Source organism: Eutrigla gurnardus (assembly GCF_963514095.1).
Source record: "Eutrigla gurnardus genome assembly, chromosome: 11".
NCBI lineage: Eukaryota > Metazoa > Chordata > Actinopteri > Perciformes > Triglidae > Eutrigla > Eutrigla gurnardus.
In genome coordinates, this window is record NC_139925.1 from 26230406 (window position 1) to 26302451 (window position 72046).

At 42.3% G+C, this 72046-nt stretch overlaps 3 protein-coding genes across 12 annotated transcripts in view; 1 reads left to right on the plus strand and 2 right to left on the minus strand.

Moving 5' to 3' along the window:
• The window catches only part of kcnk18 (potassium channel, subfamily K, member 18), a 14583-nt gene extending 10320 nt beyond the window's left edge, over nucleotides 1-4263 (minus strand). The window contains exons 1-3 of the mRNA XM_084021662.1: nucleotides 4214-4263; nucleotides 3852-4177; nucleotides 3506-3646 (exon numbers count right to left, since the gene is read on the minus strand). Of these exons, the coding sequence (XP_083877788.1) occupies nucleotides 3506-3646; nucleotides 3852-4089 (379 nt within the window). The 5' untranslated portion in view covers nucleotides 4090-4177; nucleotides 4214-4263. The remainder of the gene's footprint in view (nucleotides 1-3505; nucleotides 3647-3851; nucleotides 4178-4213) is intronic.
• Nucleotides 4264-11163: 6900 nt separating this feature from the next.
• On the minus strand, nucleotides 11164-48949 carry LOC311021192 (cytosolic phospholipase A2 zeta-like). 8 transcript variants are annotated; one of them, XR_014597989.1, is made up of 23 exons: nucleotides 35381-35459; nucleotides 28807-28847; nucleotides 28677-28716; nucleotides 28518-28587; nucleotides 27076-27212; nucleotides 24287-24418; nucleotides 24063-24103; nucleotides 23916-23958; nucleotides 23034-23088; nucleotides 22434-22558; nucleotides 22115-22207; nucleotides 21942-21976; nucleotides 20622-20760; nucleotides 19739-19875; nucleotides 18755-18977; nucleotides 16614-16731; nucleotides 16279-16416; nucleotides 16089-16196; nucleotides 14453-14632; nucleotides 13536-13708; nucleotides 13266-13452; nucleotides 12091-12567; nucleotides 11164-11762 (listed from the first exon to the last, which is right to left on the minus strand). XR_014597989.1 is itself a non-coding variant. In XM_084021621.1 (23 exons), the coding sequence occupies exons 3-23, from the start codon at nucleotides 28827-28829 to the stop codon at nucleotides 12362-12364; spliced, it is 2403 nt and encodes an 800-aa protein (XP_083877747.1). In that variant the 5' UTR covers nucleotides 28830-28841; nucleotides 48460-48591; nucleotides 48709-48949; the 3' UTR covers nucleotides 11164-12361. The 8 variants fall into 8 exon arrangements, 6 of the variants coding, with proteins under 6 accessions (XP_083877747.1, XP_083877746.1, XP_083877748.1 ...); XR_014597990.1 differs by having other exon boundaries at nucleotides 11164-11345; nucleotides 11468-12567; XM_084021621.1 differs by lacking the exon at nucleotides 35381-35459 and adding exons at nucleotides 48460-48591; nucleotides 48709-48949 and having other exon boundaries at nucleotides 11164-12567; nucleotides 28807-28841.
• Nucleotides 48950-65147: 16198 nt separating this feature from the next.
• Nucleotides 65148-72046, plus strand: part of eno4 (enolase 4) — a 17589-nt gene continuing 10690 nt past the window's right edge. For 2 of the 3 annotated variants that reach the window (XM_084021921.1, XM_084021922.1), the window contains exons 1-4: nucleotides 65148-65317; nucleotides 66857-66985; nucleotides 69095-69279; nucleotides 71794-71942. In XM_084021921.1, coding sequence (XP_083878047.1) covers nucleotides 65150-65317; nucleotides 66857-66985; nucleotides 69095-69279; nucleotides 71794-71942 — 631 coding nt within the window. In that variant the 5' untranslated portion in view covers nucleotides 65148-65149. The remainder of the gene's footprint in view (nucleotides 65318-66856; nucleotides 66986-69094; nucleotides 69280-71793; nucleotides 71943-72046) is intronic. The other variant, XM_084021923.1, reaches the window with a different exon arrangement.

The following is a 72046-nucleotide window of genomic DNA, read 5'->3' on the forward strand; positions in this document are numbered from 1 at the left end:
CCCCTCATGGCCACGCGCTCCACAGCTCTCATACACGCAGGAGAGAAGCAGACTCCTCGTAGTTCACAGTAGCTTTGCGTCTCTCCGTAATGCCATCAAAATGTCCATCTTTCTCTCCTCTCAGCAGTTCACCAAAGTTCCTAACATCAGGTCACTGTCCGTTTCCCACGAATTATGAACTTCTCTGAAACACTCTCCGACTCGGTTGGGCTAACACGTGCCTCCTTCTTTCCTCTTGCTCTGCTTGCTCGGAACCACAACACGGCGCTATCTCCCACCCCTTCACCTCAAACTACTCCGTGATTGGCCAGACATGCCAATCACATAAAAGAAATTAGTGACTGACACCTCAAAACAACTAATCATTATACACTTCAAAACATATCAGCATGAACTTACTATTAGTTTATATGCCATGAAATGAAAAGACATTAACTTATATTTTTAACAAATACTTATTTTACATTTTGAACTTGTTCTGTATCTGTCCATATGTATACATTTTTAATCATTTTAATACAAAATGAACTTCTATGACTCACAAATCTGTATACCGTCATCAAATACATCCATTATTTTAGCAAGGGCTACACTTATATATAGCGAGCACTTTGTACTTTTACTGACTGGCAACGTCAATACAAGGGGCTGAACCCACTGTCATTAGCACCGAACTGCTCCACACCACAAGTAACACAGACCACAACACAGAGATGAGAGTCTAAACAGTATTCACTCTGTGCCACACAACCTGTGATGTTTCAGTTCATTTTAGATGTCTAACCTTACACAGTTTCACACACTCAGTATCTCCAGGATAAACACTAAATACAATTGTAAGTCTACAAGTCTGTTGATATACACAACATCCCAGCTACCATGTTTGTCAATCTGTGGGCTTAAATCAGGCCGCAACCCTCCAGCTCTAAAAAGTGAAACCATTTCTGAAGTGCCTTCATCTTGCATTCTCTCTACTGGCCCCTCTGGTTCCCCCACAGTCCAAATATGGTCACTTTACATCCAAGATGGCAGCAGCCAAAATGCTGAACTCAAGACTTGAAAACTGTCCACAAACCAATGAGTGACGTCACTCCGATGTCCACTTCTTAGATAAAGTCTATGTTAGGACCATTTTCTCATAGACTTCTATACAATCAGAGGAGTCACCCCCTGATGGCCAGTAGAGAGAACAATGTTTAAATCACTTCAGCATGGCTTCACTTCATTAGAACCAGAGGTGATAAAGTAGATTAAGAATTGTTGAAGTGAAGTTTTATGTTTCCTGGAAACACACTTGGTGGTGGAAGGTTTCAGTTTGAGGAAATCTTCAACCTCATCACTCAGTACCACTAAATCCTACACTCTGCTCCCGTAAGCCTTTAACAGGTCACAAGTAATTTTCCATATATCTTTCGATCAACTACTACTTCTATAAACATCCAAGTTACGAAACCAGTCAAATATTAAAATGGTATGTTCTTTAAAGACATTCATGCTTGTATTCAACTTACTACAGTATTAAAAAGCATTATTATCTCTTCATTGACTTAGGCCACATTTACACGTAGCAGGGTATTTAGAGAAATTAATATTTCCCCCCTCCATTTTCAAAAATAACATTGTGCAAACCACATCGTTTTCAAAAGTCGTCATTTGCATCAACATGCATAAATAGGCTGTTGAGCGCCATTATAACTATGCCAAACCTATGGGCGGCAGGGTAGGGAGAAGGATAAAGCCATGCAAGCCAATCGGAATCCTCAGAATCCACAACAACGAATAACACAAGCTGCTTCCTGTGACGCTTGAGAACCTAAAACCCCGTTTCTCCCAGTTGACAAGACAATGCATAACTGCCGTTATCAGAAATCTCCACTTTGGCCGGAGTTTTTAGAAATAATTGTTTTCTGCAGACAATTTTCATGTAAATGAGAGGCTAAACCACGTGAAAATATCTTTGTTTTCCCTTCGTGTAAACGGGGCTTTAAACACCTTTTTCTAGCATTGTACAACCATTTGATGCACCTTTGAAATTTAGGAGTAAGGCACTGTTATGTTAAGTTATGTTAAGGTCCCTTTGTGCAAAAATGTGCTCATAAAAAATCAAGCTATAACATTTATATATATATATATATATATATATATATATATATATATATATATATATATATATATATATATGTTTATATATAAACATATATATATAAACACATATATATATATATATATATATATATATATATATATATATATATATGTCTTTCCAGTATTTTTCCACCTCAGCTCTTGGTGGGTCTGACTGGTTGTTGTTTCCCTGCCACTGAGAGTACACCTTGCCTGGTTCAGTGGAGAACAGCTTGTTTATTCTCCTGGCCTCTCCCTCCTTGGTGTATCTCTTCAACCGGGTGGCCAGAGCTGTTAGTCGTTGTTTGGCAGTTTCGAGTGCCTCTGGTATGGAGAGTGAGTTGTACTTCCTGGGTGCCCCTTTATTCACCATGTTCCCTTTCTGCTGTTCAGCCAGCTGAACCGCTGCAGTTCAGCCAGCTGGCTAACTTCTCTCCATGTTGCCTTTATCTTGGCCTCTAACCGTCTCTTCCATGGTGGGCACTGTTTGCATCTCCATGGTTACTGTTGCTGTACTGTGTATCAGCTTGTTGGTCTCAGTGATGGTTCCTGTGGGGATTGTCTTCAGAGCAGTGTTCACATCCACTAGTAGATCTTCTGAAGGTACTTGGCAACTGCGAACTCGGCAACTAGAAGAACTGAATGAAATGTCTTGAAAACGTCTCCAGACGTCTCGAACACACCGGCTGAGTTGGAAAATAGGTCTTATGTCCAAAACTCCGAACTATCCCTTTAATGAATTTCTAAAATGTTTAACCCTTAAATTGCCAAATTTTGTCATGATGCAACTCCATTTTATAGTCTTATATATACAATCAATTATTTATTTTCAATATACTGCATACAAACTGTATTATTTATGGTTTGATTATTGCAGCCTGGTATATGAGAAAGATTAGCAGCAACATTTATTTACAGGCATATACTTTGAATTTGAGCAGGATCAAAAATAATGATTTGAATGGGTTTCAATCTGCATATTTTAGTGCGTCGGGACATTAACAGGTAACAGGGCTATAACAGGTCTATTTCAATAGGCTAGAAATAAAAAATAGATGAATAATCATCAACAATATGCATGAAAAAATATGTCTGCGCTTGCAAGCTGCTTTATTTTCAGCAATGCTTTGCAATTTCAGCTGCCAGCAGCTTGCACATTTTCTACAGGAAATGCATTTCTCGTTTTTTAACTTGAACTAATCTTTCTTCCATGCTGAAATAACCATGACTCATCAGATCAGATACTGTCTCTTCCAGAGCCACAGAAGACTTTACAGGGCTGAGGAGCAGTCGGTCATGGTTGTGTGTGGAGAAATACAGTCTGTATACACACAAACCTACATGTACAAGCCATTAACTTGCAGTCATCCTGTTGACTTACCAACTGTTGTGAACACAGTGCAGCAGAAGAACATGGAGCCAAAAAAATCCCATCTCTGCGGTCTCTGGAGCCATATGGACTCGAAGTCCAGCATTCTGGTCTCCACTCCCTGCACTATGTGTTCATGTGTGGAAGCGTTATCTGGAAATAAAGAGAACATATTTAGATATTTCGTGTAGAGCTAATTCATACTGATACCTAAATACTGCAGTGGAAAGAACACGTGCATTCCTACGTCCAAATGCATTTATCAGTAAAAGGAATATTAAAAACAAATCCCCACAGAGAAAACTTGAAATGTTATTTTTAAAAGTGTGTTTGACATGACGGATTTGCGGTCACTTACTAGTAAGGTTATGGACGGTGCTGACAATCTGGCCGAGGAAGTGAAGGTACTGGTCCCGCAAGCGGGAGGACACGCTCCCTATCGTTCCTTCGAGGTACTCGAACACGAGCGCGCCCAGCGCCGCGTACGCGACCAGCGACAGACACAGCAAAAGGTGCGGAAAGAGCCTCCAGAAACGGACAGCGCACTTTCTGGACTCGGCCTTAGCGCTTATTACTTTCTTCACCGCCACTGACATCTTCTTCTTCTTCTTCTTCTTCTTCTTCTTCTTCTTCTTCTTCTTCTTCTTCTTCTTCTTCTTCTTCTTCTTCTTCTTCTTCTTCTTTCTCCTCCTCCTCCTCTTCCACCGCAGCATCTACAACAGACTGCTCTGCGCTCTTCAGCTTGGCTTTATGCTCAGCAGTGTGGCAGGCTGCTGAGGCAGTAAACGCACCACATCATTCATGCATGCATTAAGAGCAGCAGCCTACGTGATGAATCCTCCAGGGAGTCCGTTATTCTAATGTCCCATTCTAACTGCCACTGTCATCACACTTTATTGTTGTGGTCAGTTTGATCATAAAAGCCTTCCAACACACAAGAGAGTCTTCCTAAAACGAACTAGGAAGTTTTGTTGTCTAAACCGAACGTTGGTTTTGTCGTTTAATACGGAAGCCCTAAACGGCCATGCATACATACATTTTATTTCCTCTGTTTTCCCGTAATAATGAGATAATACCTCAGTTTTCTCGTGATAATGAGATTGCAACTTACCCCCTTTATTAAAAGTTTTTGCCAAAAATGTGCCCTTTTATGGCACACACCTCTCACACAATTGACATATAATTTGGCACACATGTGCAGCTGATCGTTCTCTACAAAATTGCCAATGAGACTATTGAACTTGATATTACTGGCTACCTCCTAATGTTAGATCAAATAAACAACCCTATGATTTTCCGAAGGTTGAGTTTCAACATGAACGGAGGTTAAAACAGGGAGGCTGAGCTCTCTTAAAGTAAACACTGCAGACACACAAGATGTGTTGAAGACGGGAGGAATCTCTGCTAATGGAGAGAAGTCAGAACTAGACTGGTCCTTTAAGTACAGTAAATGTACTTTGCACCGCTGCTGAAAGCCATAATTCGACTTGATCCACTTTCCTTGGAAGTCCCACTCACTGCAACAGCAATTATGCTCCCTTTAATCTCTAAAACAAATGGTCCTACCCTCTGAAGGAACAGAGACAACAGGTGCTGCAGGACTGCTATATTTAGTGAACCATGAGAGGACCAACTGAGAGTCAGACAACAACTGGGCCTTTCTGTAAATACTTGGAGACTTTGAAATATGCCGAGGCTTTCTATTTGAGATGCTACGACACTACCTTTAATTGGTAACTGACTTTTAGTAAAATCATTCACTTGAGTTAAATAATATATTAAATGTATAATAAAATATGAATTTGCAGGAGGGGGAATTTCTGCACTAAAGGCAATTCATCGTGAAAGCATTTTGTGGTCTGACACTACATTATGTGAGGGATGTGATGGATATTTCATAAATGGTGGAACTGGCACTTTGCCAATGAGACACAAAGCAAAACAGTTGCAACAATGGTGGTAATTGAACACCTCCCTGATTTATTACACTGCACATTTTCCCTCTTCAGTTTCTTCTACCATTTCTAATGGTACAAAAGGAAATACCATGTTAAGTTAAGGCATAAGAGTTAACTTGATAATAATGCATACTGTAGGCATGACCTACTGAGACCCAATCTGGAATTTGAGAAGAGTTTAAAGAGAATTTGTGCTCTGAGTACTTTGAACTAAGCGTTACATCCCTGAGAGCAGCATGCAGGTCATAAAGGAACGGCCACTGTCAGCTGAGACTGGCGTGTTGTAACCGGGTCTCCTAAGATTAGGAGCCCATTAAGCTAAACAACAATCAATTATGTAGGAAACTTTTTTTTAATGTTTTTGTTTGAAAAATGTGGTTAAAAAACAAAGCACTACAAAATGACATAGTTAGGGAGAAGGAACAAAAAAATATGAAGGCAACACTTGTATATCGCTGTATAACACCTGGGGCCCGTTTCAGAAAGCTCTGAGTATGTAAACTCTGAGTTACCCCCTGCATTCAATGGAGCTCCGATACTACGATTCACCATAGCAACTGGGAGAGTTATTAGATATTACTGAGTGTTTATGTAGAAAACGAGGTCATCCTTAGAAAGCGGACCAACGTAACTGCATCAAAGTAGAGATGGTTGGCGTGACAGACATTTACGGTCCGACTTATGTGAAACAGTCCATTGATCTAAAGTTAAAGTGTGACTTTGCAGTGTAACGGTTAGCAACGCTGCCTACGGTTCAGAAGACAGCAGTTCAACTCCTGTGGTTCACGAAGAAATGGAATTTACAAATTATGACTTTCATATAGGTGTAATCCCCCCAAGGCAACAAAAAGAAAGTGGCTCCAGCTGAATGTTAAGCAGTTGAATAGCGTACACCAAGGCGTATGGTTTTAATCATATTTGACATATTAAACAGGGTAAATATAAGCATCTATTTCAACATAGAAATGTAAACATAAGCATCTATTTCAACACAGAAATGTCCTTAAACATTTCAGAAAACTCCCATTCGCAAAAAATATCGCCATTTTGATTTCCCAAATTCACGAGGTCCGGATTCTATTTAATCTCTGATTCGATTCAATATTAATTCGTTAGGGATATTTCAGCTACAAAACCAATTTTGCTTGGATATGAAATTGATTATCATAGAACGAATGCTGTATATTTTAATGAAGCCTCTAACCTGGTGCATTATTAAACATATTAATGTTTACATTAAGAACTGACCCCAAAGCAGTAACATGAATGTACTTATTATTAAACATGACCAACAGCCTGTCAGGCTTACATTCTATCTTATTTGTATCTGTATGGAAGTCAAGTAAGTTCTGTAACTGAACAGGGAACGTAGTGAAAGGACACAATCTGAGCAGCAGCCTGGGATAGAGAGAGAACTACCTTCAATAGCTTAACAAATCCCATATGTTTGGCCATGTTTGGGTTCACAACTACTAGTAGTTAGGGCCCTATGAAATCCGTTTGTTTTTTTCCAGATTCTGTGTTTTACAATTTTATAGCATTTTCCCCATCAAATGGCGTCTAATCATGTGGTTGATGAATCAGAATTAAGACATTTACTGAAGAACCATTCTAGTAGTTCTAATTTTAATTCTGTGTCATTCAGAGACCACATGTGCATAAATATGTAAGTGTATGTGCAATCATTTATGGAGCAGTCACAATATACCACCCACTTTTTCAAATCCCCTGCCTTTCACTGTGTCTTAAGTCAGCGTATCTGTGGATCCACTCGCATCTATTTAAGTTTCACTTTCAGTTGTGAATCAGTTCATTTCTGAACGTTTCTGATGTGAGATTCTGTTTGTAGCTGCTCATCACGGATTCCTGTGGGTCGAGTCATTCTTATTTTGACAAAACTATCTGTGTGTGTGTGTGTGTGTGTGTGTGTGTGTGTGTGTGTGTGCGTCAGCCCCGCCCCTCGGTGAAACAGACAGAGAGGGGAGTCGCTGGATGAAGCGCTGTCCCGTTAATTACACTATATTATAAGAGCGATTTTAATCAGAAAATTGATTATTTGAACCCAGCCCTAGGCAGCAGTGGGATCACGTCTGACGCTTCAATGTGATGAGAGCTAGAGATCAACGAGGTCAAGATCCCTGCCACCCACACCGCCTCAAACTGCTATCACCGACCGAACCATCGCCAAATGAATAACCTGAGTGGGGTCTCTAGCCACTGTAGGCTCTCGCCATGTGTAGCTGGGATTCATAGAGGAAGGACATGTACTCCTGGGAGACCCCATCACAACGCAAGGGCAGCAGTTGATGCCAATGTTTATTGTTATCTCCCATCCATTATTTCTAATGGAGCTGAAGGCTTGCTTAGATATATAAAGTTGATGATAAATTCTGTCATGTTCTTGCTGGCCAGCTCTCAGTTGAGCGTGGTAATGACCATAACTGGTGTCAGACCGGCAAACAAGGGAGGTCCAGGGAATGTTGGCGTCTCTCTGTGAAATCCATCACCTCAACAGTTCTTGTGTCTGCTCATCATCAGTTAAATAAACATTTTGTCTGGCATCCTGGTTCAAATAAACACCGGTCAGAAAGTCACGGTGCTCTGGCCTCTGCTCATCACATTAACAGCGACGCCATACCAGAGCACCTAGTCAGCAACCTCCTCCACAAAGCTTTTAAAGGCAAGCTGAGTCCGCTGTGTTTGTGTTACTGTGACTTACACTGGATTTGAAGATAAACTCAAATGCTTCTAAATCCCTGTCCACTGTGTTTATATTTTTGGCAGCATGCAGAGCATACTGACAGCCGTGTGCTTGGTTAGGAACGTAGTGTTTTGTACAGTAAATGACGATGCTATTGTGGAAACAACTGACACTTATGCTAGCCTAACTCCACAAGAATCTAGGCTTTATTTTTTTCTAATTATAATATCACAAACATGTACTTTTGGAGAAGTGCCTTCAGTGGCGTCAATTCAGCCCAAAGTTAAGGTATGGCAAGGTTACTAGTCACATGACTTAACTACAGTATCAATCAATATACATGCCCAGCAAATAATCATAACAAAAGTGACAAGTCTGCTATGTAGCTTATGTGGGGTTAGGACAATTTTAACTTTTTCAAATGCAGTCTCACTCACATCCCACTAACATAACTATGGACACAAACACTTAACTACGCAATTTAATCAATCAATTCAGTCAAATGCGCCGTTACGTTTTCAGCACCATGGATAGCAAGCGGCAGGGTTATGGAGCAGTAATAGCCTTTCCGACAAACACAATTTCGCTCATTCTGTTCACTTCATTCACTATGTAATTGCAACAATATCACGTGAACATACCAGGTCAACTTAAAACTGTTAAAGTCCCCAAATGCAAAGAGGAGAGGGAGGGAGAAGAGGGTGCTGGAGTGGCTAACAGCCCCGTTAAAGTGATGGTTCGGAGTAAAATGCACCCGAGGTAATTTCCACCATGACATCCAGCCAAATACCCCTTCGGAAGCATTTTTAGCGATGGTCAGCATTGGTCAAGATAGCCGCTATCAGCCGAATGGCTTAGTACTATATGGTACAGAGGGTATATCTCGTAAATTACCCCACTAATAATGCATGGAATGTTACCAAACTTCTGCAGTAGTACACATAGGGTCTGTACTCACAAAACGAGGCATTTGAAAGTTTGTAAGTACACCAGGAGTTTATTTAAAAGAACACTTGCCTGATAGCTTCTATCCTCGGCTGCTATGCTACCGCAGCGTAGACGCCACTTCCGTGTTTACCCAGCCGATGCCGTGACGTGAATTCACACGAGAGTATGAAAAAGTTTCACTGAGTTTTTATAAATGCTTGTATTATCAGGTCAACACATTTTTATAAATGCTTGTTTAATCAGGTCAACAAGTGTTGAGAAGTGTTGACCTGATAATATAAGCATTTCTAAACATTTAGCGAAACATTTTCATACTCTCGCGTGAAACTCGCGTCACGGCATCGCCGGGGTAAACACGGAAGTGGCGTCTTTAAATGTTGCTCTCGCAAAGAATTGTGGGTCGGCGTGATCTCCTTTCCTTTCGCATAGGAAGGTCTGTTGCATCCTATGCTAAAGGAGATCTGAAAGGAAGCATTGGAGCTCCTTTCCTTTGCATTTAGAGAATTAAATGGCTCTTAACATGGCGACCACTTGTTTACTTCTGGGTCAGTTCTTCAGCCTTCCTAAGAGAAATAGACTATTCCACCGCAGCCCAAGTTCTTTTGCCTAACCTAACTTCCTGTGAACAACCGTATATTGGCACGCCGTCACTGACAACATAGGGGAGTGTACCATGTCAGTCGTTTGAAGGTTGCAGCAGTGAGCTGCATTTTTCAACACAATGGAGTGACTTCGGTGACTTGAAATGGTGTTTCATGCAAAATATGGGAACCTGGTGGTACACAATGACTGCTTCTTCGTCATAGAAGGATTTGTTTGAAACTATTTCAACTATCACCACTCACATGATTCAGATTTACATCTTGTATCCATCTTGTAACCATGATTTTTAGAAAGAAATGAATTATGATAAAATGCAATTAAATCCCATCTGGACAAAGAGGGCGTTGATAGCATTATGTCACACCCCAAAGCCATTATCTTAATCTACTTCCAAGTCTTAAACCGGTGCCTTCCTTCCAGGTCAATAGACATTTTCCAGTGATCATTATCTGGGATCAGTGCCAGACCATCTAATTTGGTGTTGTCTCTAAGAGTGCCTATTTAATACTGTATAGTTATGCGACACATAACTAACTCTGTCTTTCAGAAATACACTATCCATTTTGGCAGGTATGACTTGGTTTATAAATGTATGCACATCCAGTTTAGACATAAGCCTTCAATTAAAACTCCACAACAAGTCAGCTGTCTGTAAACATTACTCCATCCAATCCAGGAACTGTACATAAGAAGTGGACAAAGCCATTGTGATGTCAGCCGTTGGTTTGAGGATCTGGATCCATCTGGATTCTGGTGTGAAGCTGTTAACAAAATCAGTTGCAAAATTCAAGGTCAACTTTACAGTGTTAAAGTCATCTTAGTAGCTAACTACATTGGTAGTGTGGTAGAGACCTGGCAATCAGCAGGTAGCCACACCCCCTAAAGCATCCCCTGCTTTCTGGTCTGTTGGACTCTAAATGGACCATAATGTACTAAATGAACATCATGCTGGATTGAAGAAGACTTGAAACTAGAGATTGAGACCATAAACTCATGTTTACTGAGATAATACATCAAGAGATAAGTAGGAACATTTTCTCATAGACTTCTATACAATCAGACTTCTTTTAGCAACCAGAGGAGTCGCCCCCTGATGACCAGTAGAGAGAATGCCAGTTTAAGGCACTTCATTGTGTATTACAAAACCATACCTTTCCACGAAGGCAATATCATGTATGTGTAATGAACAAAACAGCTAAAGTCACCTCAGAAACACACCAAAACACATAAATGCTGTTGAGAACACAATCTCCCCACAAGGTCCATTTAGGACTCTTCTGGGGCTCATGGAATGTGTCCGAAATCACTCACTCCGCACCACATAGTGAATTCTTATATTTCACCCTATATAGTGGACAAAAAATAATGGACAACCAATGGTCACTAACCAAGCATTTTACATCCCATCATGCAATGCTCTGAAGGAAAAACAGACAGAAAATGTGATTGAGACAAATCACTGATAATAATAGTTTTAATGTGAGCATATCATAACAGAAGGTAACAAAGTACTTTTTATTTCTTTATTCATTTGGGGAAAAACACGTGCCATTGTGAATGGTTGTCTGTCTCTACATGTCTCCCTGTGATAGACTGGTAACCTGTCTGTCTCTACATGTCAGCCCTGTGATAGACTGGTTACCTGTCTGTCTCTACATGTCAGCCCTGTGATAGACTGGTTACCTGTCTGTCTCTACATGTCAGTCCTGTGATAGACTGGTTACCTGTCTATCTCTACATGTCTCCCTGTGATAGACTGGTTACCTGTCTGTCTCTACATGTCAGCCCTGTGATAGACTGGTTACCTGTTCAGGGTGAACCCTGCCTTCGCCCAATGACAGCTGGGATCGGCTCCAACCCCCCTGCGACCCTGGATGGATGGACACTTGCCTCCACATTAACAGCAAGAGCATATACAATTCCATAAGTTTGTACCGTCCACAATAAAAGCCCTAGAAATATATACTGCAACTCTATGTAGTCCTCCACATAGTCCCCTATGTAGTGCTCTATACATCCCTCTACATGTTCCTCTATATGTATCCCTCTACATAGTCCTCTAAATGGTCCTCTACATGTTCCTCTATATATCCCTCTACATAGTCCTCTAAATGGTACTCTACATGGTCCTCTATATATCCCTCTACATAGTCCTCTAAATGGTCCTCTACATGTTCCTCTATATATCCCTCTACATAGTCCTCTAAATGGTCCTCTACATGTTCCTCTATATATCCCTCTACATAGTCCTCTAAATGGTCCTCTACATGTTCCTCTATATATCCCTCTACATAGTCCTCTAAATGGTCCTCTACATGTTCCTCTATATATCCCTCTACATAGTCCTCTAAATGGTACTCTACATGTTCCTCTATATATCCCTCTACATAGTCCTCTAAATGGTCCTCTATATATCCCTCTACATAGTCCTCTAAATGGTACTCTACATGTTCCTCTATATATCCCTCTACATAGTCCTCTAAATGGTCCTCTATATATCCCTCTACATAGTCCTCTAAATGGTACTCTTCATGTTCCTCTATATATCCCTCTACATAGTCCTCTAAATGGTCCTCTACATGTTCCTCTATATATCCCTCTACATAGTCCTCACATCTGTTGCTGTAAGAAGAGGCCTAATTAATCTTATTCTTGATTTCATTGTCTTGCCCTCTTCTCCATGGCCATGGCCACAGCTTCTATGATGCTCTCCTTGCTGTTTAAAATGTTATAAGTGGCCAAATCTACCAGGGCCTCATAATCCTCCTTTGAGTAGGTCATGTGCTTGGTGATGTATGGAGAGTTACTGCTGCTCACATCCACCTCCCCAGCTCGGATTTCTTCCTCGGTCTCACGTTTCATGCCTGTAAAATGATGGTAATTACACAATACGTTAAATCATGGTCTATGGAGAAAAATAGAGGGCCTACATGTTGCAATAACACATATGGTGAGTTTTAGTTAGCTTACATCTGATTCATCCAATAAGATTTAGTTTTTGACTCAGTTCATCTCACTTCAATTGTATTTAACTGCCTGCCTTGCCTGCTGACTTGACCCATGGCCATGCCAAAAAAACTCAGCACCATCTAGTGGACTAAAAAAGCAATTGTTTTAAAAGGTTTAATGTCTTTTTACAACATCAATCATTTATATTTATATAAACTAGTAATCAATACTTGGCTTCTGTTTATTATTAAAATTTGGCCAAGCAAAAGGTGATGTGAAATACAATACTTGGTTATACACAACGCCTGTTTTGGTTCAGTCTAGTGCAGCCAGCTGTTTTCAGTGACAGAGCTCAGACAGCCCCATAGCAATGTTATTCATTTGTGTCTGGTTGATATATGCCAACTAGTCAAAAATAGATGTTGTTTTCAGGAATAAACAACAGATGCTACTCTAAGCTAAATACATGAGGCAGTTTCATTGACCTTCAAGTTCAATCACACTGTATCATCGGTAATTGACATCAGCTAGCTAGTGAGCTAATTCTGCACTGATTCCAGACTATAACGGGACTATACAGCACAAAGCACACAGCCACTAAACATGTGCATACCAGGGCTTTTGAAGTGTTTGTATGTGCCATTGACCAGTGGGAAATGAACCACTATTGGGGCCTTGGGATTCTCTTTATCCTCAAAGATGTAGACCTCCTTTTCAGGCTCCTTTTCCAGGTCAGCAAAATCAACATTGGGAAAGGGGATATCATGATCTTCACAATAAGCTGCTGTCTTCTCAAGGACCTGGTGGATTAAACATGATGATACAATGTTAATGTTGAGGAAATACGTTCTGGAAACATTTTATTTCCTCTCATTCTGTTTACCCTGTGGATGTGGCCTGGGTCCCATGAATAATTCAGAGATATGATGACATCCACATCTCTCTCTGGCCGCAAGACAGGCACCAAGCCACTGTTGATGGCATGACCAGAATCAACCAGGCACAGGGTGGCGTCATTTGGGGTCAGCTGGTTTGGGAAGGCATCTGGATGCTTTTCTGGACAGAAAACAGAGACATAGATAATAACGAACACGTCTCCAGCCAGCTGCAGTTAATGGGGGTTGACTAGGATACAGCCATTTAAATAACTCTCACATATTGCATGTTGTGTTCTGTGCTTAACGTGTCTACCCACAGGCAACCATTGTGTGCAGCAGCTGAAATTGAATGTCTGCTGTCTACCACCTATCCTGTATTCAGGGTCTGGGGGGGGGGGGGGGGGGGGGGTCCCAGCTGTCATTGGGTGAAGGCAGGGTACACCCTGGACAGGTAACCAGTCTATCACAGGGCCGACGTGTAGAGACAGACAACCATTCACACTCACATTCACACCTACGGGCAACTTAGAGTCATCAATGAACCTATCCCCATCCTGCATGTCTTTGGATTGCGACTCCTGCATTGTCTCAGCAGCCCCCCCACTGGTACAATGGCGCTTCTACAGGCTGTTCAGATTCAGCTCCTGTCGTTACATAACGAAGGGAGTCATTTGCATAGGCCGAACTCCTCTGATGATATTTAAACAAAAGAAAAACATAATTTCATGCTCACTGGACTCATTAAACACACCGACGGTTTGCTAGCTGTTTGTAGCTCTAAGCCGATATCAGGAAGCTCGTGTGACTTTGACTTAATTTACCCTTTAACCTTGCAGCTAGAGGCTCCAATGTTCAAACGTGAATTGTGCGTGAGTGTGTACTATGTGTGCAACGTATCATTAACAGGACTGGAATTGCCCACCTTTCCAGGCAACAAAGTTGCTCTGTTGATTGTAGTCCCAGTGCAGGAAGAGACCATGAATGAAGTTGTACATTTCCGCAATGACGGGACGATTTGTAAAGAAGTCAGTCATCATGCCGGTGATTTGTTTGATTGGACTCATGAGAAGTGTGTCCAGAGTCGATGGTTTATTGTCAACGTCTGTCGAAAGAACACAACATACCAACAGTGCATACATTAGTATGTTCGTACATAGAAGTGTCTTTGTTGGACAATGGCAGGAATGAATACCGTAAAAATTTTAAATTGTGAAAATATTGAATCTCGAGAAAATGCTTCAAATGATTATGGTGGCAATATCAGATTCATCCTCATTGTCAATGATCCTATGGAATGATCAAGAGAAACAAGAATTTGATCCTGTGTCATGTAGCCACTCTCGTATAACTGTGCTCTTTTGATAATTTCTTCCTTCATTATGATGAAGGCGGGCACTAGATAAGTTAGAATCCATCCAACGAAGAGTGCAACGTCATGGTGTTAGCATTCGGGTCGAGACTGGGTCAGGACCCACAAGGGGGGGGGGGGGGGGGGGGGGGGCGCAGGAGATTTAATCATAAACGTGCAGAATTTCTTCCATAGTCTTTTATTTTGAATTGATATCTGCAGTATACATTTGAGCCACATGAATAACGTTCGTATTGTTCTGATAATTGTAGTCAACTTGACTACACTAACATTGAATCTAATATGAAATGTTTGTTTTACTGATCAGAGGAAATGCACAAATTTGGTTGAATTTATATTTTAAGTGGCAGTCCGTAACATTTTCATATATTTAATTGTCTTTTAATCCTATCTATCACAGAGTGAGTTAAAACATGTCGGTTGATCATGTGACCCACTAATGAAACTACTTGTACTTGCTGCTTTGTCCAGAAATAGGATCTCCGTGTCTGTGGCCACATTCCCACAAACTTCTAAATTAGTTTTATCTTTCTATGTCAGTCAGCAGCGGTTGGTCTGCAGGTGGAGCTACTCACAGAAGTATGCTGCGTTCACTTGTAATCAGAAATTGGTCATTTCCAACTGCTGAGTCAGGCTCCCTCTAGGCCAATTTGTTCATTTTCAGTCCAGAGTTCTACATTTTGTGTCATATACACTGGATTTGAAACACAGAATGACTATTGGGTAAAATTGCAGACCTTGAGTACCATACAGCCATATGGCAGTATGTGTAAATACTCAAGGACATGCCACTACATCCTGGTCCTACTGAGTGGGTGGTGGACTTACCTCCTTGGGAGACCAGAACTCCAGCTCAGATATAAGCTTCTAAGCAGCACTGGACACCACAGGGAACTCTTCCCTAAATGTTACTTTTCATTTCACAGAATTCCAACAAATCACTACCTCATAAACACAACCACATAGCAACAAAACAACTTTCAGTAACACTTCATTTGAAGAGAGTATACATAAGCACATATTTCTACAGACACGGTGAGAAAGTTCGAGAGGATTGAGAGACAAAATAACATGTTGTTGGTTTGGGTTTGTTTGGTTTGAAAAAGATTTGTTTTCAATAGAATTGTGGAATCGTATTCTTTCATTTGTCCAATTACAGGTTTTAGTGAATTTTGAAATAAAGTTGTACCTATGTTGTTGACTTCTGGTCCGAGCCAGGGGCTCCATGGGGCCTCGGACCCTGTAACAAGCGTCCACAGCTGGGTCAGGCTGACCGAACACACACTGCTCCATATTCCTGATGAGGTTGAAAGAGTACATTGGGATAACCATAAATTGGTATATTACAACTGCAACTGCAACAGAAACAGTGGTCTTACCCATCAGATAAGGAATGCGCACTTCTGGGAGTTTCTTGATGATATGACCAAGGAAGAACTCACTCCCAAAGAGCTCAGTTTGGACAAATGCCCCATATTTTGGGATGCCTACCTCATATGGGGTAAATTCACACCATTCTGTCAACAAGATTAGATAAAGAATTACAAAATCAATCGTTGCTTCACAATTGTCCTTTTCCGCTATAGTACTCTGGTGGGTGTGTATGTGTCCTGGATCTCTAATGAGTTCGTCAGCATGGTCTTGCTGAATATTCTGCTTTTCAGCTATTACAGTCATGATAATACAAATAAAAAACACCTTCCAGGATAATTACCAGCTTCAGATTGACAGCCGTGTATCCTGTCCTTCATGTTGACAGCAGTGTATATGGGTAAAGGGTTCTGGCCTTCATCCACTGCTCTCTGCTGTTCAGACAGCGTACACGTGACTTTCTGCAATTGCAACCACATGTAGTATGTGAGCATTTGAAAATGATGGTGCAAAGACACGCTCTGATTTTAAAGGTTCTATTCATATGTTTTTAGATGTGTAACTTGTTTTTTATTGCCAGCAAGTGAATGGATTGTAACAACACTGAACTGCTGTTCGTTTGCTTCGGGATGGCACCATTAAGAGCCTCACTTACAAGGCTCTTAATGGTCAGGCACCATCATATCTTAAAGAGCTCATTAAACCCTTCTTGTCCTTACTTGTAGTTCCTAAAGTCTCCAAAATTAGAACAGGTGCCAGAGCTTTCAGCCATCAAGCTCCTCTTCTGTGGAACCGTCTTCCGGTTCTGGTTCGGGAGGCAGACACTGTTCCCACATTTAAGAGTAGGCTTAAAACCTTTCTCTTTGACACCGCTTATAGCTAGGGTTAAGCTGCTATAGGCCTAGACTGCTGGGGGATTATAGTGACACACTGAGCCTCTCTCTCTCTCTCTCTCTCTCTCTCTCGCGCTCTCTCTCTGTGTATGTTCCCCCGGAGTCCCTGTGCTCTCTCACCTAGCAGGTTTCCCTGGACCGTGGTGGAACCTGATCCGGACTGCACCGATGCCGTGGTCTTGTTTGCCTCTTACCGCCAGTATTTTTAATTAAAGTAATTGTCTAAAATCGGCATCTCTACTGTTACTAACTTGACTACTCCCGGGATTACTCCTGGGAGTCTGGCTATGCTTTATTGGTCCAGCAGAGTCCACTGAGGTCCTGACTGATGCAGACTGCTAACTGGTCTGATGCTGGAAACACCACATTGTAGCTCCACCTGCCCGCTGTGTGACTGCTCAAATACTCCTGCTTTTTGATCTAAGGCGACGTGGTTGGGATGGATCCATCTCGGCGTGGCTGTGCCTGCTGCCATGGACTACGACTGTTGATACTATTGCTTCTGTTAATACCACCACTACTGTTAATGCTACTACTACCATACTACCAGCACCAAATGCAGTTGGAACCCAAGGGCCGGGGCTGCATGAGATTTCTGCCTAAAAGCCTATTAAGGCAGTTTTTTCTCGCCACTGTCGCTGTAACGCTTGCCCCTGGGTGATGTTGGGACTTTGAAATTGTGTTGACTCTTGAAATTTTGAGCGTATTCTAGTCCTGCTCAATGTGTTAAGTGTCCTGAGATTACTTCTGTTGTGATTTGACACTATAAATAAAATTGAATTGAACTCCAAGCCCACAGGCGGACAGGAAGAGCCCCTCCCACTGTGGGCCGTGCACACTCCATATGTGGCTTTGTTCGGTGGGGTGTGGGCTGGACTTGGATGCCGGTGTTGTGGTTGATGTTTGTCCGCCTTTTTGACCCTGGCAGGATTAGTCCATGGCTCTGTCCAGTTCAGCTATGTACTACCTGGGTTGGCTGGGGATACCCATAGAGTCCAGGAGAGGGTGGGGCCGATGTAAGTAAGAACCAGGCAGCAAGTTCTGAAAGTTAATGCTGAAGTGCCTTAAACTTGCATTCTCTTTACTGGCCATCAGGGGGCGACTCCTCTCTGGTTGTATAGAAGTCTATGAGAAAATGGTCCTACTTCTCTCTTGATGTATTATCTCAGTAAACATTGTTAATATGAGTTTATGGTTTCAATCTCTAGTTTTAAGTCTTCTTCAATCCAGCATGATGTTAATTTTGTACATTATGGTCCATTTAGAGTCAAATACACCATAAACTTGTTAGTGCCATGACTACCATGGTGTTACTTCAATTAGCTACGAAGAAACATTTTTGTTCGTAGGTGTAATGTTGACCTTGAATAATGAAGCTAACTTCGTTAACAGCTTCACACCAGAATCCGGATTATAAAACTAGGGTTACAATATCGTAACCTTCATTATTCTGAACATAACGCTCGCTCGCTCACTTGATGTATCATGAACAACGACATTCAGAAAATTAAACACAGAACCTTTACGCTTTCAAAATAACATACAAGAACAATATAAGTAAAGTAATAACAGAAGGGGTTCAGCTGCTCACCTTCCCAAAGACAAGATGCTCAGCGATCAGGCCCATCATATCGATGAGTGACACGCTGTAACCCTCTTGCTCTTTCACAGCCATCTCTTCTCTGTAATAATTCATTTTCTCAGCAGAGAACACACTCAAGGTACTCTTGGTCATCTGCTCCTTGGCTGCTGAGATGATGCTGTCTATGTTCCCTTGTGACCAGTTTGCTTCCTGGTACAGAGTAGACATAGCCCTGTTCACATGGGACAGGATAGTACAATGACCGAAAGCAATTCACATATAATTCATTTTCACATTTTCACCCATTGTGTTTCTATGGCGTGTGCTCCCCCCGCTCGATGAGTTTTTCTGTCTGCTTGAAACCGCATTTGATCAAATTGGGACTCATCTATGTTTAAAATGAATGTTAACGCCTTCTATTGAGAGGTCAGGGGATGTCAGCCATCCATTTCCTCCTACATATCCCCTCTTACTTCCTCCTGTGTCACTGTGAGCTGCCCCTCCACTAACCTTGCTCTAATCCGTCTTCGTGTCTTTGACCTCTTCTTCATTTCCTCCCGACTTCACTCCCCAGCACCCCGAGGACCTTCTTGCCTATATCAGTCTCTTCCACCTCTTTCCCTGCATCCTTACTGCAGCAAAATGCTCTTTCTTTCCATACAAAATACAAGTTTCTTGCTCCACTCACCCTCCCACCTCCCTCCCAGCAAATTTTCTTTTTTAAATGGGTTATTAGCAAGCTAGGTAGAAGTACACTTCTCATGTTACCACCCACCTTTGCACCATATGTGCTTTATCCATCGATTTATCTCCTCTTCTAACTTCCTATTCACCCCTCTCTCCTAGTGAGGTACTAACCCTGGTTTCTTGACTCTATTCCCCCCTCACCTTCCTTTTTAATTTCATTATTTGATTCATTCATTTGTATTTAATTACATCCCTCCAAGGCACAACACAACATTGAATGGACTTGACTGCTGAAAGGGTCCACACCATGTGGATCCAGAAACACCAGTGATGTAACTGACAGCATCCAGGACCCCTGACTCCTTCAGGCCTCTCAGACTACCAAGCAGGCCCGTCATGGCTCTGGTCCCTCCCCCTGAGGCCACCACTGCTATTGTCGGCACCTGAACAGAGGATACAGAGTAAGTAAGTGGTGCAATATTAACAAGAGGTTTCAGGGCTCCTGGTTCCAGTCTGTTAGTTGCCTCAAAGTCTTTTGGCAATATAGTCTCTTTTAATGCTATTTAAACAGAGCTTTCCCACTGTTACTGTTTTTGTAGCATTTAATTATATTTTTATCTTTGTATTGTCTCAAATTGGTAACTCACAGAATTGCTTTTATCTTTTTTTGTTGTTTCCACCATCCAGATGTTGTGTTTTATTTTTTGGACTGTCAGTCGTCTGTGAAGCATTAAGATCTATGAAAGGTGCTATAAAAATAAAGTGTGATTGATTGATAATGTTTACCATTTTCACCATCTACCTTTGCAATATCAGCATGGTTTTGGCTGATGGGAATATCTTTACTTTGGCAGCTAATACTGGACTTACTGACATGCTATATGATTTGATCCTGTGGGGAACAAAAATGTACCTGCTGTCCTATAACTCCTTTAATTTAACTATGCTGTATGATACAAGACTTGGTATACAATATGCTACACCGTGGTCATTATAAACACATATTACTTAGATTCTCACTAGGTAACCTTTAAGGTGGACCAGGTATTATTCCTCTTGTTTCAGTGACAAGCCACTCCTTCAAAGTTAAAAAAAATAAGTTTTTTGGTGATTTTTTAAAAACAGTTTTACTGATAGCATTACTGGCAAAGTCAATAAGGACAGGACGTAACAACGTGTTGCCCTCTACCTTTTCAGGTTCAGGTGGAGAGCGGAGGCTAAGAAGCTTCTGGCAAGCCTGTGCCACGACAACTCGCCTCTTCTTCAGAAACTCTTTCTCTTGAGGTGGGATGTCAATGTCCAGACGGACTGCAAAAGGTTCCTCCTCCCTGTGGATTTCCAAGAAAAAGCAGGTTAAAAAATCTAAAAACCACGGTTTCACTGACCACTTCTGGTTGACAGTGTGTGGCTGAGCACTCGCAGCACCCAGCTGGATGATCCTGTCCATACATTTGGTCTGGGGCTGTTTTCATGTTTTCATCTAGGCCTCTTAGGTCAAACACTCCTAAAGGTTTAAAATGATATGCCCAATCAGGCGAATATGGGAAATTTGACTCATTTGCATATTCACATGAGTTGAAATATGTCGTGTCGAGAAATACATTTGTGTAAAAGTGTGTCACTTAAGTCTATCATCATTGAGATTCTTCTCCCGTCCTGACGTTGCTGAATCACAAGTAGAGGTCTACAATAGTAGCTCACATTAGTCCAGAGACCACACCAGACTATATGGAGAAACCAGAGACTGTCTTTGGTCCCCCAGAGGTCTACAATAGTAGCTCACATTAGTCCAGAGACCAGACCAGACTATGTGGAGAAACCAGACACTGTCTGTGGTCCCCCAGAGGTCTACGATAGTAGCTCACATTAGTCCAGAGACCAGATCAGACTATGTGGAGGAACCAGAGACTGTCTGAGTGTTCTAGATAGTAGCTCACATTAGTCCAGAGACCAGACCAGACTATGTGGAGGAACCAGAGACTGTCTGAGTGGTCTAGATAGTAGCTCACATTAGTCCAGAGACTAGACCAGACTGTGGAGAAACCAGAGTGTGGTCCAAAAAAACAAGGTCTCTGCTGTATTTATGCCTAGATTACCTAATTTGGAGTGTTGATGGTGCAGCTACAATGTTAGCATAGCCTAGCTGTGGAAAACCAGCTGATGTGGGTCTTGCTAGATCCAGTGGATCCAGCTTGGTGAAACTCACCAAGCACCTCTGGGTGATGTCATGAACTCCAGACATGTAAAAAGCATCAATAGTGTTGATTTCAGCCATGATGGGTGAAACCTGGTTGGTGTCTCTATATGGAGGTAAGCCCCGCCTCCTCTTAGTTAGTGCAAGTAACCCCAAGGTAAAAACTTCACTCATGCTGTGAGAAGCCTTCCCAGTAGAGTGGAGGCTTAATGCCCATGTTTGTGGAATGAGGTGTTCAATAATCACATAAAAGGTGTCAATTTAGGGTGTCCACATACATTTGGTTGTACTGGTTGGTGGAAGGAAGCATCTTACCCTTCATGTGTTTCCATGTGTAAATCCACTGTGTCCTGTGATGAGAAAATGCCAGATTACTATAGTAAATATCATTGATACTACAGCCGTATATAGTACAATTCAACGAGGGGTTATCTCCGGCTGGTCTGAACAAAGGGACTAGTTGACGGAGCTGCACACAAACATCGTACCTGTTCAATAACAAGGGACACTTTGCCTTCACATCTCGCTGGTAGTGGCTGGAGATTTATTTCCACTGGATAGACAGGGGTGTCGTCGGTGGGCTGAAAGACAAAGAGAAAGATGACACGACATGTTATACTTTCATGGAGATTTTGATGAGGGAAAGACATTTGCTATGAAGTCCTTAAAAAGGGAAAACACAACCTTATTTCACCCCCCCCCCCCCATTTCTTTTTTGTTAAAGAGATGAAGTAAACATCCTATATTGATAACGTATATGACATCTCTCTGTCAGACAAGTGAAACTAATAGACTGTTCAAACTCACCGACACTGCGAGTTCTGTCTCTAAGTCTCTGTTGATGTAGAAACTCAGTTTTGAGTTTTTCTTTGCATCAAACGTGTGCTTCTTCTCATAGCCACCCCTCAGTTTCAGCACCTTGTTTGTAAAATCTGGGGAACAAATGTCATGTTATGCTGTGAAAAGTGATGAGTCATAAGTCAACATTATCATTATCCATCCATCCATCCATTGTCTACCGCTTATCCTGTATTCAGGTTCGCGGGGGGGGGGGGGGGGGGGGGGGCTGGAGCCGATCCCAGCTGTCATTGGGCGAAGGCAGGGTACACCCTGGACAGGTCGCCAGTCCATCGCAGGGCCCATTATCATTATAATAAAGTCATTCATTTGCCCTAATGGTAAAACTGATGATTCACTATGGGTTCTTTACAAATGACCTATTTCGCATGACACACATTTGACCTTTTCTTTATAAAATAACATTGATTATTGCAGCACCCATTCGCTGATTTCCCCACATTTATACGACTTCCATTACAATAAATCTTCATGTCTGGGAAGCTGGTCTGAATCCTTGGCCTGATTTCAACCTGACTTAATGAGCTGGACAGTGTGGAGCATACATACGGTCACTGCTTAGCAGCTTGTCGATGTTAATATTTAGTATAGACAATGGAGCGGCCTGCAACACACAAAGAGAGATCAGTTAATCAGAATCAGAAACATGCATAATAAAGTACAGGAGGCCTGCTTGGTAGTCATGCATCTCTGTTATAGGACCCCAATCAAATACACTGCTTAACTCTTGTGTGTGTTTTGTTTCTGCGGTTTAAATCTATTGGATTGTGTGACCTCAGATGAATGGTTCCTGACTAAATCCAGCCATTCATTTTCCTCCATTATTTTCAGCCTCCCTGTTTTAACCTCTGTTCACCGCCATTCATGTTGATTCATGTCGGTGTGTAAAAGAGACTGTAAAGTATCTGGGTTTAAATAATTCCACTAGTTTTCTATCTGAAATGACTGTATAAGTCTAATAAAAGCCAATAAAAATTGGTGCACCGACATCAAATCACGTCTGCGTCCAAAGCGAGAAGCAGGTTCTGGGTTCACTTGTTAATGTCGGCTGCTTCCAGTTTAGGTAAGTGACCCGGGTGGAGCTAGCCGCTAATATCAAGTTCAAGAGAGTCTCATTTCGGTGGACGCCAATGTCAATAACAAGCACACTCTATTTTTACTCTCTACACGATGTTCCCATTGGCTAAAACTTCAAAAGTAGATGGACATGACATGTAGTAACTCCATCTAATTGTCATATAATTATTTAGCTGGAGCCAGTTGAAGGGGAGTACACTTGATTAGGTTGGTACCACCTCCATTCTGCATTCATTCTGTATATATGCTTTTTGCACACCGATGCTGAACTTCATTTTCAGGCTTTGAGCCAACCTGAAGGATGAAGTACTGATGAAAGATGTGTTTATTTAGATGTACATATAGATGTCTTACCACAAGGATGCCATTCGTGTGATAATCGCAAGGGGGTTCTTCACTACGGAAAGAAACACATAACATGTAACCACATCATGTGTACTAGAAGAACTAAAGAATATTATGATAGAGGATGTCAAAGTGAAAAAAGCAGAGTATGTTTACTTCTGAAGCAGCTCAAACGCTACGAGAAGTTCAGCACATGTCTGTAAAAAAAAGGATAACCTTCAACCAAGATCACTTGCATAACAGAATATTACTGAAACAAACAAGAACATGACATACACGTGGGAACCATTTCCCTGGTTTTAGAATAGTCCTTAGTGCATTACAATGCTACAGTGCATTTGTTGAAGAGCGTTTCTTTCTCTATTTCCATGTTGTTTTACCTCAGGATCTATGATGAAGACCTTGGTCATTTTACTCCCTATTGTCAGCTGTCTGACATCAAACAGAAGAGTGGCGATCTGGTCATCCGGCATCAGAGGGTCCTCATCATACATCTTGATCTCTAAAATGTTCTTGGGAAAGAGTAGATTAAATTAGCCTGTGGCAGGTAAATGTAGCAAAAATATCCCCATAATATTACATCGTTATTTGCATATTAATGTATTTGCTACACCAGTGAGGAAAGGTAGAGGGCACAGTGGAGCAGCTTAGTCCCGTCCCTCCTGTAGTCCCCCATGGGAACCAAATTCAATTCCAATTCACAAGGTCCTTATTCTATTTAATCTCAGATTCGATTCAATATTAATTCGTTAGGGATATTTCAGCTACAAAACCAATTTTGCTTGGATATGAAATTGATTATCATAGAACGAATGCTGTATATTTTAATGAAGCCTCTAACCTGGTGCATTATTAAACATATTAATGTTTACATTAAGAACTGACCCCAAAGCAGTAACATGAATGTACTTATTATTAAACATGACCAAACATTCTATCTTATTTGTATCTGTATGGAAGTCAAGTAAGTTCTGTAACTGAACAGGGAACGTAGTGAAAGGACACAATCTGAGCAGCAGCCTGGGATAGAGAGATAGGTTCATTGATGACTCTAAATTGCCCGTAGGTGTGAATGTGAGCGTGAATGGTTGTCTGTCTCTACATGTCGGCCCTGTGATAGACAAGGATAAGCGGTAGACAATGGATGGATGGATGGATGGATTAACCCAGCCCTAGTCAACGGCTAGAGACAAATAATTTTTAATCCTGCTGGATTGCTCCATGGACACCACATATGATAACTTGCCAAATTAAAAGATAATTTTGTAAAGTCCAGAAAGTCTCAGTGTGTCGTAGGTTTGTCGTCTTATCATTTAGTTTAGTGTGAAACCGCTCAGTGAAATACATCTCTCGTCTCACGTACCTCACCAACATGTTAGCTTGTCTTGCTAGCTAGCTAACTTATCTATGTTCCATCACTAATATAACTTTGCTAAGCTGATGACTCTTTTTATCAGCAGGAAGAGAAAGAGGAGAGAGACCTTTTGTTAGTGTGAGTAACGTTACATCCTGGTACCCAACACACAGAGAGACCTGTTGTTATAGTAACATTACATCCTGGTACCCAACACACAGAGAGACCTGTTGTTATAGTAACGTTACATCCTGGTACCCAACACACAGAGATACCTGTTGTTATAGTAACATTACATCCTGGTACCCAACACACAGAGAGACCTGTTGTTATAGTAACGTTACATCCTGGTACCCAACACACAGAGAGACCTGTTGTTATAGTAACGTTACATCCTGGTACCCAACACACAGAGAGACCTGTTGTTACAGTAACGTTACATCCTGGTACCCAAGACACAGAGAGACCTGTTGTTATAGTAACGTTACATCCTGGTACCCAACACACAGAGAGACCTGTTGTTATAGTAACGTTACATCCTGGTACCCAACACACAGAGAGACCTGTTGTTATAGTAACGTTACATCCTGGTACCCAACACACAGAGAGACCTGTTGTTATAGTAACGTTACATCCTGGTACCCAACACACAGAGAGACCTGTTATAGTAACGTTACATCCTGGTACCCAACACACAGAGAGACCTGTTGTTATAGTAACGTTACATCCTGGTACCCAACACACAGAGAGACCTGTTGTTATAGTAACGTTACATCCTGGTACCCAACACACAGAGAGACCTGTTGTTATAGTAACGTTACATCCTGGTACCCAACACACAGAGAGACCTGTTGTTATAGTAACGTTACATCCTGGTACCCAACACACAGAGATACCTGTTGTTATAGTAACGTTACATCCTGGTACCCAACACACAGAGAGACCTGTTATAGTAACGTTACATCCTGGTACCCAACACACAGAGAGACCTGTTATAGTCAAGTTACATCCTGGTACCCAACACACAGAGAGACCTGTTGTTATAGTAACGTTACATCCTGGTACCCAACACACAGAGACCTGTTGTTATAGTAACGTTACATCCTGGTACCCAACACACAGAGAGACCTGTTGTTATAGTAACGTTACATCCTGGTACCCAACACACAGAGAGACCTGTTGTTATAGTAACGTTACATCCTGGTACCCAACACACAGAGAGACCTGTTATAGTAACGTTACATCCTGGTACCCAACACACAGAGAGACCTGTTATAGTAATGTTACATCCTGGTACCCAACACACAGAGAGACCTGTTGTTATAGTAACGTTACATCCTGGTACCCAACACACAGAGAGACCTGTTGTTATAGTAACGTTACATCCTGGTACCCAAGACACAGAGAGACCTGTTGTTACAGTAACGTTACAACCTGGTACCGAACACACAGAGAGACCTGTTGTTATAGTAACGTTACATCCTGGTACCCAACACACAGAGAGACCTGTTGTTACAGTAACGTTACATCCTGGTACCGAACACACACAGAGAGACATCACTTACCTGACTGTGTTTCTTATACTTCAACAGTGTGCAAAATTATCTTTTAAACTGACAAACATCATATGTTTTATCCAAACAGGAACAAAACATTATTTGTCTCTCACCATTGACTACTGGAATTTTTTTCCCCCCAGGAGGGACGGGACTTAGCTGCTCCACTGGGTGAACTGTTTGTTTCCAAAGTGGACTGAACAACAGCAGTCGACCAGACGCTTGTGTTTGATATCGTGCCAATATTGTGCAGACTCACTTTGACACAGTTGGGGACCCTAAAGGTGAACGTTTCGTTCCACTCTGGGTTGTTGTTGTTGGGCACGGATGTAGTACGGTAGGTCATTACCGTTGCCGTGGGGAGAGAGAGGATAATGTAGCAGTCAGATTCTGAAACTGTAACAAAGAGACAGGAACAGACAGAGAAGTGGAAACACACATCAGTTTCTTGTGACATGAACTTCGCTTACGTGAGGAAGTACCGACCAATTGTATCCAATAATATCATGACATCCATCCATCGATCTGCAACAGTCATGGCTGAAATAATCACCATTGGTGCTTTGTACATGTCGTGAAGTCCCAGATACCAAGCTGGATTCGCTGGATCTAAGACACACGTCGTCTGGTTTACCACAGCTGGATGAACCCAGAATAAACTATTTAGCTTTGATTTAATTACAATAACCAGATGAAAAGGATGCTGAAATAACTCCATAATGATGGTGATCAGTAACAAGTTTGAAGTCATGCTTTGTTAGGTCTGTCTGCAAGACCACAAAATAACTACTTTTAAAATGCTTGTTTTCGGAATGGAGTCTGGTTGATGGGTTAGCACCCATCAACCAATATGCTAACATTATAGCTGCTCCATTAACACACCACATAAGGTCATCTAGACCTCTGGGGGACCACAGACAGTCTCTGGTTTCTCCACATAGTCTGGTCTGCTATCTGGACTAATGTGAGCTACTATCTAGACCTCCAGGGGACCACAGACAGTCTCTGGTTCCTCCACATAGTCTGGTCTGGTATCTGGACTAATGTGAGCTACTATCTAGACCTCTGGGGGACCACAGACAGTCTCTGGTTCCTCCACATAGTCTGGTCTGGTCTCTGGACTAATGTAAGCTACTATCGTAGACCTCTGGGGGACCACAGACAGTCTCTGGTTCCTCCACATAGTCTGGTCTGGTCTCTGGACTAATGTGAGCTACTATCGTAGACCTCTGGGGGACCACATACAGTCTCTGGTTTTTCTACATAGTCTGGTCTGGTCTGTGGACTACTATGAGAGGTCTGTGGGGCCACAGACACAGGAGACTACAATTGTTTCCTCCATTTATCAATCAGCAACAAGGGGAATCTCAACGCTGATAGGTACAAGGAGCTGTATAGACCATAACTCACCTCACATACACTACTGAACACCCGATGGCCTGCAGACAGAATAATTACTTAATAACTACATAATAACAATGCACAAGGCCCCTTTGAGTGTCAGCATAAGACCCACTTTTCTTCTTAGTAACTCTTAAGTAAACCTACCATGTCATTCTCAGATGTCAGATAGTTTGCTCTGGGATGGAGGATGTAATATAATAACACAGGGTGGATTGCTCAAACAAACAGTGAGGGAAGTTTGAAAAGCGTTTTCCATACTTATGTTTTACTTGCTGGGCAACCCAGTACGTTACTTACGCCAATCTTTGGAGGGGACCTTTGCTCTCAGTATGGTGACATTCAAGGTCCAGTAGGAGACAGCTTTCTTCTGTTGAATAAAGATACATTTAGATGATAAAAGATATTTTAGATGTCCCTTCTAGTAACCAGGTATTAGTGTGTATGTAGAGATCTCACCACTGACAGGACATCATGGAGGTGACTGACTTCCATCTTTCTAAAACAACAAACAGAAAAAGAAATTACTGCAAATTTATTTCAAGTTTAAATCTTTTCAAATTATATTTAAAAAGCAAAGAAAAGCTACCTTTCCAGCAGCTCAAAGGTCATCCAGAGTTTACCCTTTGACTGTAGAGAAGAGGGAAGAACGTACATGATCATGGAAACAAAATAGTGCTGCACAAGAGATTTATCCAGGTATCCAGCCCCGGGTTCTAGTTAACCAACAAAGACCTTCTGGTTTCCATTGAACAGGGTGTTAACGAACCCAGCAGTGCTGTTGGGGGTGGACTTTATGAACTCCACAGAAAACCACCTGTGACTTTTGTATATGTATCTTAAAGGACATTTTAAACAAACTCATCGGTGCTCATGTGTTTTATTGATTCTTCCTACGTTGGTTAAATTCAGTCAAAGATGGGTAGGAAGTCTGACTCAGTGGTTCGGCCACCAGACGATGCAAGTAAAATGGGGCAAAGGGGTCTCAGGCCCATTCGGGGTCAGCAGTGGTGCTAGACAAGCTTTGTCATCTTTACATTGGTGATCTGTCCAAGAAGTTCCCACCGGAAATGATTACAGTGTACATTTACAGTAAATCACTGGCTACATGACTTTCCCAGTAAGTAACTACAGTACTGTAAGTAAATTACAGCTGTCGTTACACCAGGATATTACTTAGGGTGTGAATATCTTGGCACTTCATGATTCGATTCAGAGTTCAACGATTCGATTCTAAACCGATTATCGCTGCATCTTGATGCAACAATTTTTTGTGTGTACATTTACATGCATGATTTCGAAAAATAGTTATTCAATCTGAGTTTGCTAGTCAATTCCTACTTTTGTGATGATCATTAAAGAAAATCAGCAGGTAAATTACCTTAACTTCCTTAATTACCATGACTTTCTATGAACACAAAGTCCTCCTGTTACAGGCGATGAGCATATCCCTGAGAGAAACAGTATATTGTAGCCTATATACAAATAAAAGCGTTCAATGCAATAATCAATGCAACTTGCATTTCAACACATTATGGGATTATGTATCAGCTGTCATACTAAAACATTGCTACTTTTGGTCATTGATAATAACAAAATAAACAGATTAATTTCTCTTCTCTATGTGTCATGAAAGAAAAAGCTGCTCTCAGTCAAAGAGAAGAACAAGACTTCTCTTAACACAAAATCCTCCCGTTGGGTAATAAGCAGCATATATTCCAGTGCTATGCTACTTAATGCCGCTTACATTTCAACACATTGTACAAAATGTATGGCTTGGAATTCAGCTCTCATACACTCGTACACACCAACAGAAAATAATAACTTTAGAAACACACAGTGTTGTTTATGAGTCTGTTTGAAGGAATGACGACAGGACTTACAGCTAACATTCTTTTTAAATAACATGCACTGTCATGTCGAACCCCCGGCCATTTAGGTGGTATGCAAATGATATTTCAACAACACTCACAGTCTGTAAAACCACACAAAAATTGGAATCCTGTGAAGTGATACTACAGTGTGATAAAACTCTAGTGTATTGTATTTGCAGATGAGCTTGTGTCTCCTTATGTATCTTCTGTGTATAGTGTGAAATTTGATTCAAGCCTGTCAATCAATCCTAAGCCAAAACTAAACTATAACTCATTTGAGAGTCTGATTCTCAGCCTTTCGCACTCAAACTGGTAAACAATGCAGCCAATTCTGTTTGTTATTGTGTATCGTGCTCCTGGTCCATACTCTGAATTCCTATCTGAATTCTCTGAGTTGCTATCAAGTTCAGTCCTTAAATCAGATAAAGTAATCATTGTGGGGGATTTTAATGTCCATGTGGACGTTGTAAATGACAGCCTTAGTGTAGCATTTACTTCCTTAATAGATTCTATTGGCTTCAGTCAGAGTGTACAGAAACCAACTCACTGTCATAGCCACACTCTCGACCTCGTCTTATCTTATGGTGTTGAAATCGAAAACTTAATAATCTTTCCTCAAAATTCTTCTTTATCTGACCATTACTTGATAACCTTTGAATTATTGTTGCTGGACTTCACTCCTCTAGGAAAAAACTACTACTCTCGGTGTCTATCGGATAGAGCAGTAGCTAAGTTAAAGGAAGTAATTCCGCCAGTCTTGAGTTCACTTCCATGTCTTAATGAAACGGAGGACTTTTATGCTAATCTTAGTCCCTCCCAGATTGACTCTCTTATAGATGAATCTGGAAGCCTACTGCGAACGACTCTCGACTCTGTTGCTCCGCTAAAACAGAAAACTATAAAGCATAGGAAGTTAGCTCCCTGGTATAACTCCCAAACTCGTAAATTAAAACAAAAACTGCGTATACTTGAAACCATCTGGTGCTCCACCAAACTAGAAGAATCCCGCCTAGTTTGGCAGGACTGTCTTAAAACGTATAAGAAGGCTCTCCGTAATGCCAGAGCAGCCTTCTACTCATCTTTAATAGAGGAAAATAAAAACAACCCTAGATTTCTTTTCAGTACTGTAGCCAGGCTGACAAAGAGTCACAGCTCTACTGAGCCATGCATTCCTAGAGATCTTAGTAGTAACGACTTTATGAACTTTTTTAATGATAAAATTCTAGCAATCTGCGACAAAATTACTTGCATCTTGCCTTCAATTGGAACCGCGTTACCCTCAAACTCAGGAGTTTTAGAACTAGCATTAAGACCTGATATATATTTAGACTGCTTTTCTCCAATCAACCTAAACCAACTAACGTCAATGATCTCTTCTTCTAAACCTTCAACCTGTCTCCTAGACCCGATACCAACCAGGCTACTGAAAGAAGTCTTACCCTTAGTTAGCGCGTCACTATTAGATATGATCAATGTGTCTTTATTAACAGGCTATGTGCCACAGTCATTTAAAGTAGCTGTAATTAAACCTCTTCTTAAGAAGCCTACTCTAGATCCAGGGGTTTTATCAAACTACAGACCAATATCAAATCTTCCTTTTCTCTCTAAGATCCTTGAGAAAGTAGTCGCCAATCAGATGTGTGACTTTCTCAACAATAACAGTCTACTTGAGGACTTCCAGTCAGGATTTAGAGTACATCATAGCACAGAGACAGCTCTGGTAAAAATTACAAATGACCTTCTTATTGCTTCTGACAAAGGACTGGTTTCTGTACTTGTTCTGCTAGATCTTAGTGCTGCATTTGACACCATTAACCATGAGATTCTAATATGTAGACTGGAAAAATTAATTGGCATCAAAGGAAACGCATTAAGCTGGTTTAAGTCCTATTTATCCAATCAATCTCAGTTTGTGCATGTCAATGAAAAATCCTCCAGGCACACTGAAGTTAAATACGGTGTTCCTCAAGGTTCTGTGCTCCGACCAATTCTTTTCAACTTATATATGCTTCCTTTAAGGCAGGAACACACCGGCCCAACCGTTGGACGTCTGAAGCATTTGGAGAGGCTCGGACGAGGTCGGGAACACATATGTTTGGTGTGTACAGCTGCGTCGGAAGCTTTCGGAGCCGTGCGGACGTTGTCTGATCAGACTGAGCATGCGAAGTCTGAGGAGGTGGGCTGTTGGACGTCTGAGCCATTGGATACTCTGATTGGCGGTGTGCTAGCGAATCAGAGTATCCAATGGCGGTGTGTGGGCGGGGCGGAATTGACGATGGTAAACTCCGTATTACTCGTTCCCTACTGAGACGACGTCTTCGTAAAATAATGAGCCCGAGAGCACACAACGCGAGTGTCACCCTAGCCAGAGTCATCTTTCCAGAAATGCCAAGTATTTAGTCCACAAAGGTCTTCTCGAGTCGAACGAATACTGAACCAAGACTGTGTGTGCATTGTTTTTATCTGCACTCCGTTCCGTCATTTCCTGTTTTCCTGTTTTGGAGTACTGGCACGAGACTAGCGCCACCCGCTGTTTAAGGAGGCTTATTGCATCTCGCGCAAGCGCAGAACGTACACGCTGCTGTGGTGTCGGAAGCACGTCGAAGCGGTGTGTACAACGCAACTTTTCTGCCGAACGGGTCAGACGAGAGGCAACAGAGTGGGCGGAGAGTGGTCGGATAAGGCAGTTGGACGTCTGGGCGGTGTGTAGGGGCCTTAAGGCAACATTATTAGAGGACACTCTATAAACTTCCATTATTATGCTGATGATACTCAGTTATATCTATCGATCAAGCCTGAAGAAACCAATCAGCTAGTTAAACTCCAGGCATGTGTGGATGACATAAAATCCTGGATGACCTGCAATTTCCTGATGTTAAACTCCGATAAAACGGAAGTTATTGTACTTGGGCCTAAACTCCTCCGAAGCTCGCTGTCGGAGGAGTTTAGGCCGACTATTGATATAGCGACTATTGATGGGATTGCCATCGCCTCAAATACTACTGTAAGAAACCTTGGAGTTATCTTTGATCAGGACCTGTCCTTTGACTCGCATATTAAACAAACCACGAGGACAGCCTACTTTCACCTGCGTAACATTACTAAAATTAGGCCAATGCTGTCTCAAAAAGATGCAGAAAAACTTGTCCATGCATTTGTTACCTCAAGGCTGGACTATTGTAATTCTTTATTATCAGGCTGCTCTAATAAATCTCTTAAATCTCTCCAGCTGGTCCAGAATGCTGCAGCTCGTGTTCTGACTAAAACCAGAAGAAGGGATCACATTTCTCCTGTATTAGCTTCTCTGCACTGGCTGCCAGTAAAATCCAGAATAGAATTTAAAATCCTTCTCCTCACTTACAAGGCTCTTAATGGTCAGGCACCATCATATCTTAAAGAGCTCATTAAACCCTACTGTCCTCCTAGAGCACTACGCTCTCAGAATAAAGGGTTACTTGTAGTTCCTAAAGTCTCCAAAATTAGAACAGGGGCCAGAGCTTTCAGCCATCAAGCTCCTCTTCTGTGGAACCGTCTTCCGGTTCTGGTTCGTGAGGCAGACACTGTTCCCACATTTAAGAGTAGGCTTAAAACCTTTCTCTTTGACACCGCTTATAGCTAGGGCTGGCTCAGGTTTGCCCTGAGCCAGCTCTTGGTTAAGCTGCTATAGGCCTAGACTGCTGGGGGATTATAGTGGCACACTGAGCCTCTCTCTCTCTCTCTCTCTCTCTCACGCGCGCGCGCGCTCTCTCTGTGTATGTTCCCCCGGAGTCCCTGTTCTCTCTTGCCTAGCAGGTCTCCCTGGACCGTGGTGGAACCTGGTCCGGACTGCACCAATGTTGTGGTCTTGTTTGCCTCTTACCGCCTGCATTTTTAATTAAAGTAATTGACTAAAATCGGCATCTCTACTGTCACTAACTTGACTACTCCCGGGATCACTCCCGGGAGTCTGGCTATGCTTTCTGGTCCAGCAGAGTCCACTGAGGTCCTGACCGATGCAGACTACTAACTGGCCTGATGCTGGAAACACCACATTGTAGCTCCGCCAGCCCGCTCTGTGACTGCTCAACTACTCCTGCTTTCTGGTCTACGGCGACGTGGTTGGGATGGATCCATCTCGGCGTGGCTGTGCCTGCTGTCATGGACTACTACTGTTGTTACTATTGCTTCTGTTAATACCACCACTACTGTTAATGCTACTACTACCATACTACCAACACCAAATGCAGTTGGAACCCAAGGGCCTGGGCTGCACGAGATAAAAGCCTATTAAGGCAGTTTTTTCTCGCCACTGTCGCTGTAACGCTTGCCTCTGGGTGATGTTGGGAATTTGAAATTGTGTTGACTCTTGAAATTTTGAGCGTATTCTAGTCCTGCTCAATGTGTTAAGTGTCCTGAGATGACTTCTGTTGTGATTTGACACTATAAATAAAATTGAATTGAATTGAATTGAAACTTGATATCAAATACAATACCAGTGAGAGCTGATCTGAAGAACTAAAGAGATGAGAATGGTCTGATAGTAATCTTAGTAATAAGGTCAAATATCTTGGACAGAATGGAGTGAGGATGTCTGTGTTCTGAGCATATTGTACACCACTCTACTGCACACTTGTGGTACTTCAAAGGTTACGTCAAGTAGCTTTTAATTATTCATTTAATATATTTGTATTTCATTTCCCCCTTCCTTTATTTAATAGAAGGTACAAATCAAGACCAGGAATGAAGTAAACAAAGATGAAGAAACAATAAAAACAGCAAAGTTGAAAATGTCAAGCAGCAACAAGACAGAACCTGTAGCAGCCTGCTTGGAAACCTGCATCCAACAACTTATTCACCAACTGGAACTAGTTTTTCATCAAATAATTTGATGTACACAGAATAAAACAAACTATCAGCAACTTTAAAAAAAAACAATCCCAAGTTCTGTGTTTTCTGATATTAATTCTGTGTTTTGAAATTTAAGACCATTCTTTTCATCAAATGTCTAATCATGTGGTTGATGACTAAAAAATAAATAAATAATAATACAACATGAGAAATGTATTGAAGAACCATTCTAGTCTGTTGAACAAGAGAGGTAACTTTTAGACACATTAAAGCTGCATGCTTAGAACAGGCCCTGATTATGTAAATGTGTCTTAAAGTGATACTGTCATGGCAAACGTAACCCTGCAGAAGGCTTTTATGGGACTCGCTCATTTAGGGCTTCTAGGGCTTCTAGGGCTTGTTCGCCGGGCATGTTACAGGAATAGCATTTGGCTGCCAAACTAGGTAAGGTTACTGGGTTACCGGTTGTCTCGCAGCCCCGGCACTGCCCCGGTCCATCACTCGGTCAGCCCATGCTCCGTGCCCTGCTCAGTGTCGGTACGGCAAGTACAGTTCAATTGTTTACGGTTATGTGGACAGACACTATAAAACAATCTCCATGGGTGGAAAGGAAAAGCTTCACCTATGGTTCTAGAACCCGACTCCAGCGAAACACCCTCGCATTGGCACTTTACCCAGGAAACCCAAAGGATTGTGGTCGGATTGTACCACAACCTTCTCCCTGCTGGCCACATAGGGCCCTAGTTTCGTAGACGCTGAAGGGGTGTGTCCGCCTGGACTTTGAAAGTTTCGTGCACCGCGCAGGCTAGCGCAGGCCCGCCTCCCGTCACTCCCACCTGCGAAAGTGGGAAAGAGGGAGGAGGAGAAGGCGGAGTGGGAGACGAGGAGGAGACAAGGCGTGGACTGGGATTAACACAGCCGATCAGATCTTCACCAATCAAATGAGCTCCTCTCCTCACCTTTAATGCGCCAGGTGGGATTCAGTGCAAGTTTCCTCACTTGACAGCCCAATTACAAAAGCAGCGCCGCCGCTCCCATCATGGGCTGTGCGTGCGTGTAGTCATAATAATAATAATGCCGATATTATATCACTATAGAAATTGTAGGCACATTTTAGGCATGTCTATCACAAAACAGGGTCAGGGCGCACAGCAGTAGACATAATAGTGGCGAGAACCCGGTGATTGCACGAGCCGGCCGGGCCATTCATCATCATCATCACCGTCTTCATCATCTGCGCTCCACAGCTGCACCGGATTCCCCGTCCAACACCAGAACGGCAGGACACCGGGACCTCGCGTGTATGGGGTCAGTTCAGCCTCATTAATAATGAATGCACAGAGAAGGATTCATAAATGTATTTTGTGATTTATATATAAATTACTCTCTTCTCACAAATACATTTCGTTTTAAATCAATGTAATATAAATCCATAAATATATGAATTAAAAAAATATTTGCAATTTTCATCAAAAATGTATTTGTATGTTGTTACATTTATATACAAACTGTTAAACTTTAATTTACAAGACGCTTTTCATTTGTGAACTTGTTTGCATTTGTTCGTGAACTGGTCTGTATTTATTTGTGGATTTTTGAGACTCTCCTGACGTGGCTGGATTCACAAATGCAGTTTTTTCAACAAGGAACTCTCTGTAGCCAATCAGATGCCTCCCTCGTTTTCAGCCAATCACATGACTGCATTCCCACGAGGGGTACCTCACCATGGCCAGAGCACAGCTTTTTCTCTGCGCATTTTGCGCATTTGCGTTAGCTAACTAGTTAGCCATAATGCTTTTAGACAACGGATCATAAGCTGACTTACCTGTTGTTAATGCATGCAAAAATAAGTTACAAGCAAACCATAATAACTAATAGGTAAATTGCTTACTACATTGGTTTCAAAGTGCTGACTATAAGAGCTAGCTATTGTTAGCTAGCTAATGGATTTAGCTAGCTTCAAACGTTGGCTAGAGAGAGAATAAAATCACTTTTTAAAATACTTTTTGTTCTTATTTCTTTTACCGAAAAGCAACGCAAAATGCGCAGAGAAAAAGCTTTCTCTGGCCATGGTGAGGTACCCCATTACGCTCAGACCAGCTGCAGCCCCAACTCCAGTTCCAGCTCACGGCAAAATTGCGCGTATCCACGGACAACAGGCTGCCACACGAGACCAGGCACGAGCTGCTGTATTTTTTTTTTAAAGATTTTTTCAGGCATAGACGCATTTCATTAGCAGTGGATAGATATGGAAAACAGGAGAGAGAGAGGGAGATGTTTTGGTCCGAGAGGTCCAAGTTTCAGCTGTGTTAATTCAGTCAGGCTGATTTTCCGTTGCGCGTGCCATCCACCTTTGATCTGACGTTAGATGTGACGCAACAATCTATATAGATATAAATTCACGTGTTGATTCAATTAGTTGCATTAAATAGTGTTTGTTGTGATTATTTATTGCATTTAAATGTACCTGGAACTGTGGAAACCTGCCTGTGAGGTCTTGGTGACATGTGTGCACTGCGTGCCGGTCAGCCAAACTGCCACTCCGCTAGCTGTAATTCGCGTTGCACAAAAAGTAGACCGGGTTGGAGCTGGTGAGCTTTCAGCGCAGTCTCGACGAGGCTTTTTGCCACGAAACTTCCGCTGCACCAAGCTGAATCTGTGACGCCTCCCCCTGCTGCGCCGCCACACCCATCTTGGCGCAGGCGATCCACCAAACTGCCAAACTGACCGTGCGCAAGGCTGCGCTGGTCGAAACTTGCGCTACGCTGGCTCCGCCACCCTACGCCACCCTGCACTGTGCCACGAAACTAGGGCCCATAGACTTTGAAATGCTTCACCGCTAGATCCAGAGCCTCCTCCTCAATGGTAGAATATGTTTGCTGATGTTTGTCCAGCTTCTTTTTGAAATAAGCCACTGGTGGGACGGGGCCATAACTGTTGCAAAATTGGGCACAATGCGGCAATAGAATCCACACATTTCCAAGAGTCACATTAGCTGCGTTCGGGTGCGTGTGACAGGGAAATCCACAATCGCTAGGACTTTTGCCACTCTGTGCAGCACAGCTCCACAACCATTGTGAAGTCCAAGGTAAGTCACCCTACCCTTGCCAAACTCACACTTTGCCAAGTTAACCACTAGGACCAGCCTGCTTGAGAGCTTCAAATAGCTCCCCTAGCTGCCCAAGATGTTCTTCCCAGGTTTCACTAAAGGTCACCACATCATCAATGTAGGTCACTGTGTTCCTCAAACCCCTGGGTAACAGAATTCATTAAGCGCTGAAATGTAGTTTACATGTCCTTTTTCATACCAAAGGACATGACCTTGCATGTTCGGTTAATGGCAATGACCCTTCTGGAAATAACCCTTCAACAAATCCACCTTCGTTTAGTATTTAGCCTGACCAACCTGATCAATACAATCCTCTAGACGAGGAATAGGGAAAGGGTCAGCTTTGGTCACATTATTGGGCTTTCGGTAATCCAAACAAAACCTGTCTGCATCCCTTCCTGGTCAGCTGGCTCAATGACTCCAATCTGCTGCATAGCCTATAGTCTACCTCCTACTGGACTTTGTTCTTTTTATTCAGATGGTAACGATAAGGATGCTGTTTTATCGGGATGGCATCGCCAACATCAACATTGTGCACTGCCCTAGTTCTTCCAGGAACATCACTATATAACATGGGGTACGAGTCAACCACATGTATTAGATCCTGCCTCCCTGACCCTAAGTTTTCCTCAAGCTCAGCACGAGCCTGGGTGTTGTACAACCTGGTGCTCACAATACTATGAGAGGGAGAGGAAATCTCTGGATGACCAGAACTCCACTCTTCCTCCTCAACAAACTCTGGTACTGCGCAGTAAACTGCTACTTCCCAACCCTCATATGTCTTCAATGCATTGACATGGCACAGTCTGGTTTTAGACTTCAGGAGTGCTTAAGATGTAGTTCAAGTCCCCAACCTTCCTCAACACTGTATGGACCAGCAAAACCAGGTCCCAACTAATCACGCGGCCCGTGGACCAACATTAACACAAGGTCACCTGGATCAAAAGTTTGCCTGACCCTTTGCCCCAATTAAGTTCTTCCCTGCGGCCTCACAGGCTGACCGCAGTCTGGCTATAAAAGAAGAGACATAATGTAAGACATCTCCTGGTGATGTTGGTTCCATCACCGGTTCCTTAAACAGGTGCAATGGGCCCCTCACTTCATGTCCAAAGATGAGTTCAAAAGGTCTGAAACCCAGAGACTCAGTGGGAGCATCATGAACAGCAAATAGCAAGAACAGAATGGCCTCATCCCATTCCTAAGGCTGCGCTTCAATAAATGTTCTTATCATGCTCTTTAGTTTGCTGTGAAAGCATCCTATAGCTCCCTGTGACTGCGGGTGCTATGTCGATGAATACCTAGATACTATTTTCAACTCAGCCATAACTACGCGGAACCATAACCGAGCCATTACACCAGCAGTACACAATCAAGCCCAAGTTATGCTTCCACGTCGACACAACGCAAGGGGGCTTGCGGACCCCTTACGTCCTTGCGGACCCCCCTTAAGTCCAACGCAAGGGCCTGACGTGCACCTCCCAAAAATCCTAGACGCGCGTCCAGGCGACGCAACACCAACGCAACACCAACGCAGCGGCATTGGCTGTGATTGGTCCGCTAACTACATCCGCTGGAGACCGCTTTCCGGTTTCCACTCATAAACACCGCCATTTAAACTTTTAATAGGCTACTTTTATTGTTTTCACCTCGTTTTATTGTTTGCACCTTGTCGCTTTTGCACAAAGAAATAAAACACCAAGTTCTGAAAAATTGTGGATGTTTAAAGCCGGAAAGTACACAAATAGGCTATAACGAGGCTAATGACGATATACGTCAAGAGTCTCGGTCGGTCGGTCAGTCTTTACAAAAACATAGCGCCCTTTACCGGTGTGGCATTGAATTGCATTTCGACACGTAAACCCAATGCAGAACCCAAGGTCTCCCAGCAACTGCGTGGCCATTGCATGATCACTAAGCGGAAGCATAACCGAGCCTTTACACACTGGCCGAAATCATTTCCGCTCTTTAAAGGAGTAGGACAGGTCATGTGACCATGAATAAAAATGTTTTCTTATTTTCATGGAGATTGTGTGGCCAAATAGACTTGTTTTGTGTATGGCGAAATTTTTGGAGGACATGGTAAAATGAGTGTGTAAAACAACCTGTAGAGGTTTCATTTGCCAATTAAAATCCTTAAAGGAGTCATCACCAGGAAATCGCAATTTCTCTTGTTAAAACATGCATATCTGTGTTTGACCTCAGTTGAAACTTGCCTGAAAGGCTGGAGTTTGAAAGTGGCGCCGTTTTTTCGCTTCTGCTCTTTTTCCGAACAGGAATAGCACACAAGGGTGTGCATTCCTAAAGCACGAGATTTTGATTCTGCGCCTACGGTGACGTCACCGTGGAGGCTACTTGCATAAGCCCACCCCTCTTTCACCACCCAACCCCCCCCCCCCCCCCCCCGTCCGCTACCTGACGTCCTGCTGTAAACGTGTCTCTTCAACCGTCTCTTGCTCTTCACTCTCCGGTTCGGGTTCCGACTCTGGTTCGTACATAAATGCCTGAATTCCGTAAGGTTCGTCATTTAGTGTGTGCGCCATGACAGGGGGCTGTTTATGTTTTGGAGTCTGCATGCAGGCAAGCCCCCCCGGCTCTGTCCTTCCTGCGGCGAATCAACGCGCGCCTCATTACATATTATACAATGCACATCCGGACCAGTCAAAACCTTGCGCGTAATCTCGCGTGATAAAATCGCGGTACGAAAAAGGGTCAGAACAAGCTCAATGTTTGATTAAAATTTTTTTTTTTTTTCTAATAAGTTTTACGAATTGATCCAAAGCGATCCAAGGGGGGCTGGATACGTATAAAACCAGGTTATGACTCCTTTAATTGTTAAATTGCTGTAAAGGTGGATGCCCAGGGGAGGGGTCTTGGGTTTAAAAGGAGGCCATTTTGGCTTGGTAAAGGCAGTCTGATTATGGCTAGGAGGTAGGAACTCAGACAGAGGGAATTGCGCAGCTTTTTGTACAGTACGTTTGTTATTTTCACTTTTGTAAATATTTGCACTGCTGCATTGTGGAGGTTGGGATAATTAAAATATATATTTCACATATATTTTTTCGACTACGCCATCATTTTTCCGTTTTTGGGGAGTTTAAAGGAGAACCCCGCTACAGTACACTACAGTATCCTACTCTTAAATATTCCATAAAGTAACAATATTAAATATTGAAAATATAAAATATAAAGCTCACGCTAGCTGCATTTGGGCTTGCGTTAGCAGCAGCAGCAGCAACGAGTTTCGTGTGAGCATTGTGTTGATGTGAGGTGGATTGGAGTTGCATGAGGCAGATGTGGATAGAGTCTTTTTTCCTAGGTGTGAATGGTTGTTTGTCTGTATGTCAGCCCTGTGATAGACTGGTTACCTGTCTGTCTCTACATGTCAGCCCTGTGATAGACTGGTGACCTATCTGTCTCTACATGTCAGCCCTGTGATAGACTGGTTACCTGTCCAGGGTGTACCTTGCCTTCGCCCAATGTCAGCTGGGATCGGCTCCACCACCCGACCCTGAATACAGGATCAGCGGTAGACGGATGGATGGCCCTCCTTAATTAGGCCTAACAATGTCACTGCCTACAGTTATGTAAGTATGTTTTTTTCTCTCTTTATGTCAGACAACTTTTAAAAATGTTATTGATGTTGTTTGTATTGATCAAATCTATAGTAATTATCTATAGTATCTCTAGTATTTTCCTGGGTATCGGTATCGACTTTCAAATTCTAGTATTGTGACAACCCTACACCATATGGAAGCTTAAGAGAGAGAAATCAGAGAAAAAAGAAAGAACAGCTCACCAGACAATGAGCACCAAAGAGCAAGATCAGAGATGTTGCTAAAAAAAACTGATGGACATCTTTTTTAACATTTCTGGTCATTTTAACAGCAATTTCAGTAAATATGTATTTGCCAAAAATATACATGAACCCAGTGTAGAAGGGAGTAGTGTTGTTGCGCATACACGTATGAATATGATATTTGCCCAAAATAATCATTCATAAGATTAACATCCTCTGAAATAATAGCAGTATACTAGTTGTTCATAGAATAAGTCAACATAAGCAAAAGAAGAAATGTTATCAATTTTAGGTTATAGATATGCTATTTTAAACGTTCTCTGACTTTAACCCTCCTGTTATCCTTCGGCTCAATTTGACTCCATTCAATGTTTAACGTTTCTAAAACGGAGATTCATCACTCTCCTCTGCAGCTTTCGCCGCCATTAACTTCGCCATTTCCTCCCGGTTAGTGGCCACTTCAGCTCGCATCAGTGCCGTGAACTCGCGAACTGCGGAGATGTCAGAGTGCATCCCGACCACAGCAGACCGAGTGGTGGCGTTGTCCACCCTCACACTGGTCAGCTCAGTGGCGATCTTTCTCATTTTCCGATATAGCATGAAGATTCCACATCCCAAGGCGATCATTCCAGTTGCCATGAACACAAACACGTACATGTGCTCGACGTCCTCCACATCCAGAGCGGCAAGGCAGATGACTCTCCACTTTCCCCAACCATCCATGATGTAGCCGGACAAGAAGGTCCCATCCGGGCACGCAGGTTCACCAGAACTTACCATGGTGGAGGGGTTTTAGCACCTGAATGATCCTAGGAGCTATGTTGTCCGGGGCTTAATGCCCCTGGTAGATTCTCCCAAGGCAAACAGGTCCTAGGTGACAGGTCAGGCTAAGAGCGGTTCCAGTTTACATCGCCCGTAATGGTGTCACCGGGGCCCCACCCTGGAGCCAGGCCCGGGGTTGGGACTCGCAGGCGAGCGCCTGGTGGCCGGGTCTCTGCCCACGAGACCCGGCCGGGCACAGCCCGAAGGAGCAAAGTGGGCCCGCCCTCCAGTAGGCTCACCACCCGCAGGAGGGTTCAGAAGGGGCAGGTGCGGTCCTGGGCGGTTGCCCCAGTGACCCAATCACAGTGACACTAGCCATGGGGACATGGAATGTCACCTTGCTGGGGGGGAAAGAGCCTGAGCTAGTGCTGGAGGTTGAGCGCTACCTGCTAGAGATAGCTGGGCTCATCTCCACGCACAGTCTGGGCTCTGGAGCCCAACTCCTTGAGAGAGGCTGGACTCTCTTCTACTCTGGAGTTGCACGCGGCGAGAGGCGTCGAGCTGGTGTGGGCTTGTTCATAGTTCCCCAACTCAGCCGCCATGTGGTGGAATTTTCTACAGTGAACGAGAGGGTCATTTCCCTGTGCCTTCGGGTCGGTGATAGGTCTCTCACTGTTGTTTCGGCCTATGGGCCAAATGGCAGTGCAGAGTACAAGGCCTTCTTGGAGTACCTGGGAGGGGTACTGTAGCGTGCTCCAACCGGGGACTCCATTGTTCTACTGGGGGACTCCAACGCTTACGTGGGTGACGACAGTGTTACCTGGAGGGGCGTGATTGGGAGGAACGGCCACCCCGTTCTGAACCCAAGTGATGTTCTGTTGTTCTTCTACTTCTGTGCTAGTCACGGTTTGTCCATAACGAACACCATGTTCAAGCATAAGGGTGTCCATCAGTGCACGTGGCACCAGGACACCCTAGGCCGGAGGTCAATGATCGACTTCATGGTTGTGTCATCTGACCTCCATATGTCTTGAACACTTGGGTGAAGAGAGGGGCTGAGCTGTCAACTGATCACCACCTGGTGGTGAGTTGGATCCACTCGCAGGGGAGGAAGCTGGACAGACTTGGCAGACCGAAACGTGTTGTGAGGGTCTGCTGGGAACGTCTGGTGTAACCCTCTGTCGGGGAGGTCTTCAACTCCCACCTCCGGGAGAGCTTTGACCAGATCCCGAGGGAGGCTGGGGACATTGAGTCCGAATGGACCTTGTTCTCCGCTTCCATTGTTGACACAGCTGTTCGAATCTGTGGCTGTAAGGTCTCCGGTGCCTGTCGTGGCAGCAATCCCCGAACCCAGTGGTGGACACCAGAAGTAAGGGATGCAGTCAAGCTGAAAAAGGAGTCCTATCGAAACTTGTTGGCCAGGGGAACTCGTGAGGCAGCCGACAAGTACCGGCAGGCCAAGCATGCTGCAGCGGTCACTGAAGCAAATGCTCGGGTCTGGGAAAAGTTAGGGGAGGCCATGGAGGAGGACTACCAGTCGGCCTCGAGGAAACCATCCGGCACCTCAGGAAGGGGAAGGAGCCTTCCACCAACACTGTTTACGGTGGAGGCGGGGAGCTGTTGACCTCGACTGGGGATTTCGTCGGGCAGTGGAAGGAATACTTTGAGGATCTCCTCAATCCCACTGACACGCCTTCCATAGAGAAAGCAGAGGCTGGGGACTCGGAGGTTGATCCATTCATCACCCGGGTCAAAGTCACTGAGGTAGTTAAGAAGCTCCCTGGTGGCAAGGCACCAGGGGTGGATGAGATCCGCCCTGAGTACCTCAAGTCTCTGGATGTTGCAGGGCTGTCTTGGCTGACACGTCTCTGCAACATTGCGTGGCAGTCGGGGACAGTGCCTCTGGACTGGCATACCGGGGTGGTGGTCCCTCTATTTAAAAAGGGGGACTGGAGGGTGTGTTCCAACTACCGGGGATCACACTCCTCAGCCTCCCTGGGAAAGTCTATTCCAGTGTACTGGAGAGGAGAATTCGGCCGATAGTCGAACCTCGGATTCAGGAGGAACAATGCGGTTTTCGTCCTGGCCGTGGAACACTGGACCAGCTCTATACCCTCCGCAGGGTGCTCGAAGGTTCATGAGAGTTTGCCCAACCAGTCCACATGTGTTTTGTGGACTTGGAGAAGGCATTCAACTGTGTCCCCCGTCGCATTCTGTGGGAGGTACTCCAGGAGTACGGGGTCGGGGGCCCTCTGCTAAGGGCTGTACGGTCCCTGAACGACCGGAGCAGGAGATTGGTTGGCATTGCCAGCAGTAAGTCAGACCTGTTCCCAGTGCATGTTGGACTCTGGCAGGGCTGCCCTTTGTCACCGGTTCTGTTCATTAATTTTATGGACAGAATTTCTAGGTGCAGTCATGGGCCGGAGGCGATCTGGTTTGGGAGCCACTGGATTTCATCCCTGCTTTTCGCGGATGATGTTGTCTTGTTGGCTCCTTCGAGCCAGGACCTCCAGCATGTCCTGGGGCGGTTTGCAGCCGAGTGCGAAGCCGCTTGGATGAGGATCAGCACCTCCAAGTCCTGGTTCTCGACCGGAAAAAGGTGGCTAGCTCCCTTCAGGTTGGGGGAGAGTTCCTGCCTCAAGTGGAGGAGTTCAAGTATCTTGGGGTCTTGTTCACGAGTGAGGGAAGGATGGAGCGTGAGATTGACAGGCAGATCGGTGCGGTGGCCACAGTAATGCGGTCGTTGTATCGGTCTGTCGTGGTGAAGAGAGAGCTGAGCCGAAAGGCGAAGCTCTCGATTTACCGGTCAATCTACGTTCCTACCCTCACCTATGGTCATGAACTCTGGGTCGTGACCGAAAGAATAAGATCCCAGATACAAGCGGCCGAAATGAGATTCCTTAACAGGGTGGCGGAGCGCTCCTTTAGAGATAGGGTGAGGAGCTCTGTCATGCGGGAGGAGCTTGGAGTAGAGCCGCTGTTCCTCCACATCGAGAGGAGGTGGCTTGGCAACTGTATCGGATGCCCCCTGGACGTCTCGCTCATGAGGTGTTCCAGGCATGCCCCACCGGGAGGAGGAGACCCCGAGGAAGACCCAGGACATGCTGGAGTGACTACGGCACCCAGCTGGCCTGTGAATGTCTTGGGATCCTCCCGGAGGAGCTGGAGGAAGTGTCCGGGGAGAGGGAAGTCTGGGTGTCCCTGCTCAGACAGCTGCCCCTGCGACCCGGCCCCGGATGCAGCGGAAGAAAATGGATGGATGGATATTCAGTGACCTTTTCTCATTGATTGGGGGCAAAAAGGTGAACCTAAAATTCACATGATGGTATGTTCTCAATCTCCTGTACACACTTTGGACACATTTACAGAAAAAATGTGTTCACTTCCAAAAATGGAGAGTTCTCCTGGTCCAGGTTTAGTTGTATGGGATTTTTTTTTTGAAGGAGACAGGGTTGGCCAAAGACATTCAGGTGAGGTTAATCTGGTTAATTAACCTGTAGATGTGCACTCTGCCTGTCACCCGATAACGGATAAGCATTTCCATGATGGGTGGATGTGTTGTATTTCATCAAAGTGTGCTAAAAGGGCATATATATTGTCTGCCGTACATTATTTCTCTCTTCATTTATGTACACTACGGTTTCAGCTTTGAAGTTTTTGATACAGTTGGTACAAGTGTATGAAAAAGTTTTTTATTTTTATTTTGATAAACAGCCTCTTATTAAAATAAAAATCTAAATCCTTCTGTTCTTTTTAATTTCAGACCTATTTTCAAGCTACCGTTTCTGTCTAAAGTAAACTCTCCTTGTGCTCTTAGACAGGCCTGCCGTGTGTCCTTGCCTTGCCCAGGACAAAATTACCCCCCCATGCGCCTTTACAGGATCAGTAAAGGTGCACACTAATGCGCATAACCAAGTGTTATTAGAGATTGAATACAATGTAATTGTATACTAAGCTCAGAGTAAGATTTTGGCATTTTCAGCTTGAATCTCAACAGTATCATGGCATCAGTGTTACACGTTGGTGGTGGTTGAGGAGAGTTTCCCCCCCTCACTGTGAAGTGCTTTGAGTGCGCAGCTTGGAAACGAGCTAAATTAATGGACTGATTTTTTTTCCTTTTTTCTCTTTCTTTCTTTTTGTTATGGTAAGCAGCCAAATAATTCTCTTCTTTGTCCTTTTCTTCTTTCTTGCAATAGGCATGTAAGCATGTATTACAAGAGAATAGAAAAAAAGGCAGGCCTGCTCCTAGATGTGACAGCTGCCTTCGACACCGTGGATCACAGGACCCTTTTGTTACACTTGTAATGAGATGGTTCCAGTCTTACCTGTCTGATCAGACTTTCGCAGTTCACTTAGGGGAATTCTCTTCAACCATGACCCCTCTCACCTGTGTGGTCCCTCAAGGCTCCATTTTGGGTGGGTACTATTCAATTTTTACTCTACTTGCTGCCCCTTGGATGAATCTTAGCCAAACATAATATTTCCTCCCACTTTTTTGCGGATGATGTTCAAATTTATCTCCCTCAAAAATGAAAGTCAAAGGATTCAATACTGGACTGCTTGGAGGATCACAAAACATGGACGGACATCAATTTCCTTAACCTAAATGAAAGTAAAACCAAGATCAATATGTTCAGACATGATTCGACAAATTATCTCGCTACCATTCTGGGCCCGCTAATTGTTATGTTAACACCCGCTCTTCTGTCAAGAACATTGGTGTCGTTTTTGACAGTACCTTTACATTTGATAAACAAATTAGTGAAAACTTTTTTTTTCCAGTTATGACTTCTTGCCAAGATAAAGGCCTATCTTTCTCCCAAGACCTGGAGAGTGTAATTCAAACTTTCATCACCACGCGGCTGGATTACTGAAGTCTAGACATTGGTATCGACCAATCGTCACTTAGATGCTTCCAACTTGTACAAAATGCAGCTGCGTGTCTCCTTACTGGAAAACAAAAGCGGGACCACCTTACACCAGTTTTGGCCTCACTCCACTGGCTTCCTGTCCGCTTCAGTATTGATTTCAAAGTTTTGTTGTTTGTCCTGAATGGGCTGGCACCTCTATCTTTTTATGGTGAGCTGAGAATAATTTTTTTCAACTAAATGTTTATTCAGTATCCTGAAATGTTTTGGAGCACTGATGATGACAGGATTGAAGGGTTGTTTAATTTCAATGTTTTTAAGTTAGCCTCTTTTGTTGCAAAAGCCTGGAAGAAACGTCAGGATGGTTTATTTTGTTAGTATTAGTATTGTTAAGCATCTACTTTTGGTTTCTGGTCTTTTTGTTGTCTAATATTGGTGTCTTGTAAGCCCTTGTGGGCAGGGCATATTGATAATGAATGGCACAATAATACATTTAATCAATCAATCAATCTATACTTGGCTGAACTTTTAATTCCTCACATTTCAGCTACAGTAGAGCACTGGGGTTGGCAGATCTAATGTTGCTGGATGTCCCCAGGACGAGGCTCAAAACAAGAAGTGACCGAGCCTTTGTGGCAGCTGCTCTGGAATGGCCTACCTTTGCACATTAGATCTGCCCAGACCCTAGGGGTTTTAAATCCTTAGTGAAGACCCATCTTTCTCCCTGGCTTTTAATTCTGGCTGAGCAAGGCACCCCTATTATTGTGTTTTTTTGTGTTGTCTTTATTGTATTGTATTATGTTTTACTACTACTATTAATTGTCCTGTACAACACTATGGTTGACCATTGGTTGTTTTAAACATGCTCACCCCAAATTTAACCCCACATTAACAATGGCATAACAAAGACAAAAACAGCAAATAAACAAAATATATATTTTTGCTTGATAACTGAATTATGCAATCAAAAAACAGATCTGAGAGCAAAGGAGTTTGATATTTTTACCTGAGGATCTATGATGAGTTCCTTGGTTTCCTTCTCTCCCGCAGTCAGACTGCTGGTATCAAACTTTAAGGGGAAGATCAGGTCGTCAGTCTTCAGCTGGTCCTTGTCATACAGGTTTATCTCCAGAGGGTTCTGGGAATATGACAGCCTTAAGAGACATGTGCGCTAGCGTGTCACACAGTTTGCAACAGCTTGTCAGGCTAAAGAACAAAATGTCTCCACAAAAACCGACATTAGAACCGACCAAACCTGAACCACTAGGTGACTGTTCCAGAGAGTCTGGGAGGCTGAAGCACACTCATGAGGAGATGAACAGATTGTAGCCAGGGGGAGAAGGCATCATGGTCATGCTCCGCTCAAACTGATTTGTTTTCAGATTCAAAGACCTTTGACCTTATGACATAGAAAACTAAAACTCCACTACGTGTCATTTTTTAAAATACACAAGGGAAAAAAGGAAAAACAAAGCAAAAGGGAAAACAGCAGTCTGCTGCAAAACTTTAAATGTGTCCCAGAAAGTTTGGGACTGAGCCAAAACTAAGCCCCTCCCACCAACCGGAGCAAATGTCTCATTTTACAGCGAGAGAGTAACTGAAATATGTTTCTTAAAACATTTATTTGAGAAATGGATAATGCAGCAGCAGAGATATTATTTGATCTAGTTTGACAGTTTCAACATTAGAGTTCAGCAGCAGTGATTGACAGCTGACTCCTCGGCTCTGATTGCTGGTTTTCTTTCGGCCACATTGATTCTTGTCAATGTCGAGGGGAGACAGAGGGTGACATAGCAGTCTGCTTCAGACCCTGGTGTTGGAAGTGAGGAAAGGATTCATCCATATGATTTATCGGATAAAAAGCTCCACATCAAATGATTAGCAGAATGTGATGGCATACAAAGTGAACTGTTGTTGAGTCCGAAATGGAGGAAACACATACCGTCTCCATGACTGTTGTCACCCAGAGCAAAATGTAAATTCATCTGACATGTTCAAACAGGCCAGAAATATGTGTCTTGCTGTCGGCTCTCGTTAGACAGTGGAGGTGGAGGAGAAGCTGGTGGAAACACGGCATCAGCACGACTCTATATGTGATCTCATCCCAGACACAAAGCACAACCATGTGGATGGAACAGTAGTAACATCCTGTAGTGTGTGAGTGACGCCCCGTTGTTATTAGATCCTGTAGTGTGTGCGTGTTCGTGATGAGAGACAAGACCACCGCTGGAGATGTGTGTGATGCAACCCAGAGATGGACAGAGTACTCGACCCCAGTACTTGAGTAAGAGTACAAATACTACTGGTCAAATTTTACTCCGTTACAAGTAAAAGTAGCTCAGTCGACATGGTACTCGAGTAAGAGTAAAAAAGTACTTGCTTTTAAAGGTACTTAAGTATCCAAAAGTACATGCTTTTAAATTTACTTTAAGTAAAAGTAAGAGTAAGAGTAGATTTCAAATAAAATGAATGGTTCTAGGCTTAATAAATATTTGTGTAAAAAAGTCTCTGGGGGTTCATGTCTTCCTGCACCACCAGTAAATACCAACCACTGCTATGCGCTATACAGTCACACAAGATAAGTAAAATATAATACAATACATATACCTTTAACTAGTATGACTAGATTAACATAATGTATCTTACGGTGTAATATTGCCAAGGAAACTGCACTGTCGTAGCCATGTTCGATGCAGCATCGAACATAGCTCTAACATTTTCTGAAAGTTCCTCCGGATCATTATCACACTCAGTCTGAGACTCAGCAATTGTCGTGGTTTTGTGTTGACAAACACAGTCGAGAGCGTGGCTACTTTGGCGGTATCCTTATGGGGAGGGATTACGTATTTCCGCTTTTACGTAGATCCCAGTGGAGAGCATGCACTGTGATAGGTTTCCTTCTTAGACAAACACAGCTTGTGTCCAATAGTATAAAAAAAAAAAGAAAGAAAGAAAAAAAAGAGCAGACCTGAAAGTAACGAGTACTTTTCAGCCTTTCTAGAAATTAACTTGAGTAAAAGTAAAAGTATTTGTCTTGGAAATGTATTCAAGTAAGAGTAATAAGTACCAAAGAAATCTAATACTCAAGTAAAGTACAAATCCTCTGGATATGTAGAATTCATATATCATGTCAAAATGTGTAAATAGGCTGCTGTCAGAGAGACAGAGAGCACATTTTACTGCGTGTCTCCACAGGTGCTGGCTCGCCCCGACGCTCTCGCCAAGGGGGGTTTTCAAGCTTGCAGGAACATCAAACTCATTTCTTATCATCCACAAAATCAATGTATCTGTCATGACTGTGGGTTTTGTCGTTTTGGTTTCTGGGGTTTTTGTAGTCATTCTGTCTTGTCTTGTCACTTGTTTTTCTTGTCTTGTCCATTTTCATGACTGTAGGTTTTTGTATTTACTTATTATTTATTTATTTAAATCATGTTTCAAATTTGAAAGAAACGAAACTAAAACCACAAATGAAATGTAAATACAGCAAACAGCGGTCAAACAGGAAGGAGGAGCTGCTGGACCTGAAGCCGGTCAGTGAACCAGCTGTTTATAAAACCAACATGTGGAGAAGTGGACGACACGTTTTTTGTAGTCCATTATTGTAGTTTCTCCAGCGCAGACGCATGTCAAATCACCGGTGCCGATCATCAGCTGTCAATCATCAGCAGCATTATAATGATGTAGCTTAGTGACCTTTTCCCCTGAAGTCAAGGAATAGGAGTTAGGACCTTATTTTTTGACTATTCGACTGCACCATGTGTCTTCCCTTCACTCCTTGTCCGGTCATTGTATCTGTCTGCCTCTTGACCACGTCTGCTCCTGCTCATGTTCCTGCCTGATTCACGTCCCTTTGTGGTATGTTTTGGTTTTCAGTTTTTCATGTTTAATTTGAACTTTGCCTTTTTCTTTGCACTTTGTCCTGCCTTTTTGTTGCTATCCCTTGCTGTTTTTTGCTACTTTGTCTTTTGTCCCCTTTGACTGTTTTTTTTTTTTTTTGTACCTGACTCCCTGAATTTTGGGTTTAGCTTAAATAAAGCTCGCTTTTTGTTTCTCCCCATCTCACCCCCGTGTCTGAGTATTCGTGTCCTCCCTCCATTGATTTCCATAGTTTCCCCTTTTACCCGATCGTGACAGTATCGGCCCTACTATACTCAAGGCACAATTCAGTTTGAAACATTTTGTCAATATTACAATTTCCTTATTTCAACTGTAAATTAGCCAGAACTAATATTTTTCTGATGTAGAACTTTATAAGGGCAAACGATTCCTCTGTTATTGTGAAGGTTTGGTATGAAGTGAAAAAGTGAGACAAGGGAACACGTGGGAATGAGGAACATACTTCAGGGTGAACCGGTTCATTCAGAGCAAAGTGATGGCGGTACGTACAGTAATCTGGGGAGGGGATGTTTTCTGCTCGCAGCACAGTGACAATCAGTGTCCAGGAGGTGGCAGCATCCTTCTGCTGAATAAAGCAGAACATGAAATCAGGAGAACATAATTGAAGAAGACACAAAATGTTTATGTATTCCATGTCTCCTGGGACCTTTTCACCCGCTCTTACCCCTAGGGCACAGACACTCTGTAAGCCCAATTTTCACTTGCAAATTCCCATGTGAGTTATGATGCAAAGTGGCTAAAGTCAACCGAACAGAACATTTGCATGAGGTGGTTTAATTTGGATTTTCATCGAACAATTAGAAAAACTGTCTATGTGATCTATCTATCTAACTCTGAATAACAGTTAGTGATGAACGATTCCAAGTTTTCATAAGATCTTGTCGTCTCCCTGTAACATAAAACATGCATACATGTGCAGTCAAAGCATATTGCAGACTGTAAACACGCCTGGCAAAGATAATGGTAATAATAATAATAATAATAACAACAACAATTATAATAATAATAATAATAATAATAATAATATTACTCATATAATACCGTTTAATATGGGTTAAAATGGCCTTTGCATCAACAGGGAGAAAAAAAGAAATACAATTTCAATTAAAATGATTGATTTCTCTTTCTTGTGTGTGTGTGTGTGTGTGTGTGTGTGTGTGTGTGTGTGTGTGTGTGTGTGTGTGTGTGTGTGTGTGTGTGTGTGTGTGTGTGTGTGTGTGTGTGTTTGTTTTTACCAATCCTGATGTGTTCTAACTTTGGTGCGTTTATGATGAGACCCTCAAAAATATGACTGAATATTGGACTCTAAATGGACCATAATGTACTAAATGAACATCATGCTGGATTGAAGAAGACTTGAAACTAGTGATTGAGACCAAGATCAAGAGAAGTAGGACCATTTTCTCATAGACTTCTATACAACCAGACTTATTTTTGCAAGCAGAGGAGTCGCCTCCCAATGGCCAGTCGAGATAATGCAAGATTAAGGCACTAAGGCGTGAAGTGCAAAAGCCTTTTGTTTGAAAATAATAAATAAATGAAATGCTACTTTACAAGCACATTGACTTGATTTTTATGTAAATGGCTCAACCAATAAATACAGCCTGCTGTTGGTTTTCATATTTCACTTACGAGGGGAAGTTTTAAACAGTGTAGAGAGGCAAAGTTACACTTGTCCATCTTACACTCAAACAAATGCACCATTCTCCATGCAAACACTACATATACCTGACATTATGTTGCTTACACTGTAAGTTATTTGCAATATAATATCCACAGTAAAGATCAGTCAACTTCTGTGGACTAAATTAATATATTGCCTTGGAATGAGATGGAAACATATCGCATTAAAGGACAGCACAGATAAACTATTGTCAAACTCAAACCTTATAGCAACATTAGTCTTTTCTACTCACCGTTGCCATTGGGCTTTCTCACAGTTTCACCGGTTGCACTGCCGTCTGGATGAGGAGGCGACTATCTGGACTGAAGGCTGTTCATAAGCTATTTAAATATGATGAACATTTCCATATGACTTGAAAATCATTAACACATGCAAGGAATTATCATGAAACAGCTCTTGGATTTCCATAAACGGCTGAAACAAATTACAGATGGAAGTCAAGTTAGAATGGCAGACACTTCACCACATTCAAAATCCTTTACCTATATTCAGTGTAAACGGTGAGAGTCCACATCTTCACATGGGTCGTACATGAATGTGGGTCCTGGTCTGGTTGGCTGAAAGGGGTCTCTCTCTCTTCATGTATGTAGCTGCTTCAGGGCGCCTCAACAAAATGCCTAGATAAAATAACTCTACAGCCTCACTCTGCCATATACTGTATCTGTCTACATATTTATCCTGTTGTGTTTGTCCATATGTGTATTAAATGTCGGTGTGCTGCTCATAAACTGTGCGGTGAAGTGGAAAAGAATTTCCCCTTGGGGACAATAAAGTCTAAAGTCTAAAGTCTAAAGTTTAAAGTCTTAGTTCCTCTGGACCTTAGGCTAACCCGTGAATAACTTTTAAATAATATTTGAAAGCAAAATACCTCAGCTCAACAATATTCATCGCAACATGCCCTGAAGTGCCTTCCCTTAAAGGTCATATTGATATCATTTATATTAAACAAATAATAAAAAAACAAACATCCACAGAGCTTTTAGAAAGGTGCAGAATCAAAGTATCTCTTCTCGTGAAAAACATTTTTTGATTGTGAATTAATAATTTTGAAGAATTTTGACGGGTCCGTAATGAATGTTTTGTTTACCTCTGTGTAGATGTGTGACATGTGGCTGTGGCTTCTAGCAAGGCTTGTGAGCCAATAGAATAACAACGTTGGTATCACATGGTATCTCTGTAGTCAGGGGTTAAGAGTCTTTGGGGTTGCCAGTTAGTCTGGAAAAAACTAACGTAAAAATGAGTTTGACGGAAAGCGGGCAGCATTGCAAAGTGACCCAAATGTACATATTGCAAAATGAATTCATACCAGGAAAGATTCATCACTTGAAATGACTGAGTCTGTCTGAGTGTCACTCCACTCCACCATGAAAACACAGGTTGTGCAAAGAACTGGCAACCCATTGAGGGCCCATGCATCGAGCAACAGCTGTGTTGTGATGTGGATGCAATGAAAGGGGGGAGTGCGACATCTAGTGGCTGGATGTTATCAATGTTTTCAACAGCACCTTTAAAGTGATGGTTCGGAGTAAAATGCTCCCTAGGTCATTTCCACCATGACATCCAGCCGAATACCCCCTCAGAAGCATTTTTAGCGATGGTCAGCAGTGGTCAAGATAGGGCGATCAGCCGAATGGCTTAGTAATAGCGCAATGGTACATGATGTATATCTCGTAAATTACCCCACTAATAATGCATGGAATGTTACCAAACTTCTGCAGTAGTACACATAGGGTCTGTACTCACAAAACGAGGCATTTGAAAGTTTGTAAGTACATCAGGAGTTTATTTAAATGAACACTTGCCTGATAGCTTCTATCCTTGGCTACTACGCTAACTAACGCTACCGCAGCGCAGACGCTACTTCCGTGTTTACCCATGCTTCTTCTTCTTCTTCCGTGACGCGAGTTTCACGCAAGAGTATGAAAAAGTTTCGCTTAATTATTTTTAATAAATGCTACTATTATCAGGTCGACAAGTGTTGACATGATAATACAAGCATTTCGCGTCACGGAAACTGCTGGGTAAACGCCGACTGCCATTAAACACCAACGAAGAAGAAGAAGAAGCTGGGTAAACACGGAAGTGCCGTCAACGCAACAGCGGTAGCTTTAGCAGTAGAAGCTATCAGGCAAGTGTTCATTTAAATAAACTCCTGATGTACTTACAAACTTTAAAATGCCTGGTTTTGTGAGTACGGACCCTATGTGTACTACTGCAGAAGTTTGGTAACATTCCATGCATTATTAGTGGGGAAATTTACGAGATATACACTATGCACCATCGCGCTATTACTAAGCCATTCGGCTGATCGCCTTATCTTGACCAATGCTGACCATCGCTAAAAATGCTTCCGAGGGGGTATTTGGCTGGATGTCATGGTGGAAATTACCTAGGGTGCATTTTACTCCAAACCATCACTTTAACTGCTCAACAGGAACGGTGCAGTTGAAACGTGTGTTCAGAAGACAACCTGCTTCTGTCAGTCCACTCACTGTTTGACCCGAACACAGTTACTGTGGTGAGTAAAGTAGCACTCTTCTAGCTCCTTGCTGCAGCTCTGTCTGGGCTCATATGCCATCTAAGTACACTTAAGGCCCCTGCGGCCACTAGAGGGCGCCCAGGAACGCTTGAAAAGTCCTGGAAAACATGGGACACGTTGGGAAGTTGTTCTCTAAGCAGTTTCTTCTTGTCTACATTGAATTGTGCATCGGAAACCAACGTTGATTGTATCTCATACAAGCTTGTTTATCTCACCGCTTCCAACAAAGTCCAATCAGAGACAGAGAACTTTTGGCCAATGGGATGCAGCCAAGGGAACATGTGATCCTTGTGCCGAGAAAGTGTGCTTGTTATTGAGGTCGGCTATGCTGGAATGAGACTCTTGAACTTGATATTAGCGGCTAGCTCCACTTATTTAAACTGGAAGCAGCCAACAAGAACGACAAGTGAACCAAGAACCTGCTTCTAGCTTCGGACGCAGACTTGATTTAATATCTGCACATTTGAATGTATTTTATCAGACTAATACACTCATTTTAGATCAAATAAACAACGTGGGGGTTTTCACAAGGTTGAAACCTAAACTTAACAGTCTCTTGAGTGTTTTTACACCGTTTCAACATGAACGGAGGTTAAAGCAGGGAGGCTGAGCTCTACTAAAGTAACACTGATACACGATACAAGATGTGTTGAAGACTAAATCTCTGCTGATGGAGAGAAGTCAGAACTAGACTGGTGGTCCTTTAATAACGTGTTAATTAAGAAATAAAGTTATGCACTGCGGAGGTCACTGAACCAGACAGTTTAGATGGATAAACAGATAGACAGGGAAGACTTTCTGTTCTGTCCTTCTCTTCAGCACAGCTTCACTGGTCTCTGGTTTTTAATCACTTTATGAAAGGACCATACAGTGTTACATGTCATCTCCATCAACAACATCGGCCTCCTAGCTTACATAAACCTCTACCACGTTTACTCAAGTTGCTTTACTTTTTTGAGTTTGTTATTTACCTTTTGTCATTCCATCCTGAAAACCTTGTTAAATCGTCCTTCTAGCTCAAATTCCAGTTAGAAATTTTTCCAGACGTAATAACATTCAGTCGAATGGCTCTCTTGGCTCTGTTGTGATTGACAGCTCAGAGGGCGGAACCAACCAAAGGAGGTCAATGATTGGGTGAAAGTGAGACCTCTGGCTTCCGTCAGATGCACATGTGATTTGATATCAATGCCCAAATTTGAATGTCTTTTAATTTGAGGAATACAGTCATTTTAGATGAAATAAGTATTTTCACACGGTTGAGTTATGATATGAAAATACTTATTTGACTTAACGGTCTCTCAACTTGAATGCCAGTGAACGGAGGTTAAAACAGGGATGCTGAGCTCCACTCAAGTAAACACTGGATCATTCATGTCCCTTTAACGCTGCCACTAACTTCACTTCTTCCCCGGAGTCTTTGTGCTTCCTCGCCTTGCGGGTGTGTCTGGACCGCCTGGTCGTTATCCCTGCCGCTATTATTAGTTAGTCATATTTCTATTATTATTACTTCTATTATTCCTGTCAAATCGAAGTGGAAGCTCAGAGGGACAGAGTCTTTCGTTGCCTTTGCACGTTGACAGGCCCCTTCACGGCCCATTTTTAAAAATGATCTTAAAACCCACCTGTACTCCTCGGCTTTAACCCAGCTGGAGACTTTCTTCTTGTTTTATTTTCTTCATTGTATTTGTTGTTTTACATCTTGTATTATTTTATTTATTTTTGGATTGACTATGTTGTAACTATTAGGCTATGTTGTTTATTCTGTACACATGACATCTTTTGTACTTCTGTCTATCCTGGAGAGGGATCCCTCCTCAGTGTCTCTCCCTCACGTTTCTTCCTTTTTCCCCTGTTTAAGGGGTTTTAAGGGAGTTTTCCTTTCAAAAGATCTAAGACGGTGACGGCTCAAATGCCGAACTCCAGCTTCTAAACCGTAGACCACAAACCAACGGGTGACGTCACCATGATTACCTCCACTTCTTATAGTGTGTTTAAGTCACAGCTTTACAGTCTGTGACTTAAACGCCTGAATAAAATAGGAAATGGCTTCAAGTCATTATAACAATTCTAATAATAATTATTATTTGAATCCATCAATCCATCCATTGTCTATCGCTTATCCTGTATTCAGGGTCACGGGGGGGCTGGAGCCGATCCCAGCTGTCATTGGGCGAAGGCAGGGTACACCCTGGACAGGACGCCAGTCTATCACAGGGCTATTATTATTTGAATTATTATTAAAATCAGTCAAGTTGGTTTAAATGAACAGAAACGTCTATTAATGTGCACCGCCACTGTAACTTCAAACTGTTAAAAACAAACATTATGCATTATGGGAAAAGTAGGATCCAGTGTTTTAGAGGTCAGAAACCCCTCAGCAGTCATCTTTTGCAAGTCTAAACGTGTGAATATCTGAATACATTTCCATGTGTGACTCAGTCTCACTGAAAGGAAACGTCTGCTTGGTTTATGTTGTTCAGTTGTAGATATATTTAGTTGATATGTCCATTTTTTTTAATGAAATATCACAATGAGACATTCTTACACCACACACTGGCATGTGACGTTCATCGAGCTGCAGTGCCCAGCACCCACCACTAGAGGGTAGTAGGGGTGCAGTGGAAGCAGGCTGCAGGCCTGAAGGCTTCCCTCATGGAGGCATTAGATCAGGGCTGATACACAGAAGCCGACAGGCTGAATTAGCTGCCTAGTCGGCTGTTTAAGTTACTAATTAAACAGAAATAGTAGCAAATAGTAAAACACAAAGACCGACAATCTGATTATTTGCAGCATTCAGTCCTGAGGTTTTTCTTTTTTAAAGTCCTTGAGATGTGCCTTTCTACGGTAGAATGTTTAATGTTTTAATTGGATAATATAACTTTAATTAAAAAAATAGAATATTAAATACCACAAAATATTTTTTTAAATATAAATTCTGGGGATAATTATTAAAAGCCTTTTTCTCTTCGAAGTAACGTTTCACATTTCAACAAATACAACAAGAATACACAAATGTGCATGCATGTTTTTATTTTAGCTGCATGATTTAAAAAAAATGTTTTCAATAAAATGTAATAAAATAGACAGACTTTGTGCTCAGCTTCTTTTATAATATCAATGTGAAAATATTTCCAAAAGAGATGATCACAGATTATATTTATCTAATAGGCCTATTTCATCTGACAGACCTTTAATGTAATTGTTCAAGATAATGAGTTGAAATGTGTCGATCAGCCTGCAGACTTGTGTTTTATTAAACCTTGCTGAAGTCACCCTCCCTAAGAATGCTGGGAAAGTTTTCACCTTAAACACAAGTCAATCAAACACTGGACTGTGTTCGTGTTCAGGCCGACATGAAGGGAATAACTCGCTCATCTCGTCTCCACACGTGTGTCTATGTAGGCTGACAATACGTCCTCAGTGAGGCTGACAAAGCAAATCAAATAAAGATAAAATAAATAAATCACTGCTTAAAACGTCTCATATTCTATTAAAGGATATGGAATTTTACTAAATGAATAACTGCTGATGCTTCATGTTTTTAAAAGACATTTTTAAATCCGTTGGATTATCTGAATAATACTTTATCACACACAAAAAACACAAAAGTTGCCATTTTGGCACAGGAATGTATGAGGCCACAAAGCATAGTGACGAGGAGAGCATCTCAATCACGAGCAGAAGACTCCCAGTTCTTACTGGGAAGGTCCCGGTTACCCGTCTGGGTCTCCCCCCGACGGCTCGGCAGCAAGACGCGGACGTTTGCAGCAACGCGCCCGGCTCTCCGTCACCACCACGGGCCATTCTTCCCCCGACACCGGACCTTTAAAGACAGCAAAGGCTCCCATTCAAAGCACACCTGGCCAAGTTTGAAAACACGACTAGAGGATTTTAATTAGACGCAATTAGAGGTGGCGGCCATGCAGAGAGCAGGACGCGGCCCCTGCTTTTACACTGGAGGGGGAAGATGCTCTAATTAGACCGCAGGCTACTTTTATTCATGCGACCTGTGGAAACCCAGCGCAAGCTGTTTAACGTCACCACGCCGACGACTCTAATTGGGATCCGTTTGAACGCGCTGTGCATGTTGACATAAACACACAGCATTAGATTCATGCAGCCCGATGCGATAAGCAAACGGCAACAGGTGACAGGAGAGGAGGAACCAGTGCAAGCCCACCTGCACGTGAACATCAAGACGTCTGCGACCACATTAGTCTGCTCATTATTCCTTTACCACCAGAATGAGTTTGTCTCTTAACACAGCCACACTTTGGCCTATAGCTCCAGTCTTTCTGGGCAAAACTTCCATTCTCTGTTCAGAGTCTTGGAAAAAGAATATAACAGTGTCATGTAATGTATCCCTGCTTCCAACGAAGCCCCTTTGAGGACCTCCAGAATCCCCTCAAGGACTCCTATTGGACCCCCACAATGGGCACCAGCGCTTTAAAAGGGCATTCAGAGTTCTTCTTCCTGTCACAAATTAGCTATCAACACTTTTCATACAGCCCAATTTCATATGCCATTTGAATCACTTAGACCAAACTGGCCATCACATATGAATCATTTTCTTGGCAGCTGCTGCAGCTTCTTTTAAAGCCTGCAGGCCCCCTGCTGTTGTAGCCTACCATCCTCTGGAGGGAAAAACAACAAGAAGAATGGAATGATGGCCCTATTATAGCCTCATGTGAGAGGAGAGTGTCCAGGAGGAGGCTGGGGCTCAGCTTCATTGGCTGAAAGCTGCACCTTGTTAGCATTTAGCGTCTTAAAATGTGTCCCCCTTTTTTGTTGACAGGTCTGAATGGGTTTTAGCTCCTTCTAAAGTGTTGCTGCAGGCCGGCACCGTCTAGGACTCACAGGACTCTTAGTTGTCATAATTGTTGTGTTTTCTGGGTGAGTTTGTGAAAGTGAACGTGCGGCGCTGGATTCAGCCAACAGACAGGAGAGGCAGATAACAAAGGGACGGCCGTCTCCTCGGCATGCAGGCGGTGGCGGCAGGAACTTTGTGTGACCTGACCTGACCTACACTACTGGTAAAGCAAAGAACACAACATGACACGTCAAAGCATATGATGATAGAATACATGTTCAAAAACTCTGCTTGTCCAGAGTAAGGATTTAATTAGCCTACTTCATTGAGCAAAATGAATATGTATTATTATTTATTATCGTGATGGCACTTTATTTCATATTTTGTGATGGAGATTTGAGAGTCGGTCAGTATTGTTTATCTATAATCATTGCATTGTATTTTGGTGCTACAGCAGCAACTAGAAGGCCTAATAACTGTGTGTTAATAAGTGTATGTCCATAGTCTGGTCACGTTTGAACAGTTAGACTCTTGTTTTAGCTAAATGACTTGTGACTGACCGGAAGTGACTTTAGATGAGAAGTAATAATGTGGTGACATCAAACATGGCTGAGGAGCAGGACAGAGTCTCCCCTCCTCACAGGGCTCATATAGATCTGAGCCATGTGGACGCTGCTGGACTTCATGTCTGGACTCTGGTCCACCAGGGCCGGGGAGAACAAACACGTCCTGGTCCAGCGCTCCGGTTTAATTTATTTCCCCTCTAAATCGTTAAAAATAATGTTCGATGACCAGTTAAATTATTAATGAATGCGTAATTGAGATGCGCTGTATTACGGGATATAGAAACATGAGGTTTCATTAGAACTCAAGAATAAGACTAATAATTAGGGGCACGTTCCCGTTTAGACGCGTTAGTATAACACCGGTGCCTTAACACTTAAGATGGATACAGGCCTAATCATTTTTCAATCGCATTTTAAATAGGCTATACATTTAAAAAATGTGAACTCATTTCAATGAACACACTTTTGGGAGTACTTTTATATGAATTGAGCCTATGTCATTAATTGTGATATTAGAAGATGAATAGAGAACATCATGACTGCTGCGTATTAACATGAGCGAATAACAGCGCTGCCGGTGCCGGTGCGGCCGGACCCCGGCTGGGCTCCGGCGAGAGGCGGCGACAGGTGTGTGTTTTCATGTTTACGGCCCCGGAGTCAAACTACAAACCGTGTCCTGTGTTGGTGAAGGAGCCCTTGACTCGCTGCTCCTTATTTGCGGGGGAGAGATCCGCGCTGCTCCGCTTTCAGCGCGCGCGCCGCAGCCTCACCTCCGACACGCGGACTCACCGACGCACACACAAACACAAACAACAGCCGCACGTGCTCAGATGACTGCACAAAATATAATCATATAATCCTGCCCCGTTTTATTATTATTATTATTATTATTATTATTATTATTATTATTATTATTATTATTATTATTATTATTATTATTATTATTATTATCAAATATACACGAGATTATTTTAAAAATAAAAGCCGCCTTCTATTTTTTTTTCTTTCAAATTAATAATAATAATTAATTAAATTAAAAAATCATTTGAATGAAGGTGGAATCGGCCTGAAACAATGTGTGAGCGACTCTCTCCTTCCGGCTGCCTCTGGTGTTTGTGATTTAAATAGGTGCAAAGAGTGTGTGAGGGAAACTCGGCCATTATCTCTCACACCGGATTTGAAAGTCAGGAGTTCGTTGCGGTGTGTGACGGCTCCCTGGGCGATCCGGGTCACAGACAGTTCAAATGTCTTTGGCTGCACTGCCTCGCAATTATTATTATTATTATTATTATTATTATTATTATTATTATTATTATTATTATTATTATTATTATTATTATTATTATTGTTATAGTTTTGCGCCCTTTCAAAATAAATGTCTTGGAGAAGTTTTCCACGCCTTTGCACACAGTCTTTCATTTGTTCTTGCCCGTTCTTCTTCACAAATACTCGTAGAGGTCGTGTAGAATGCTGCCAGTTTGACCTTGACCTGTTGGGTCCGATTCAACGCAGCTAATAACTTGGCACGCAGTGAAAGAAACGCGTCGGGGTTAAGGCCTTCCACATAATGCAACCTCCGCGGGCGGGTGCACGCTGTGTGTGCGTAGTGGAGGCTCGCTCGCAGACAGTCATACACTTTGACTGTCAATACTTAGTATTGACATTTCTTGCATGCTGCCGGACACTGTTCAATTTGAATTTCTCCATTATAGATCATCATCACAAGTCCAGTCAGATGGATGATTCTCAGTTTAACAGTCATGGACGGAAAAATCCACAGGGGCCCTTCAAATGAAGAGATACTTACATAGACAATTTAATAATAAATAATTAAACATACAAAAATGTGCAGAAACATTATCTGCTGTAGAGGAAAACGCCCATCACATTTGGACAACTGGTCAATAAAAGGCCATAATAATAATCCAGCTTCAACGATTCAGTCTAAATTAATTTCTGACATTTTTTGTGTTTTAGTTTTGGGATGTGGCTATTTTGTAGTAAATGTGTATTGTAGGCTATATTTAAACAAAGACAACCAAAACAGACACTAACAAGAGACCACAGCATTAACCACAAAGAAAGTAAAAAAAACCCAACCTCTTCATCTTAATGCTATCCCATACTCATCTTATTTCAAGGATAAGGACGTAACGCATGAGGCAGGCTTTGATAAGCATATAAGTGGGGCTTATACACACACACACATATATATCAGACACTGTATATTTTTAGAAACTATACACTTTCAAGGAAATTCCTAATTTTCCCCAGGCTGATACAGACATCAGTCTCACCAACAGAAAGCACTGGGCAGTCCTAAACCGTGTGAATAGATTTACAAATAATATAATCTGCACAAAAAGAAAGGTGGGGATTTGATCCATATGTCATTTGGCAAGCTCTCTCAGTGATAGAACTATGAATACACTTGTAGAGTGTAATTTCGTGTTTGGGTTAATATTTAATTCTTAAAATTCCGTTAATTTCAAAACAGATAGTAGCAGATCAACTTCCATCATATATATATATATATCAGTGGCGAGCGGTGACTTTTTACTGTGGTCATGCTGAAGTGTCAATACCATGCGCGCCCGTGGGGGGGCATTATATTTTTTAATAAAAAATATAATATGGTTAGTGGGAACAGCTTGTAGTGATCACGTTGGTCCAGAGTACATTTGATCACTATAAGCGGTTGATTACTAAAACCGAATTGTTATTACAGTATTTCACTTATTTTTTTATGGAGAACATCATCTAAATGCCAGTTGTATAGTTTTTCAATGAGAAAAATTTAACGAAACGGTCGTCAGCGCGATCCTCTCGTCAGCTCCAAACTCACCCGTCACCATCTCAATCACAGACCACAGCTGGTTTTCCGCACAGCATTTACAGTAACTCACTGACACGTCTCAGATCAGTAGGCGCTGCTGCCGGTGTGTTTTTAAAACGAACTAGGCTAGTAGCGCCGCAGATTTCTCATTCCCCACCTTGTTTGACTGAGAGTGTTTCGAGATGGTTTTCATGAATGAACAGGCAATATGTCGCTGTCAGACCGGATCGTTTGACGGGAGGGGGGTCGGCTAGCTAGCCATTTATGTTTCTCATACGCGCTAGCTTGAAAGTGACGGACGGAATTCTTTGCAGTCTTTGTGATATTTACTTCAGGAGTAGGCCGACCACTTGAAATTATAGCTTTCTTTTCCTCAAAAGGTCTCCGCGAAAACGGCACTGAACGCAAAGCCTGAATATAATTAATATGTTCAGCCATTTTGACCAGGCTACACAATGAATGAACCACTGACAGTTTCCCGCTGAACAATTCAAACAAGTCATTTTTGCGCATGCGCGTTGGCAGATAAGCTGCTTCACTGACAGCTTTTTTGCCATTCAAAACGCTCATCTACAGTAAACACTTTAGCAGTAACTGTACTAGTCGGTGTCACAGTGCGCATGCGCGAAACAAGCTGTCAGTTTTCCAGCTTTTCGCAAGCAAAACGGGACAGATTAGGCACGGATTTAAGACCAAAACAGTAAAACTAAGGTATTGTATAATTGAACACACTGCCAGATTAATATTTTCAATTATTTTTATTGAAGGGCTTGGGCATGCACTGCATTTATAGCTTATTATGACCGCTCGCCCATGATATATATATATATATATATATATATATATATATATATATATATATATATATATATATATATATATATATATATATATATATATATATATATATATATATATGTTGAAGCACTTCACATCCCAATCACTGCTGACCAGAGATCAGTGTTTTGACCTCACTAGAATGTGTGTATGTTTCTCTACATTTATTTATTTAAATTTTACAGGGTTTGAAAGAATATATATGTGTATATGGGGCAGTTTGTTTCGAACACGTCGTCCAAAAACGCAGGCCTACAGTTTGTTGCGTCTTTATTTACTGCCGATTATAATTGTGGCTTTGCCGAGGGTCACATGGCCTCCGGGACACCACAACACATTCCATGACTAACCTTGCATTTGTCACAAAACAAATGGAACCAACAGAGGCATTTTCTTTCTTCATATTCAGTCTTTATTTATGAGAGGGCAAATACAGAGACAGCGCGCCACGTCACTCGTGGGGGCTCGTGCTGTCACTTTAATGTGCCGTTTCCATGGGAATCGCAGACGGTGATGACACCGGGGTAATGTCTCACCAAGGATTTATGAACCGTTCGTTTGAGACGGCGCAGGACTTCTGCGACATTAAAAAGGCAGCCGCGGAGTTTTACCGGGTTAACGGCGTCCCCCGTGAGATAGAGAGAGCTCTGAACGAGCTTTTCTTCCACAAGCCCGAAGACGTCCACGGCTACCTGGTAGGAGTTCCCAACAGCTACACATACACCTAAGCTAATGCTAGCGTTAGCTAAACTGACCGACAGCAACAGGTATGGCAATGTAACACGAGTAGCACAGAGAATACTCGTGTCCCGTTTCAGCGGAGCCTTCGGAGGGCGGGGCCGTCGCGGTCTACTTCGGCCGGGTCCGAATCTGTCTCCCGGGGTTTTCCTGTTTGCGTCACCTTTGCCGCTCCCGTCGCCTAGCAACCAGCGGCAGTTGACAAGAAACGCAGGTGGCCATAGACGAGTTAACTAACCTTCTATGACTAAAATGGAGACATTTATCATCCAACCATTATCAACCGCTTATCCTGTTCAGAGACATAGTCATCACCTGTGGTCATTTGACTAGAACAAAACAAAATGGCGATTGTTGTTATGATGACAACACATGTCAGAGAGACCTTTAGCAGCACCCAGTGTAGCATTAATGAATGGCAGACTTAACAGGAACCACCAAACAAAATAAAACAAATCGGCAAAGTGGCTTTTTACTTCTTCTCTTCTTTTTACTTTACTTCTCTATTTACCATCACAGTTACAGCATCTATTTTCTACCTCAACTTGTACTACTACACCAGTTGAGTTAACTAGATAGGTTTGCATAATTAGCTAGGTAAACCTATGGAATTCCACTGAATGGGGGGGGGAGTTAATGACAATGATGACTCAGATCAATAACATGTCTAACAAAAACCTAAATGAAATACAGCCTCTTTTAATGTTATTACTTACTTTGCTGTTGTCCTGCTGTAATAAGCTATGTCAGGGGCCGTCCACACGGAAACCTTCTTGAACTCTGTGAGCTTAAAAGTTGCAGATTGATTTATGGATCAATGTCCTGATATTATTGGTTGAAATTGGTTGGTACTAGCTGATGTAAGCACGTGTCATATTTTGTTTTACGGAAGAAAAAATATTGAATTTTGATATAAAAATGTCAGCATATATTGTTAAATAGGTGAACAATTTGACCGGGCATGTGAGCTAAAAGGGTTAAAAACACGTTTTTTATTTCAGCTCGACATCAACAGAGCAAATGAAGGCATATGTGTAAAACGCTTCAGATTAAATCCCTGGTGAAAAACAAAATCAATGTCCTCATATGTTTATATCAAAATACCATTTTTTTTAAAATAATGAATCAACAAAGCAACAATGATGACATCCATGCATTTGGGTCATGAGCTAATCTTTTCAATGATCAAATCAAATTCCTGAATGGTTGTTTGTCTCTACATGTTAGCCCTGTGATAGACTGGCGTCCTGTCCAGGGTGAACCCTGCCTTCGCCCAATGATAGCTGGGATCGGCTCCAGCCCCCCGCGACCCTGAATACAGGATAAGCGGTAGACAATGGATGGATGGAAATCAAATTCCTCCCAACATTGTCTATCCTGTTTAATACGTCACTGTAAAGAAGATAGATACTCTGCAACACTCAATTAGTAACAAAACTTCAAACAAGTTCAGGAGAAATAAACCTAATTTCTTTAACCATCAACTGTCACTTTAGGCAAATTACTTTACAAACCTAAGTGCACCACCAAGGATCAGCAGACTGAAAGGAAGTGAGGTTTATGATGCAAAGGGACTACTCTCTATTGAGGCCGAGGTCTTTTGCATCGTCTGCAACAAGGAAAAGGTAAGTTAGTTACATTTTGCCTTTTGGATCCAGACCTATCGTAAAAATCGACACTTGTCCAATATAATTTCAACAGATCAACTTATCCCTTTCTGTGTTTGCTCATGTGGCAGCTTCTAGATATTCAGTTTGGTGTATGCATTAAGCGTAAAGATTGAACCAATAAAGATTTAACAAAGGAGATGTAATTCATTAGTGATGTGCTGATGGTTTGAGATGACAGTGAGGGCCTCTTCAAACATGCAGACGGCTGATGTGAATAGGCAGCTGGAGGGAAGAAGCGAGCAAAGATGGTAGTAATCAGAAAGCAGCCCATGACCCTTGAACCTTGCCATTTCAGTTTTTACAGTATCACAAAAGCCAGAAAGATGAGATGTGACACCATGAACCAAGGTCACGCTAAGGTCACTGAGAGCAGGGCCGAGCCAATAGACATGCATCAACGCAACAATTACTCAATAATATTACTTAATGCTTTTATAACAGAACAAGAATCATGAGAATACAAGCATATAATTAAAAAAGTGAGGTTTATTTAAAATAAGACATACCTAGATAAGGTGTATTGATAGAAACATAGAGCTGCATAAATCACATTTAGATGTCATAATAGCATAGCTCAAAGCAGGGGTTCTGAATCTATTTTGGGGCCAGGGACCCCTTACAGGGGAGAGAATTTTCCATGGCCCCCCTCATAATCATAACACAGATTAAGCGTATGATTACTACCATTTGTACTCTTAGATGCCATTGGAACTATTTCTATTCTAAAATGTTTCAAACTAAATACTTCAGACCGGTTTCATAGTGATAAACAGAAACACCTTTCAATATGAATCATGTTAATACCACTTATATACTTTTAAACAGGGTCATTTTATACAGATTCATTTCATGATTTTTTTTTATCCATTTTATAATATATATGAAATATTTTGTGGACCCCCTGGCTATGAGGGTCCGGGGAACCCACTTTGGGAACCTCTGGATTAAAGCTTTCAAAAACATTTTTTGGAGTGCCCAAAGATGAAGGAAGCATGACTGCTCCTTCCAAAAAAGACCCGTCATGCTCAGGCAGTAACCTCCGGTTATGAAAAGAGAAGCCAAGGCTGAAGTGCCTTAAACTTGCATGCTCTCGACTCAGCTGTGGTAAAAAGAAGTCTGATTGTATGTCTTTGAGAAAATGACCCTGCTTCTCTCTTTATTTATTACCTGAGATATATCTATATCTACCACTAATTTTACTGCTGATAAGCATTACTTCATTTAGTTGTAAAGTTGAACTTGAATTGGCTAACTGTTAACAGCGGCACACCAGAATCCAGATGGATCCAGATCCAGTAAGGGTGCTGCTCTGTCGCATGTTTTCATCAGATCCACCCATCGCTCCGCCACAGTCCAAATATGGTCACTTCCTTCACAGATTAAATCAATTCCAAGATAGTGATGGCCAAAATGCTAAACTTGAAGCTTGAAGGTCCACAAACCAATGAGTGACGTCATGATGTCAACATCCACTTCTTATAGACAGTCTATGGTCAAGTTCCACTGTTAACTGTCAAAGAAACTGACATAAAAATGATCAGACAGTATATCAGTCCCATCCTCCCTGATGTGTTGCCCTTTTGAGCAAAATGAGAGAGAAAGGAGTATTTATTCAAAGGTGATTTTTGGTTGGAACCAAGTTTTGTTGTTTATCATCAAGTAAACTGGACACAGCTGATCTGCAGGATCATGGAGGGGCCTGCTCAGTCTGCAGCATTAACAATGATTGCAGGATAAAAACAATGCTGTGGGAAGGATGTTGCTCATGTGCTCCCCCCTCCACCCACACTCCTGGCTGCAAGTAAGGTGGTGGTGACAGTGTGTTAGTAGTGCAGCAGCAGCAGTGATTCAGCTTATCAAAGTTGGAGCCAGGTTTGCTTTGGCAGAGTATGTCCACAAACATGAGTTAAAAAAAAAAGAATTATCAGGATTTGTTTCTGGAGCCTGTGTATGTGCCCTATTTTTGACGGAGGATGTTGAGAATTCATATAAACTGTGATGATTTTGTGGCAAATAGCTGGTTGTGTCCTTTGGAAAAAACCTTTTCCCTGTCTTGGTGTTCAGAGCATGTCTTCAGCTACCGTCTCCAGCCACTCTGTGTCTAAGGAGACACCCTTGGACTGGAAAGCCAGGAGTGAGGAGAGGGCTGACCATGTGATGACATCTGCCCAGTGGATCAATGGACCTCTTAACAACATGCTGCAGGGCCAAAACCCCTGTCACCAATCAGATGTCGACCATATACTCAGGTATAATCAGGTATTTTGTCATAGATAAGACCCATCTTTCCGAGTCAACTTTTTAGTGATCATTAAATAATCTTCAGTAAGATGATCATAAGGTCTCCCTGCATCAATGAAGGTTAAATATTTAAAATAGTATTTTTGTATCTATCTTTATTTTTCACTTCTCAACCCTGATAGCGAGTTAGACAGCTTTTTTAGGTCACATAGTTGACGATTTCTACGATGATCCCAATTATGGCAATTCACCATGGTCAAGTGTGGTGGTCAGTTTTCCTTCTAAAGTTACAAGTCTTAAATAATTCAGTTTCAATGGATCATGTCGGTTTATTTTGTAATTTATGCTGCTGGAGAAGCTTTTATATTATGACAAGAATACATTCTGGGAGAAATATAGTACTTCAGTAATTTTAATAAAAGTAGTTAATTTTAGAATCATCATGGATCACTACATGGTACTCCCAGTGTCACATAACTAAGAATCTCTTTTTAAATACTTGACTTAATATACATGCAAATATACACATATATAAATAAAATAAACACATATGCATGAGAAATGTTGGGATGACATTCATGATAGCTGGAATTCAATCTCCTTAATCCTAAACTACAAGGTAAACAAACAAACAAACAACAAGTAAATAAAGAGTGCCATTTTTGTTTAATCAGGATCCAACGGGGTCATATATAGTTTGCTTTCTATGATTATTATGTTTTTTAGTTTGCTGAGTGTTGACCTCCCGGAATGGGGTCATGCCAAGGTTCATGCTTCGCACTTGTTTTCTTATTGTCACAACCTATCATATCATCACGATGCACTGAGCTCCACTCATTGTCTGCTTTTGTATTATGTCTCATGACCCAATAGAAAAGCTTAATGAGTTTCCAGGCGTCCGTATGGCCTGGGGTTGGGAGGACAATGTTACATTAATATTGCACTGCTTGTCCTGTAATGGATTCAAATTTGGAACGATGTGCCGTGTAAATATTTTAAAGGAAAACACCACCAAGCGACCAAGCACTTCCACGTTGTCCCTATTTAAATACGGTTACGTGAGTAGTTACATGACCCAAGTTTGGTTACACAAAATGAAACATGCCAATTTTTCCAAGCGGATAACAAGGATAACTATATAGTATGGCGGAATAACAACTGGAAGCACTTCCACGTCGGCGCAGTAATATCATCACTCCGCTCCCCCTCTTACTTCCGTCAATAGAACCTACGTGACCTGCACGCCGTCGCCTGCACTACCTGTAGTAGTTTGTGCACAGTTGAGGAAGCATCAGGTTGTAGTAAGATAGTTTGTGAACAATCAAACATCATGGTTATAACGTGCATCGTACAGGGTTGTGAAAACAAGCAGAAGGTATATAGTCCCGTCATGTTTTGAGTGATGATATTACTGCGCCGACGTCAAAGTGCTTCCAGTTGTTATTCCGCCATACTATATAGTTATCCTTGTTATCCGCTTAGAAAAATTGGCATGTTTCATTTTGTGTAACCAAACTTGGGTCGTGTAACTACTCACGTAACCGTATTTAAATAGGGACAACGTGGAAGTGCTTGGTCGCTTCTAACTTCACCCCCCTTTGGATCCTAAGGAATATACTGGGACAAGCTACATGCTAGCAAATTAGCGCTGCGCGGAGTGCGCGCAAGAGCCATTGAGTGCACGCACAGAGGAGAGGGAGGTATGTATCACCTCGTCTAACATCAGAGCAGAACATAGTTCAGTATGGAAATGCGGTGGTGTTTTCCTTTAAGTTTAACAAGCAAATCGTTAGTTTCATTAAAGTAGTTTGGATTACTAATAGTGTACTTTATTATTATCCCAGGGGAAATTGCATTTTTAGACTACATGTAATGTGTAAGCTAAATTATATGCAGGTAAGCAAGAGGGAGTTAATTGATGCCTACATACAGCAATCTAGCCTAGATTCTAAATGTAGGCTCTGGCTAGAAATAGCAACGGGAATCTGCATTTACATCAAATGTCTTTAGGTATGCATTAATAATCTTTATTTAATCAGATAATCGCTTTAAGAGCAAGCTCTTATTTGCAAGAGAGACTCAAGAACAGCAGAAATAAGTTACAGTCACACACAAGCGTGTAGAAATGACAACACAACACACATCTTTATCCAATGGAATGAGTTCATGTTTCATTCATTTATTTAATTCATTTTTAGGTTTATTTAAACAACAACATTCTCATCTCCCCTTTCGGCCTGTCTGCTTGTTGCTAACCCTCCACCTCCCCAGCATCCACCTGCAGGCTCCGGGGGGTTAAGACACATCACTTCCCATCATCTCTATGTAATCAGATATGTGATGTAATGTGAGTGATGAGGCCGGAGCCTAGACGTTCCTCTATGTTCTGTTGCTACATTCAGTACTTACCTCCACACATTCATTTGGTTTCCTATTTAAATTTGCCCCATCAAGAATGTTTCTACAGATCAGCTTTCACTGTTTTTGTGACCCAAAATGTCATTTTGTGTTGTATTGTGCAGCAATTTCTTCATGTCCCGCTTCCTGGAGGAGAAAGACCAGATGATCCAGAACAAGGAGAAAGAGGAGAGTCATTCACCCAGTGAGCCTGAGGTGGCGCTGTCTTCTCCACCATCATCACATACTAAAGACAAGAAGAGTGTTGATAAAGGTAGCTTAGCGTAGAGTCGTGCAACAGCTTAACGTTTGCTATCAAAACCACAATGCCATTTTTCCATTTTAATTACTGCGATAAATCATTTGCAGTTTATACTC

Bases quoted from the DNA above. Each gene is read 5' to 3' on its own strand.
- LOC311021192 (XM_084021619.1), bottom strand. From the start codon at position 35,416: ATGGACCGGGGCAGTGCCGGGGCTGCGAGACAACCG. The intron at 20,761-21,941 runs GTAAGATGCTTC...GGAAATCCACAG, and splicing joins CACATGGAAACACATGAAGG to GGAGGAGGAACCTTTTGCAG. The intron at 14,633-16,088 runs GTACAACTTTAT...TTCTTTCGACAG, and splicing joins ACCAGAAGTCAACAACATAG to ACGTTGACAATAAACCATCG.